The sequence below is a fragment of the Apodemus sylvaticus genome, chromosome 15, assembly GCF_947179515.1.
Source record: "Apodemus sylvaticus chromosome 15, mApoSyl1.1, whole genome shotgun sequence".
In the NCBI taxonomy this organism is placed as follows: Eukaryota; Metazoa; Chordata; class Mammalia; order Rodentia; family Muridae; genus Apodemus; species Apodemus sylvaticus.
In genome coordinates this window covers 5,588,847-5,660,443 of record NC_067486.1, presented here as the reverse complement: position 1 = coordinate 5,660,443, position 71,597 = coordinate 5,588,847, and the positions used below count along the sequence as shown (strand labels likewise).

The 71,597-nt window shown below is 47.7% G+C and overlaps 1 protein-coding gene across 1 annotated transcript; it reads left to right on the top strand.

Moving 5' to 3' along the window:
* Positions 1–12,851: 12,851 nt before the first annotated feature.
* Clic6 (chloride intracellular channel 6) lies at positions 12,852–55,771 on the top strand. The gene is made up of 6 exons (XM_052158527.1): positions 12,852–13,946; positions 44,963–45,072; positions 45,594–45,719; positions 46,620–46,726; positions 47,710–47,891; positions 55,610–55,771. Exons 1-6 carry the CDS (start codon positions 12,852–12,854, stop codon positions 55,769–55,771), a joined length of 1,782 nt encoding a protein of 593 aa, XP_052014487.1.
* The last annotated feature ends 15,826 nt before the right edge of the window (positions 55,772–71,597 follow it).

Here is a 71,597-nt window from a genome sequence, read left to right as displayed (position 1 = left end):
AATGGGGCTGCTCTCTATATTACAGAGTGCCAAGCAGCACCCCGAGTTCCACCACTTGGCACTAATGGTTGTATTTCCCCAAGAGGTGACAACCCCAAATGTCTCCAGGCATCAGCTAGTTGCCCCTGGTTGTGCCCACAGCTGGGTGAGGACTTTTCAGATGCCACCTTCCCCTCGACTTTTGATATCCAAGCCAGCACAGTTGTCATGGCCTAGATCCCCACCTTGGATCCATAAGCAGCCTTTCAGAGCGCGCGCACGCGGTCACGTCATTGTCCTGGACCCTCAGTACCGACATCTCACCCATCCCTTTAAGTCCTATGCATTGCAGACAGTGTGGGTGCCTCGATGCTGCTGGAATAAAGTCCAGACCTTTTGAGTGTGCCCGTGGACCTCAGTTCCTGCCGCCCTTTCTGTGACTTCTTACCCTTTCCCAGGAATCCCTGGGCTCTGCCCTTCTTCATTCCTACTAAACTGAGCTGATACATAGTTTTGCCTGGCAAGGATTTTTCCCAAGTAACTTTCTCTTTCTACCTAGAGTGAATGCTGCCTTCTTTTATTTTGTTGGGAGGGGGTGTCGGTTAAATGCCTCTTCCTCTTTAATGTATACCTTGGATCTTGGATCTGATTAAGCTTGTCTCCAAATTATTCAGTTTCAGGTCACAATTGGGCCATTTTCTCACGTCATATTGTCACTACTCATTTAATACCTGAAGTCTCACAACAATGTGTGCTTATGAAGATCTGTGTGGCCTTGTCACCCCCATATCCCCAGTCCCAGCATAGTGACAAGTACCCCAGCAGGTCTCTGCATATCTCTGGAGTGTGTGCACACAGCTCAGTGCCAGAAATGAACACGTGTTGTCCAAAGGCAAGGCTGGATTAGGTCACAGACCCTGGAGCCAGGCTGTCTAGGAACGTTCTTGGGCTCTGTTGCTTTCTGACAAGGTGCCCTTGGGCTAACCACCTCTCTAGTTCTTTGTCCTTCGTGGACATGTGGTAGTAGCAATATTCGTGTCAAAGTATTATTAAAATCATTTGAGCTGATGTGTACCATGTACTTAAGACAGGGCAAGGGCTATAGTCAACTTGAGAATTTGTCATAGTTTCCAGATACCTCATAGAAATTACTCTCAGTGGAAGGACACGACTTTTGATTTGAGGAGAGATAGCAGGTGATTGTGATAGATCAAGGGATGATATGAGCTAGGCTAGGCATCCTCAATAAGATAAGATAAAATCCAGAGCCCAGAATCCTCACATCAGGTGGCATCAGGTGGGCTGGAGAGATAGCTCAGTGGTCAAGAGAATTGGTCGCTTTTCTAGTGGACCCTGGTTCCCTTCCCAGCCACCCACATGGTGACTCATAGCTGTCCTCAGCTCCAGTTCCAGGGGAAATCTGATGCCATCTTCTGGCCTTTACTGGTACTGTATGCACATTGTATATAGACACATAGGTGAGACACCCATATACATAAAATGGAGTTTGTATGTGCATGTATATGTGCATGTATATGTGTATGTGCATGCGCATGTGTATGTGCATGCACATGTATATGTGTATTGCATGTGCATGTATATGTGTATGTGCATGTGCATGTGTATGTGTATGTGCATGTGCATGTATATGTGTATGTGCATGTGTATGTGAATGTGCATGTGCATGTGTATATGCATGTGCATGTGTATGTGTATAATCAGCAGGCCCTCAAAAAGGGAGACAAACATGGATGGGACTATCTCAGAGAGTCAATCATTTTATAGGAATTTATGCTAGATTATTAACTGTGGATGAATGAAAAGAGAGTAAAGCCCTTTCTTCTCTTTTCTCCTCTTCCAGACTTTCTCTACTCAAGACTCACATGAGGGAATGTTCTGGGCGTCTGGATACTGTTTCATCTAAGTGTGTATTTCAAGATCGGGCCCTCAACTTGATGGATCCATTAGGGAAGGAGATAGAGTTTTATATGAGGCCAGGGCGATTTTGTCTCATCACTGAGCATTCGGGTAAAGTGGACATTTAAATCTGTTGAGAAACATCTCTAACTCCACATTTAGCCACAAGATACGAAACCAATCCCAGCTCCTCAATTTGTATTTTCAGTTTCTATTCAGCCAAAGAGAAATCAGTTGCAGGGGTGTCCATTCTGGGGTTTCCTGCATAGAGGGAGTCTTAGTTACTAGTCTAAGCAACTTAGTTACTTAGTTACTGTGATATGAAGAGACACTATGACCTAGCCAGCTTATAAAAGAAAACATTTAATTGAGGGTTTGCTTACAAATTCAGAGAATCAGTGCATGATTAGCATGGTGGCAGGTATAAAGGCAGGGTGCTGGTGCGGTAGCTGAGAGCTTATATCCTGACCCATAGGCTAGAGGCAGAGGGGGGGAAGGGGGAGAGGGAGAAAGAGAGGGTGAAGGGGAGGGGGAAGGGAGGGGAAGGGGGAAGGGAGGGGAGAGAGACAGGGACAGGGACAGGGACTGGGCGTGGTGTGGGCTTTTGAAACCCCAAATCCCGCTCTGCTCTCCTTGTTTCACCACCTCCAACAAGGCCCTGACTCCTAATCCTTTCCACACATTTCCAGCAACTGGAAATCAAACATTCAAATATACGAGCCTCTGGGGGCCATTCTCACTCAAACCACCACCGAGGGGAGCTGAACTCAAACTTCCAAACACAGCCTTGCTAGAAGAGACACCAAGGGCAAGGGCATTCTTCTGCGTTTTGAGCCTGCATCCATGGACTCACAGGGATCTGTAGTCAACCCGGTCATCAATGGCTTGGACTCCTGCAGGTTCAAGTGTAATGGAACCATTACCCAGCAGGTGTCGGGTTAATTTGGCGATTACCAAAATAACATAGTTAGTAAAAATAGCCTAAATGTCCTAGGTCCTGGGAATGGTTAAGCTAACCCTGCTATGTGTATATTAAAAAAATACTTCTCAATGACAGTACATTAACAGAAAGTAATATTAAATAAAAATAAATAAATAAATAAATAACAAGCTATTGATATATCCAAATTCATTATGGAAAAAATTATAATAAGGTGGATAAACAATATTCTGTGCTTTTTGATTTAGATAATCATTTACTATGTTTGCTATGACCTTAAAAAGAGATCAAACTCCTTTTTGACAGTTTCGGTATGTACCCCAAGGATAGGATGGGCCCTTTTGTCTGCTGAGTGTGTGTCAGCAGTATGTGAGAATGTAATAAGCAGAAATACATTTAAAAATCCCCCATATTCCACCCAGTTCATGTTGCTCTGAAGTATACCCTTTCACTCCTTTTCTCATTCCTTAAGAAAAGAGAACTTTTCCATTCCCTCAGTGCGACACGCCTCTTTGAAGCAGGCACACAATCCTACTTACTTCTGTGGTCTCAGAAGCTGCTCAGCTTACAGCAGTACAACAATGATGCCTTCAACCCTAGTGGAGGAGAGCGTGAACTGAGCACCAAGGTCTCTCTCACAGATGGAATTCTCACCTTTGCTTCTGCCAGGAGACCTGCGGCCCCAGTTTCTCTCTCTCTCTCAGTGTCCACACATCCAAGAAAAACCCCGGAAGAGTGAGAAGCAAGAGACTCAGCTAGGGGTCGAAAATACACGAGGTGATTTGTGAGCTCAGAGTTTCTGTTGAAATGGGAGGCCAATTTGATTCTGGGAAAACTCAGCTTCCTGGTTTGAGGACAGGCTTAGAGAAAAGGCTTTCGAGTTTTACATATATCAAATGCCTCCAGACTCACCCAGCAGGATTTTCTTCACATGTCACAAATAGGAGTGCAGGAGAAATGTTCAGGCCAGGACCGCCTTACGAACTACAGAATGTAATAAGCAGAAATGCATAACAAAACAAAATAAAAAACCTATGATTTCCCCCCAATTAGGGTCATTTTGAAGTATATCAATTCACTTATTTTCTTATTCCTCAAGAAAAGAGAACTTTCCCATTCCCATTAGTAGTTAAATTACTTTTAGAAGTATGGGTGCCTTAGGTACTTCTATATTAGAAAAACACACATGGTGAGATTGTGCCTCAATTACATTCTTTACAACATAGCATAATGCCAGCTGTCTTTTGAAGTACAAAAACAAAACCAAACCAAACCAAACCAAAAACATCAACTGCCTACATGTTGGTTAAAGTTCCTGATGGAAGATTCTCTTCATCAAAGAAAGAGAGATGCAAACACTCTGCGAGCAGTTGCTCGCTGGCTGCGGTTTCTGTAAAGGGGGTGTGGTTGGTTGATTCTAGAGTGGTCTTCCCCAGTCTGGAAGAGCATGAGACACTACTACAGAGCTGTGGAAACAGACACCAGGGCCTGAGGCTGCCGGCTGGGGAGGAGTGCCTGTGGGTTAGGCCAAGGCTTCATCCAATCTGACGTGCTCACCTGGAAGTTCTGACGTTCAGAGGGCTTCAGGCATCCCCGCCTCGGGGCACAGCCGGTCTGGTGAACGATGCCTTTCCTTTGAACGTCCACAGTTCATGAATTTGCTCACACAGACTCTTGTTTGGTCCCAACAAATGTGAGGTCAGCTGTAGGGGCCACTTCCGCATAACACGTACAAACTGGGAAACTGAGGACGGAGGTATTCCAAGGGTCAGGCACGTGCCATGAACGTCATCAGTGGAAGGCACGGGCTGGGATGGGAGATAAGCTCTTATTTAAAAGCTTGTCTTTAAAACACAGTCAGGAGCTGGGGAGATGGTTCTGTGGGCCAAGCTCTTGACACACAAGTGTCAACACCTGAGTTCCAATGCCTAGAACCCATGAGACAGCTAGGTGGGTGTGATGGCCCAGCTGCAATCACAGCGCTTGGGAGGCAGAGGCAGGTCATCTCCAGAGCAAGCTGGCTCTGGATGCTATGAATGAGCAAGTTCCGTGTTCAGTGAGAGGCCCTGCCTCCTGCCTCAGTTTACCAGGTGTACTGAGAAAGACATCTGATATCAACCTCTGGCCTCCATATGCACACACACACACACACACACACACAAGTAATAAAGAATAGTGAGCAAAAGGCTTTCAGAGGGCAAGTATGCTAAATATTAAGCACATATATCTTTAAGCATATATATATATATATATATATATATATATATATATATATATATATATATATATATATATATATATATATTCAGTTTTGGTGAGAGAGGCTGCCTCCCATGAGTCTGTAGAGTAGGGGTGCTGCAGTTTGGGGAATGAAGAAGCTATCCTCCATCCAGAGAGGCAGTGTTGCCTTGTGGCCTATGTGTCCTGAGCTGAGGAACTGGGTGTGTAAAAACCTACAGAAGGATTTCCTTGAGACCAGATTGTGGGGAACATCCTCTGGACAACTTGGAGGCAAGGGCAGTGCCATGTCCCTCACAAGTTTTTGCTGCTGTGACTCTTTGGGATTGGCAGAGCTCTGCAGAAAGGCAACACTCTTATGGCTTGAGCATTGGCTTTGGGTGGGTGGGGCTTGTCCCATTCTCCCCCCCTCCCCACCCCCAGCGTTGAGCTGGGATCATGGATCATCAGTTATCAGCCTGTGAAACTCCTGGCCTTTGTTCTTTAGAGAACAAACAGCTGCTGCTCTCACCTGGAAGCCATGGGCAGCCTCATCTGGAAGCATCTGCTAGACTTGAAGTGCTCTGATCTCAGCAGGTGACCCACTGAGACTGGAGCCAGCAAGTTCTCGGACCTCTCCTGGAAGTCTGGGAGGAGGGCTTTCTTCCTAAGCTATATATTGACTAATATTTATTAAAGTTTTAGTCTTGATCAGCAAGATGTTGACTTGACTCATTTCTCTTTTCGCCGTTTCTCCATCCATCCCTAAGTTTCTCTTCCAGAAACCAGTTTGCAGTAGCTGCAGGCAGCTACAGAATACAACAGGGGCTATCAGTGGCTTCTGCCAGAAGAAACTCCTGGAGTTTCAGGCAAATCATTAAAGAGGAGACCCAAAAGGAAGATATGCAAATATCACATGCAAATACATGCAAATATTTTCATCAAGAAAAAAAAGGCGTGCGTATTGAAATCTCCTGTATACGCAGCTCATAAGGTGCATGACTTGCTTGCTTCACTTGGGCATGAACCAGTCTTTTGGCCAATTAGTGGAGGTTTGATGGTTGAGCAGATGCATGCTGGGTATTTGTATTTCCTTTTCCTTTTTCCTTTTTAATAATGAGAATCAGAAGCTACCATCTATGCAGAGCAGTAGTGTTTTTGCTCTGCTCCTCAAGAAGAAATGTCAGTCATGCAAACAATGAGTGTTTCAGGGGTGAAGGATTCTCCCCTACAACCCATGTCTAGACATTGTCAAGTGTCCCTGAGACCGTTTCTCAGGTGGTCACATATCTGCCTCATCAGGTCAGCATCCACATAGATTCCAGAGTTCCGTCAGGCAGATGAAGGCAGAGCAGAAATGAGGTAAGGAGACTTAGAGGGCACTGAAGTTCTTTAAACAGGTCGGGAGAAAATAGAGGAAACTGATTTTAGAAAAATATAATAAGCAAAATAGTCACAGGCGGAGGCAGAAGGTTTACATCGAGTTTCTGTTAAATTTCAGTATTGTGACATTCCCAGAATAGTCATCATTCTTGACTCCAGTGTCAAAAGTGAAGGTAGAGAGAGATGCTTCAACTTCAGTCCCAGGAACCAGTGCGACATGAGGGTGCTACCATTTCAATTCCCTGCGCCTCCCCGGGATTGCTGGTTATATGGCATTTAAGGCCAGTGATACCTCTCTGTTTCCTCTCCAGATTACAGGTTATCTTTCCAGAAGAATATCAGGAAATGATCTATAATAAAGTTGTAGAGGAGGAGTTCTCTGTCCCCCCCCCCATCTTTCAAATCTCTCAAGAACATTGGTTCAAAATTAGATCTGTTTTGAGAAGAGTCCAAGATCGCAAATATCTCAAGGAACACAGAGAACAAATTATCATCTAGTGAGTTTTCTGGTGTGTTTATGTGTAATTCACACTCTAGCAGAACGTGAGAGTGACTGGGGTGTTCTTGCAGTCATGCTGCTGAGACCACAAGCATCCTTTTCAGAACTGTCACTGGGTAAACCACAAAGGGTCACCCTAGTCCAGGTGACTTTCCTAGCACTTATTACACACCGCTGTCGGGATGCGATAGCAGTGTTGTTTGAGGCAACATTAGGAAGGTCACCGTGCTAACAATAGCTAATGCTAGGCAAAGTACTGATAAGTTATCAGCTGCTCACAATGACAGAGATCCTATCAGGAGCACTGCTGTCCCAGAGGGAGGATGGATTAAGATCACAGAGTTTCTACAATAGAGTAGGAACTCAGTTCAGGCAATTTGACCAGAGAATCTACCCATTTTGCCATGGTTATCATTTAAATTTGTTTTGTTTTTTTTTTTTTTTTTAAAGATGACATTGCAGAATTCATTCAGAACTTCCTGATTAGCCAACTTCACAATCCCTATGTCCTAGTTTAAGGCTGTTCCGTGCTGATACTCACTGCTGCCTGCTGGTGCTGGGGATGAGCAAAGGTGCACACTAGGTAAACCTTCTAGCGCTGAGCCAAACTCCCCCACTGAGCAAAACGAAGCAGAGAGAGAAGTGAGCCATCTGTGGGAGAGGAACACTTGGAAGAAATCACAAGGTGGATTTTAGCTCAGCCATGAGCAAATTCACCTACCGCTGAAGGTTACAGGTGTTGTGAGAGAGAAAGGTGTCGTGTGTGTGTGAGTGTGTGTGTGTGTGAGTGTGTGTGAATATGTGTGTGTATAAGTATGCATGTATGTATGTTTGTATGCTTGTGTGTGTATGTGTATTTGTGTATGTGTGTGTTTCTGTGTGTCAGTGTGTGCATGTGTGAATAAGTATGCATGTGAGTATGTGTGTATGTGTGCTTATGTGTGTGAGTGTATGTGTTTGTGTGACTGTATGTTTGTGTGTGTGAGTGTGTGTGCGAGTATATGTGAGTATGTGTGTTTGTGTCTGCGTGTATATGAGACAGAGAGAGAGAGAGAAAGAGAGAGAGAGAGAGAGTTGTCTCTATGTCTATAACATTTTCTTTAACCTCAGAGTTCTGCAGTCTTGTGATTGCTTATCTTATATGACAGGGGCACTATGATGACTAAGAACTTTGCCCCTTGTCACCAACCCGAAGGCCGCCACCTCTGCTTAATGATTCCCAGTAGTCAAATAGCTAATCCCAGGATGGCGACTTTGTTAACAGTGTTCATATCAGTGGCTTCCGAGTGACTCACACAACCTTAATGACTTTTTTTTTGGAGGGGTCCCTTGATAATAATTAACACATCTGCCAAGGCAGTCGCCAAAGGTAATAGCTAAGGATTCCTTTGGCTGGCAAGTCTCATGCTTTATCTTGTCCTCTGCGTTGTTGTTGGAGAACAGCTGTTTTAAAACTAGTTCAGATTGGTGCATAGGAACACATGAATCTGAAGATATGTGTGTATTTATTTATTCAACACATTTGACAAATTCAACACATTTATTCAACACAAGATCCTAATATGTGCCTAGTTCTGCTCTAGGTAATGATATTGTCACGGAGACAGTATCACTGTGGGGAGAGAGGCTAGATGTAATAATAACTAGAATTTACTGTATGTCAGGAGGGGTGACTGCTAAGGGGGGTGTAAGGTACAGAGGATGCTGAGGTACAGGAGTCGGCTGCACCCCTTAGCTAAACCAGTGGTAACAAAACCAAAGCCCACAGCTTGTGCAAGTGGGGCCAATCACACCAACAAAATTCGCTTCATTAACCTCACCTTTCTACAAGGGCACAACCAAGACGAACTCTAACCCAGCTGCGCCTCGGCCCATGCCAGCTCCACAAACAGTCCAGCAGTTCCTGGAGGTGTCAGCCCTCGGATTAGCAGGACACGTGGGTCTGGGTGCTGGAGTTAAAGTTTATTAAATATCATTACCACGTGGGGATGGACCCTCACTCCGTGGGTTTGTGAACGACCCAGAGAACACTGGCTTGGGATTACGGAGCTTCACACGTACTTAGGCTCACACCTTTCAAAACAGTGCCACATACGTAGCTACAGTTCTTCAGTGGTTCATATCCACAGTACCTATTTACACTTAGAAATCCCCAACAGCTTCAAACTCTGCTAGTTTTTTCGGGGGGCACTTCAGTGTTGACTGAAGCAAACCAGTTTGAGTGAAACTCATATGAGGGTCAACTTAAACTGTGTGTGTGTGTGTGTATGCTTCAGAAGTTTTGTTTAGTTTTTAAATTTATTTGGTTTTGGGTGTGTACATATATGCATGTGTGTTCTATGTGTATGTGTTGCATGCTTGTATTGTAATGTATATGTATGTGTGCTATGTGTATGTGACGTGTGTTGTAATGTTTATGCATGTGCGTGCTATATGTATGTGATATATATGATGTGATATGTGTGATGTGTGTGTATGTATGTGTTTCAGAAGTTATGTTTAGTTTTTACATTTATTTTGGTTTTGGGTGTGTGCATATGCATGTATGTTCTATGTGTGTATGATGCATGTGTGTATTGTATATATATGTGTGTGCAATATATATGCATGTATGTTCTATGTGCATATGATGCGTGTGTGAATTGTAATGTTTATGCATGTATGTGCTATATGTATGTGATGCATGTGATGTGTATGTGTTGTAATGTTTACACATGTGTACTGCTCCATCACACCCGCCGTATTCCCCTGGGACAGGGTCTCACGAGCCTGAAGCTAGACAGGTGGCCAGCAATCAACCCCAGAAACGCTTCTCTCTCCATCTCCACAGTGCCGGGCTTGCAGGTGTGAGTGTGGTCTTCACACCTGCCTTTTTACGTGGTGTTGGGGATTCAAACTCAGGTCCTCCTGCTTGCACAGAATGTCTCTTACCTGCTGAGCTATCTCTCCTGGTTTCTACACTCTTTACATAATGTGCTATTTGTCTGTGACACTGGGAAACTATCTCTATATAAGGGTCACAGGGTGGTGGGTCATGCGTGTCAAGCAATATATGACATGAGATACCGTGCCACCATTGTTCTTAGAATTCTGTTTTCTGTGGCATGTCTGGTCTTGAATATTTATGTAACGGAACATGAACAGGTACTATTTGCTGCTAGGACCTCACCTTTGTTCTCCTCATAGAGACTGATAGATGCTTTCTCTCCCTGGCGAATGCATCGGGGTTCTCTTATCAGGAGCCAATAGGGTCTACCTGATGTGTCTGTCTATCTTACCCATGAGGGTGATGTACTCATCAGGAGCCAATAGGGTCTACCTGATGTGTCTGTCTATCTTACCCATGAGGGTGATGTACTTATCAGGAGCTACATAGGGTCTACCTGATGTGTCTGTCTATCTTACCCATGAGGGTGATGTACTTTGAGTGCTTGTGGTGTCTCAAAGCTATGGCTTTGGTCCTGTTCTTTCTAGGTAGAGTTCAGCCTCAGAGAAATGTACTGTGAATATGGGTGTCCATCTGTCCTGTTGTCTCGGTTTTGTCTTCTCTGGGTGATTAATAAGGCCAGGAAATGTACTGCTCACAGTTTTGGGGCCTGGGAGGTGCAATAGCAAGGTGTTAGCATCTCAGAAGTGTTTTCTTCATGCAGTGACCTGTGGTAGATGGGTGCTTTATACATAGGAAGAAAAGTGCACACACAGAATTAGTTTAGATCTCCCTTCCTCTTGGTAAAGCCACTAATACCACCAGGAAGTCTCTCACCTCACACACATCTATCTAACTATAAATACTCCCCCAAAGTCCACCTATAATTAACATTAAATGTGAAGTTCAAGATTAAGTTGTCAACTCATGGACTTTTCAGGGACACGTTCAAACCACAGCTTTAGTCATCTATCCATCAGTGAGAGGCAACGGGGATACAAAGGAAAAATTCTCGTGAATGGTGTAGCATTTCAAGGTATAGCCCTCTCTTGTCAAGATCACGGCATCCTCTGGGTGCTGACTAAAACCTATAAGAGCCTGTAGCCAAACTCAGCAAGAGAGAAGTCAGACTGAAGTCCCCACAGCTCTTCATTTCTAAGTCACACCGTCCTGGGTATGTGCTCCGCATCCATGGAAGGCTTGGGTTCAGTCTCCAGCGTTTCGTCAAGACTTGTCGAGGGAGGGGATGGAATCTCAGCAAAGGCAGGAGGGTCAAAGTTCAAGGTCATCCTCCACTATATCGTGTGCTCAAGGCCAGCCTAGGCTACATGAGACCCTGCCTCAAAACAACAACAATAACAACAACACCCCAACTTTTATTATGTTGAGATATTATCCCTCTATGAAAAAATTTCAAGGCTTTTATTGTGAAAGGGTGTTGAATGTTATCACGTGCCTTGCCTTGTCTGTACCTACTGAGAACACATTATTTTTCCAAAAAAAAAAAGATTTATTTTTAATCATCTGTATGTATGTTAGTGTGCAGGGTTTTGTGCTGTGAGTGCAGGTGCCATTTTGAAGCCAGAAGAGGGTGTTGGGACCCCTGGAACTGGGGGAAGTTGTCAGCTACCTGATGTGGGTGCTGGGAATCACACTCAGTTCCTTCGGAAGAGCAGCATACGCTCTTAATCTCAGAACCATTTCTCCAGGCCGGTTTTTAAAAACGTACCCATTCTGCTGCTATGATGCATTGCATCTGTAGATTTGCATGTGTTGACTCACCATTGCAACCTACAACTTGATAGTGGTGAATCATCTTTTTGATATGCTGTTGTATTTGTTAATAATATTTGCATCTATATTCATCAAGAATATTGGTCTAGAGTTGGTGTGTCATTTGAAAGGGGGGGGGGAGATGCCGGCCTCACAGAGCAAGTTTGGGTTGGGGTCCCCTCCCTTTCAATTCAATGGAATAGGTTTGAGAAGAATTGATGTTTGACCTTTCATAGCACAGCTTCCTTCTCTGTAAGAAATTTCTGACGGGTGATCGTAGGGGACTCCTGGCCCAGTTAATTCTATGACTCTCCCTTCTTTCCCATCTGGAATTTTCTTTCCCCACCTTCAACCCCTAAACCCCTTACCACAAAATTGAGACCCAAGCACTGGACATGAGTTAGAAAATCTGAGTCCGAGGATGCACAAATTCTTAGCGTCTTCAGGGGCTGGGAAGTGTAAGGCAGCCTCTGGTTCTCCTCCCACTGCCTCTCAAGCTCACCTAGCTACTGTTCCTTCCATCCTCAGGCCACTGGAACCCACAGAAATGGGAGGGCAGCCTTTCCTCCCTTTGGGGTTTATACCTTTTCTGTGGAACCAGAGGCAGGGACCGGTCTATTCCACTCAGTACTGGAGGAGCTTAACCTGTCACCTCCATGGTGAAGTGAGGTAAGGTAGGAATTCGATACTGAAGTATGTGACCATGATTTAAATGGCTTTGAAACTTGAAGCTGTTCCAGAAAACGCTAAAGTGGCCAGTAAAATCAGTCTTTTCATTAAAATCCACAAAAGCCGCAGAAAGGCTATCATTGGCTAGGCTCCCAGGCCACCCACACTAGCTGGGAGGTGGGGAAGACAAACCCCGCCCAAGCCCTAAGACCGGGAGAGTTGCCTCTGAGGCTTTCTGGTCAACCCTTGAGACTGCACCGAACCAGCCATCTCTTCGAAAGAGTTCGAGAAGCAAGGTGAGTTCTTTAGCTCCACACCCTGGCCTGCACAGGACTGGGGTTCGGGCGCGAATTTAGGAGAAACAGGAACGCTTGAGGAAGAGCCCAAAGACCTTAAGCCAGAGAAAAGGGACAGTGTCTTGGGGCTCTTTGGATTTCGCATCAAGTGAAACCTTCGCTTCTTCAGCCGCGAGTGGGGTGTCCTCTTGGAGGGGGCACGACAGCCCCTGCCCCTCACCCCTGAGCAGCGTAGAGAAAGGGTGTTTTACCATGGCAGAGGCAACGGAGCCCAAGGAGGTCGCTCCAGGTTCCGAGGGGCAACCCGAAGAGGGACCAGGAGAGCCAGGAGCTGTGGACCTGGAGGTGCGGGAGGCGAGCGAGGGAGTTACAGAGGCACCCAGGGACCTGGGGGCGGGCGCAGAGGCCACGGCCTCTGGGAAGGAGGAAGGAGGCTGTGGGCAGGACGAGGGAATCGGGGGAGCGCAGGCGCAGGACCCGCACACTGGCCCCGGCACAGAGACACCGAGCGCCAGCAGAGCTCCGGGTGAAGCGGAGGCTGCAGAGCGCGACCCCGAGGGCGCCAGGATCCCGCAGGGAACGGAGGAGGCGCCAAGCGCCCAGCAGGTGCAGGGGACGAGCTCGGGGCTAGACGCTCAGGGTGAGGCCCCCGAGGTCCCTGGGGACCCTCGCCCGGGGCCAGAGGACCCCACGGCTTCAGAGGCAGGGGAAGAGGCAGAATCCGCTCAGGAAGTGCAGGGAGACAGCGCGCCAGGGTTGCAGATCAACCCAGAAGTCCAGAGACCTGCAGGGGACAACATGGACACAGAGGCACCCGCGGGAGGGCCACTCGGGTCAGAGGGTGAGCCCCAGGGTGGAGGGGAAAGCAGCCCTCAGCCCCAGGATGAGGCGATTGAGATTGCAGCCGCAGAGATCGGAGGGCACGAGCCCGGGGAGCTGGCGGGAGCTTCGGCAGCAGACGCCTCGGGGGAAGGGGGGACCCTGGAGAAAGACGGGTCCGAGGAAGCAGCTCCGGAGGAGGCGAGGGTAGACGTTGGCGAGAATGGGGACCAGGGCAGGCTCCAGGAGGAGACCGGAGAGGAAGAAGTGAGGCCAGAACCTGAGCTGAAGGAACCCTGCGAGGAGGTGATCCAAGAGAAGGCCCCCGACGGCAGCCTTGATGGAGAGGAGGCCAAATCCACCGGGCACGAGGGGTCCCAGGAGGAGCTCAGTAACCATCTAGCTGAGGAGCCCAGCGCCCAGGGCGGAGAAGAGCCGGGGCGAGTGAATGACCGCAGGGAAAATGGCCCAGCATCGGAGGTGGAGGGGGATCCCGGACAGGAGCATGACATCACCCTCTTCGTCAAGGTAAATCTCGAGTCCCCCGTCCCCAGGGCCTAGGACTGCCCGGTCATTTAGGTTTAGGTGAGCACAGACTTGAAACTGTGCTCAAGCGCTTCCATCAGCCGGAAGGAACAGTTAGGATTTCAGAAGAGTTAGAGCTGTGGATGCGGGTTTAGTGGTGTGCCTGGCACGTGTGAGGTACCATCCCTAGCATCGCAAAAGAGTCAGGAGCATGCACCAGCAGTGTAAGGTTTGGAAGTCAGGTGTGGGGGTGGGGGTGGGGGTGGGGAGGGGAGTTGTTGCTGGTGACACTCTACTATCCCTTGTCCTGAACATCCTAACTGGCCCTTCTAGTCCCAAGAATTAGGAGGGAAACAAAAAAATGACCCACCTTATTGGTCTTCAAAAGATTTCTACCAAAGAAGGCTTTAATCCTTGAAGTAAAAAAAAATGTGAACAGGTAGGTTCAACGTGAGAATTCCCAGACTCAACTCCCAGAGGCCCAGAGCTGCCCAGCATGTTTCGCTGCTGTATGTTGGCAGGGCAGATACTGTGCATTTATTTAGACACTGGGAAGTCTCCTATATGTTGTCCTGTTTATTACACATTGTAAGATTTACTTTGGCAGATTCCACGGTGCTGGAGACGTGAACATCATTTGTCTGCATAATCTGTTTCTGGTTTTCCTTGAGTGGAGAAGAAAGCCATGATTTCAGTTTTGAAAGAGTCTGTAGACACATGAGGAGGAAGTTTTGAGTGTAAACAGGCATTTTTACAAGGCGTCCAGAGAGAAAATGTGGACAAAGTCCAGCAGTGGCTCACACCAAGAGCTTTGTTAAAAAGAAAAAAAGTTCTTCCTGGGGACCTTCGGTCAGACCCCAGGAAGCTAGAGATAATAAGGTGAAGAATGTGTGACGTGCTGAATGACCCCCTAATCCCTCAGAAATACCTTCAAGTCTATTGGAGGTCTAAACCCCCTTGGCTGAGATTTTAATAAGTAAAAAGAAAAACGTTCCCAGGAGATTAACACCGGGATTTAACCAAGTGTCTGGATGGCTGGGATCTGCCCCTGTTTCTAAACAGTGAGACTGCTCCCCAGGGCCAGCATTAAAAGGATGCCCTAGGAGAGGGTGAGGATGATGGAGTCTGACAGGTTGGCATAGCCCTTCCATGGGGACTGGAGAGCAGGAGCAGGGTGGCTCCAGTCTGTTCTCTGAGGGGGACATTTTGCATTGTTCTGATCACATGGCTGTGTGATCCCTGCCAACCAGCTGAGGCTGCAGTTATGTAGTGAACTGCTCCTTTCTGGCTAGTGCCTCTGCATTATGGCCTGACCCTAAGTACTCTGTGTATCGCAGGGTTGCAAGTAAATCCAACCTCCTGGCCCAGGCACAAGCCCTTCAGGACTCAATTCTTGCCTCCTTTCTTTCTGACCTTCCCTTAGCATTGTGGTGTCCCCATGTCACCAATGGCACTGCAGTGGCAGTTGTAGGAAGGTACTGTGTACCAGGGGAGAACTGCATTCCTGATCCTCCTAGCCTTGAAAATGTGCACCCACGTCACCCTCTGCCGGAGAAGAGTCCCACAGGATTGCCCTGACTGTGCCTCCATTTGTCAGCAGCATGCAGAAGTCCCTGGGGACTTCACCTGTGTTTGCCTCTTCCCTGGGCAGAGTAAGTGTATCTTTAGGGTCCCAGGGTAGACTCCACATGTGGAAACAGTGAGGCTTGGAATGAGACACTGGCCAGTGGAGCAAATCCTGACTTGGTCACTTTCTTGACACTAGTTGGTTCCTTTCACTACAACATGGCTCCAGAGGTTATTATGAAGTCTTGGAATAGGTCATGCTAAGTCCCTGGAGTTGTGCCTGGCTCAGCATTATCAGTGTCAGGGGGTGTTCCCCTGCCTCTGCCCCCTACCCCCCAGCTTCTTTGATGTGCTACAAGGAGTTTCCCCTAGTTCTACTCCTGCCATTTTTAAGTGAACCTCCTTCTAGGTATTGAACTATCTTCATTTTCTAGGGATGAGAATGCTATGAACACTCAAGCAACTATCATTGGGCTATTGTTCCAGGGTGGTTGTTTAGGGCATCGGGGTTGATGGGAGGGGAGCTTGTGCACAGTGGGTACACATGGGACATGGGTTGGCTGAGTCTTGACTCCCTGCTTGTTTCTTCTCTCCTTTAAGAAAACAAGCAGATCTCCCAACAGTGAGGCCAGGTAGCTTCTTAGGGTCATTTAAGACCCTCCTCACTTTGATAAGGCTCTTGGTTTCTGCTGATCTTACTAATCTGCCTCTCTGAAAAATAAAGGAGAAACAATGAAACCCAAAGCAATAAACAAGCAAAAAGAAAACAAAAAACCTTTGTACCACCCTGTCTTTAGAGTTGTAACACTGTATTGGTAAACCCTAAAGTTAGGTCAGAATTACATTTGTTACCAGTTCACTCTTGTCTAGGCTCTTCCAGGGTGTCCTTGCAGGCAGACTTTGTGGTCCACAGTGACACACTGACCAGCTTTGTCCCTGAGTTTAGGTGCATGCTCATGGTGGTCTTCCTGGGACCCAGATGACCTGTTGACTATTTGAGAGTTGTTATTTGACGTCTTTATTCCAAACACTGCATTCTGCCCTTCCACTTTTACTGCTTTTCTTATTTTTAACAAAGAAATAAATTAGTTACAATATTTTATTTAACCATTACTCATTATAATATGCACTAGAAAGATGGCTGCCTAATGATAAGGACTAATAACATCATTATTAAGTCATTACTAAGTCAGCTTATGATTCTGGTCATCTGGTAGACCGGGTCACTCATCGTTATGAGAGTTACATTACTAACCTGTCATTTGTTTTGTTCAGTGAATATACAAGGATGTGGTTTTGTAAAGGAGCTATAGCTAGATGCAGCAGCAGTCCAAGAAAGACCCCCTTGGGTTTTGTGTGTCAAATTAATGGCTAATCATTAATTAATTATCATTAATTTTCTTCCCTTAAAGAAATATTAACTAGATCACCAGTCTATAGCGCGATACCCAAATATATATAGTAAGAGATATGGTTTTCTTCTCCACTCAGGGCTAGAAAAGGTAACTTCACACCACACAGTGGGGGTTGGAGTTGGGAAAAAGATCAACAAACTAAATACCCACAGAGGTTTAGTCACTAGGCAAGTCTGGCTCAGAACATTGTTTCTTCAAATCCAGCCTGTGTTCTCAGAGGCAAGGTTAGGACTGTGGGAGCCTGGGATATGGCTTTTATGACAAAATGTATATGACTTAAAAAATCCTCCACCTGACCAGTGAGTGACCCTTGGCTGGGGCTTAAGGATTTTAAGTTGTAATAGCTCACATTTGACTAGAACACAAGGTACAATTGAGCCTGTGGGCTTGCATGGGCCATCAGATCTGGAGTTGTTTTTTTTTAAGTGAAACAAATCCAGGGGAATAAAATAAAGCCCAAGGAAGACATGGCTTTTGTCTATGTCATCAGAAATGCCAAAAATAAATATGTTCATTAAAAAGTTGTCAAGCATGGCCACACTACACAGCTGGACAGGATCATGCCAGGACCTGTTTCTTAGAGATTACTGGTCGACCAGTAGGCTGTTGCTCCCTGTGACCGTTCTGCCTGGAGGGAACATGTTGAGGCCTGTTCTGTGGAGCTCAGTCTCTAGGGAACGTCCCAGGGAGATGTTATTTTCCCAACAGTGCGAGTACTATGTGTTCTGAAGGGATGTGAACAAGTAGCATCGTACAACTTCAGTCCTCCCCTGAAAACAATGGTTTTCACTGTTTGTTTCAGGATTATCTTATAAGACTGGATTGAAAATGGTATACATGAAATCAGCACGGTGTTATTTAGCAGAGTGATAAGGAGGATGTGCAATTTTGCTCTCCTCCTGCAACTAGACACAGCACAAGTATGTACACTGTGGTGGGGTGGAGGATACGGGTGGCCGCACCCCTCACTGACCTGAGTGAGATGAGGGTCTACTTGTTTACACTCTTAAACCTGGCCCTGCAGTAGGCTCCCTCTCTCCCCCCTCCCCATTCAGTCTCTGCTTTCAGTGATGACAGGTGAGTGCTCAGGTTGATGGCTTATGGTTTTGATGTGACTAATAGTGTGAAGCAAGTTCTACGCACACTCCTAGGTCCCCAAGATTCCAGTGCAGCATCCCTTGGAAGATGAATACAGCTTGAGTCCTCCCTGAGGACATCTCAGCATTAGGGCTATGGATGCTGAGACTTGAGGTTCAGGCGTATGTTTTTCTGCCCCACCCTGTGTGCACCTGCCATTGCTCCTGCCCTTGAGCCTTATGGGATCAGTGGTGTGGCCTGGCCTTCAGCACGAGTCCTGTCTCCTCACTTGAGGTGTCTTAGTGCCCAGGTTTCAGCCAGTGAAGCATGCTCAGCTGCCCATCTCTGGGAGCATCTGAAGACACAGGAGACGACTACACTAGATCCTCGGGTGTTTCTCCCTTCCATTTTAGATAGGCAGATAATACCAAAGAAATGAAGGTCACATAAATCCCAAATTCTGGTCGATGCTTTGGGTTCAGGGGATGTACTAGACTTCAGGATTATCTCCAACTCAGGATGTATAAAGAACTGTATTTGAACACTTATATATATATATATATATATATATATATATATATATATATATATATATATATATATATATATATATCCTGAAGTTACCATAACAAAATACTAGATGCTGTGTTATTATGAAGCATTGAAGTGCATTTGGTTCATGATTCTGGAGGATTGGAGGCCCAAGAGCATAGTGTTTGCTTCCGGGTCCTTGTGTCATAGCCTGTCAGAGGTAACATTGGATGGGACAGAATAGATCTAGTTAAACTCTCTTTCCTCTTTATCAGTTTTGTCACGAGTGCCCCACCCTATGACCTTGTTTAAACCTAACTGTCTCCTAAAGTTCCCATCTCCAAATATTACTCACATGTAAGTTTGGAGACCAAAATTTCAGCAGTTGAATTTTGGGGTCACATCGATACTGTATCCATAAAAGAAGACCAAGAAGGTCCGTGCCCTTTCGGAGCTTACCTAGAATGGAGGATGGGCACCATGCAGATGATGTAGCATGGAGGAGAGGCACTAAACAAGGCTGTGTGCTGTGCAGATGGAACATCTCCACAGGGCTGGAAGCTGGCGTGTGAAAGACCCGGCAGCTGTTGTTTGCTCTCAGTGATCAGCACGTCACAGAGTACATGATATCCCCCAGCGGATGATGGGGTAGGGGAAGGAGCAGTGAACATGGACGGTGAGGTGCAGACCTGTGTAGCAGCAGGGCCTGAAGACACAGCTCTCTCGAGTGAACAGCTTCCTATTTAATTATATTTGGATAGACACAACCATTCCCCTTTCTGCTACACAGGTAACAGGCACCCTGGGACTCTCCAGGACAAACTCTTCGAGTTTTTCTAAAATGCCTGGCCTAGATTTGAGCAGCTGGGTCTACCCCACGATGCTTTTATTCTGAGCAGTGCTAACCCATGGTGACTGATGGGAGGACTATCAGAAGGAGCAGGCTCAGTTGTGGCTACAAGGGCTAAGACAGCTTCCTTTCCTTTATATAGGGTGACATAGGATGCAGCACTTGTCACCAAAGAGTCTGACACTCCATGTCCCTTCTCCCTTTGTCATGGAAAGATGGCCTTTTCTACCTGCATCAGACCTTCACCAGAGAGATCTGGCATCAGCCAGCAGCCTTCTCTTCAGGCCCGCTCCTTATTCCCTTTTACCCGGAAGTGGATTTCCCATTGGCTAGAGCTGGCCAATGCCGCTCCCACCAGCAGCCCTTTCCCAGTACCCATAAAGGTTTTCCCAGCTGGCTATGATTGTCCCCCATGGTGTTGGTTACAATTGCTTTTATTCAGTGACATCAGAATTGAGTTGTTGTGACAGAAACTGTAGACCTCAAAGCCTAAAAATCTACTTTGGGTTCTTTAAGGTTTCCTGACCTCTAGGGACAGCAGCTCTGGGTCAGTGCCTGAGGTGAAGAGGCTGCCATCTGCACAAAGCTGGGGTTTGGTTTAGGAGGAGACAAGGGAACAGACCGCAGAATAAACGAGCCTGGGCTCTACCAGAGTGAGCAGGAAATGCTCGACACTAATCATCTTCTGTAGCATTAGACATTCACTTTCTCTACAAAGTCCATCATTTTGGTTTCAATAAGGTCAAAATAAAATATAGATTAGACATGTCTATATAGAATTTAGAACGGTAGGTATATGAGGCTCTTCTGTGAAATATGTTCTGCCTTTGCTTTGAAAGGATAAAAATCAGCGTAAGGAAAAGGGAACTTAAGATGTATAATACAATGAAAAGCAAGTCTTTCTCCTCTGAGAATGAGCTTTCCAGGTTTTTCTCCCTAGAGATAAATATTAAAGATCACGCCAGAGACATCTGTGCATATCGAACTAGCATGCAAATCCCCTCCTTGTATTTGTTAATAATTGCTTTGAAGAATTATGCCAACACTTAGGATCTTTATGCTCCAAGCATTTATTGTCCAGAGTTCCTTGGGCACGGGGATTGTTAGAGCAGCTGCCATGGACTGTAGTCAGGATGTTGGCTGGGGATGAAGGATTGATGAAGGCAGAGAACCTCCTTCCAAGATGGCTGATTCACTTGCTCCTTGGTGGGAGGTGCAGCTCCTCACCGTGTGGGACTCGGTTATGCCACGTTAGTAACCCGCCTGGCATGTGGGAGTGTCGAGAATAGGAATCCGAGGAAAAGCCATAATGCCTTTATGGTTTCCTCTCAGAAGTTGCAGGCGTTGTGACGAGTCTGAAGCTCACTTGTCAGCTTGTTTGCCAGGCAGGCCTAAAGCTCCGGTTCAATCCCCAGTGTCACGTAAATTGGGTGTGGTGACTCATGCTTGTAGTCCCAGCGCTTGGGAGGCAGACACAGAGAACAGAAGTTCAAGAGCATCCTCTATTACATACCAAATTCCAGAGCAGCTGGTGATACTCAGGAGCTGACTCAAAACACAAAGGTGTGACGTCCACGGTACCTCAGGTGTCAGACTAGAGTTTCCAAGCTTCTCCTTCAAAGAGAGTGGTGTTGCCATCCCTTTCTGAAGGGGAAGCCAAGATACTTGCAAATACACATTACAAAAGTCAACTCCAGCACACAGGAAACGCATTGCTCCTGTTAGCATTTTCTTAGAAATCATCTTTCGTGCTTGTTGAAGATGTCGAGCTGTGCCACCAATCCCCCAGGCATGGATATGTAGGTGCTTCCCTTTTCTGATACGCCAATCAGAGCAGAGTACTCAACACCCCTCTAGGCATGCAACAGTCCCGGAGGAGCGGCATTACCAGGAGAAAAGGGATGCGTACATAGAATATGATAAGCTTTATGAATTATCCTCCTCACAGATGTGCTATGTAGAGTTCTCTTGATGTCCTGTAGGCCCTCCACTACTCCACGTTCCCCATGGCCTTCCCCAACTCAGGTCCAGACTTATCAAACACTTTGAAAGGTGGAAAATAGTGGTATTGTCATTTAATTTGCCTTTCTGTTTATGGTGCCGATGAGGGGGCTTTTCAGGCTAAAATCTCTTGCCTCCAGTTTCAGTGGTTGGTTATGTAGGTCCTTTGTCTGATTTTCGTCTTATTTTTCCTGATTTTTTCTTCTAAAGGAATCAGACCTTTTTCTGTATTCACGCCTGTTCTAGACTGTCTTCGGGAGATGTGTTGGCCCTGGCGCTGGGGTGACCTATTCTCTTGGTAATTTCTTGTCCTTGGTGCTTGGGAACCAGTGTAGGCTGGGGTTGTACTCTGGTCTCCCACTTTATTTGCTGCAGACTTGAAGTGCTCTCTGGTCTGTCGTATTTGTAACTTCTTAAATGTTTAGGGAGTGTCCTCATGCTCTCCCCCCACCCACACACACACACTTGACAATGGAGGGGGCGGGATTGTGGGGGAGAGGCCTGGAGCTGGCTTGCCCAGTACTCAGTGTTCATGCTTTGCTCTCCCGTTTCTGGTCACAGGATACATCAACCAGCAGGAGAAGCCCACTGTGCTTCTTCACACTGTCCTCAGCCTTGTCCCCAACAGGACCCTATTGTATCTCAAGCCACAGTAGCAAGGAGGGATGGGATGAGGCGTGAGAGCCGGCCACTGTTGTTCCTGTGCTGGGCTGAGGCACATGCAGTGCTCTGGTGTGGCCTTGGAGCGATGGCCAGGGGACTGGATGCACCGCAGGCATCATGTGTGTTGGAGCTTCCCAGAACAAAGGCGATATTGGTCTGCAGATGCAGAGAATTAACACTTTTTTTTTCTGGTGCCTTTGATGTCAGGACCTTGGAGTCGAGTTCAAAGAAACCTGGGAAGATGTAATCTTTCCTCAGACTTCGTTCTTTTTGTTTGAACTCCAGGCTGAAGCCAATCAGTCAGGACGAAGTCTTAGGTTGCGCTCAATGGCTTCTTTAGCTCTCCAAACAGAATTCAATCCTTAAGAAAGCTCAAGGGTGGCGGCCACCAGAGAGGACAGGCTGGTCTTTGTTCACTGACACCTGAACTGATACACCATGACTCTGAGTTGTCAGTGCCAGTCACATGGAAGGTTTGCTGTGGATGCTGGGGTTGCTAAGGTGAGTGGTACCTGTAGCTCTTCCTGCCACTGACCATAAGGAACATGTCCCGATGCTGGTAGACGCTGCCTACAGCTTCTGGTTTGCTTGCGTTCGTCAAGGACTGAGTGTGGTGGGTTAAATGCGAGTCTGCCTTCTGCGACCTGCTGGCCACTGAGAAGTAGGATTTGGTTGTCCTCAATCTGAATAGGATTTGACCTTCATGACCCACAGGATGACTGGTAGGATGTAACGCCTACAATGTTGCTGCTGGTGGTTCAGGTCAGGCTGCCAGGCTGCCTGATTGTTTTTTTCCAGATTTTTTAGGGAGAGGTACTTCTTATTTCAAGGAATTGAAGCAGATGCTCAGATTGCAAAAGTAGCAAGAAGGATTTATTACAGCAGACCACATGAGTGAAGCTATTTGAGGGTCACAGTTACTGTTGGCCTTTCTTTGTACAACTTGAGAGGAGCAGGAGTTTGGCTGCCCAGGGGTGTATTGTGGGTAGTTCTGTGATTTGATTGATGGTCTTGGACTATGTAAACTTTTGCTCTCAAGACATGTCTCTTCCCCTGGTGCATCTGGTTTTAATCACATCTGCATCTACTTATGCATAAGAGAGATAAACATAAGGCAAATAGGAGATTCTCCTAACATAATGTCCTGTGGGCTCTCCACTACTCTACATTCCCACTGCCTTCCCCAACTCAGGTCCAGACTTATCAAACACTTTGAAAGGTGGAAAAAGGTGGTATTGTTATTTAATTCGCCTTTCTGTTTATGGTACAGCTTATATCTCTCAGATAACACAGATTGCCTTATACACATACCTTCAAACCAGTCTAGGCCAAACTGGCCCATCATCTGTCCTTTTCATGTCTGTTCTAGGATGCTTTTGAATAGAAATGGGGGTGTCTCAGTCATGGTTTCTATTCCCGCACAAACATCAAGAAGCAAGTTGGGGAGGAAAGGGTTTATTCAGCGTACACTTCCTTGTTGCTGTTTATCACCAAAGAAGTCAGGACTGGAACTCAAGCAGGACAGGAAGCAGGAACTGATGCAGAGGCCATGGCGGGATATTTCTTACTAACTTGATTCCTCTGGTTTGCTCAACTTGCTTTCCTACAGAACCCAGGACTGCCAGCCCAGGGGTGGCACCACCTGCAAGTCTCCCCACTTGATCACTAATTAAGAAAACGCCCCACAGCTGGATCTCATGGAGGCACTTCCCCAAAAGAAGCTCCTTTCTCTGTGATAACTCTAGCCTGCTGTCAAGTTGACATACAAAACTGGCCAGTACATATGGGTAAAGTGGGGGAGGGAGCACCCCACCTCCACCCCATAACTCTCTGAGGTGCTGCTCTCCTGGTTTGTTTTGGGGAATTGATTCTAAAAGCCCAAGTCTGGTGTGTAGGACAGGAATAAACAACAGTGTCCCAGGTTCAGGCACATTGTTCACAGACAGGCATGTGCATTAGGTACAGGTAAAGGTCTAAGGCGGCCAAGTGCATTGTTAAGAGATGAATGTGTGTCCAGCCCAAGCGAATTACAGCCCAAGGCTGCTGCCCCTCATTTGTCTGTCTCAGTGCTAGGTGCTTTTTACCACTAACCCTAACCCTAACCCCAACCCCAACCCTAACCCTAACCCTAACCCTAAGCCTAACCCTAACCCTAACCCCAACCCCAACCCTAACCCTAACCCTAACCCTAACCCCAACCCCAACCCTAACCCCTAACCCCTAACCCCTAACCCCAACCCTAACCCCTAACCCTAACCCTAACCCTAACCCCAACCCTAACCCCTAACCCTAACCCCAACCCCAAACCTAACCCCTAACCCCTAATCCCTAACCCCTAATCCTAACCCTAACCCCAACCCAACCCCAGCTCCAACCCTAACCCCTAACCCTAACCCCAACCTCAACCCTAACCCTTAACCCCTAATCCCTAACCCCTAACCCTAACCCCAACCTCAACCCTAACCCTAACCCCAACTTCAACCCTAACCCTAACCCCTAATCCCTAACCCTTAACCCCTAACCCCAACCCTTACCCTAACCCTAACCCTGCCCATTCACTGATAATCCTGATAATTCTGGGGCCCCCATGCTGGAGAGGCCCCCTCCAACCTTTCTGAAGTCTGATGGTCCCGGCCGAATGCAGCCTTACAGCTATGTCCACAAGACATCGACATCGGACACCCATGTGAAGCTGTACCATCTTTCCCACAACTATCCCTACATCAGCTGATTACCCAGTGTCTTTGTCATTGCTGTGTGAGGTGCAAGCATTGCTTGGAAAGCTGTGTCTAAATGACCTGAGAGGGAGGGCTGGCTGGATGGTTGTGCAGAGCTGGCCACCGAGGTGGATGGCCGGATCCCACAAGGTGGCAGGAGAGAACAGACTGGGGCGGAAGCATCTTTTGACTTCCACTCGTGAGCTGTGGCATGTGTTCAGCGGGACACGCACATGTGGATGCTACTTCTAAAATATCGTGAGGGACGGCAGAGCAGCCACTTTAGATTCCTAATTCCAGGAGGGTCTGTGGCATGGCAGTCAGTGATAGGTACGTGTAAGCTTGTGCTGTTTCTAGTTTGGTCAACACAGGCGGATCAGAAGGCGGGGCGCTGGCTGAGGTTGGGGGACTGGGGTGGGCAAGGGTAGTGTCAGGGAGGTGTGCAGAGGAGGTGGCTCTGTCACAGTTAGCCTTCCTATTTGATTTCTGCATATTTTCCCCTCAGAGTCAGTCTAGGGATTGAAATACCCTGTCAGTCAAGCACCTACAGTGCAGGGTGTGCAACAGTGGGCTGTGTTGTTAAGCGGGCTTTGGAACAAGGTGTTCCTTTGTTGTAATAATTCCTTGTGAGAATTTTACAAGGAAATAAGCCTTTCATCTCCATGTAAAAGCTCCGGCTGGTATTGGGCCGTATTATTAACTAAGGATTAAAAATAACCCTGTGTTTTCTGACCTTAATTCACGTGGGGAGTGGGGGATGTCGAAGGACATTCTCTTTGTTCACGTGCTTTTCATGACTTCATTGTGCTTGCCGAAACAAGGAACACCAGCATCACCAAGCACTGGAAAGCTGAAAGCTATGTGGTTGGACAATTAAGTTATGTGGGTCAACCCCTTGATCTCGCTAATAATAAATTAATTATTACAACATTTGACAAGAATAAATACTGTGCGCAGTTTAGATATGTTTGGGATTAGGGGGCTGTTTGCAAAGGTAAGGTCTGAGTTTCATAGTCATGAAAACTAAAGTGTATTTAGGAACCAGTTCTGCGTTACAGAGAGAGGAGGTGGGAGAAGGAGAGGTGGGGAATTTTGTCCTCATAGCGCATAATTCCCAGGTAACCTGCAGAGACATTTGACCAACAATGAACAGACAGTGTCCATGGCTGCTTGCCAGACAGGGTTCAACAGCCTCTCGACAGCTCCCGTGCAGACTTTTGAGAGAGAGAAGAAATAGCACTCCACCTTTCATTTTTCCAAAACAAACTTATCTTAGGATAGTTTTTATTTTTCTCCCTTTATGGCCTTGAGAGAAGGGTTACCCACAGTATTTGTGTGTGGTGGGCTTGTCTAACAGGACAATGCACAATCCCAAGGGTGTGGACTTGAGGTCACCACAGCCTTTCCTCCCCCCAGCCCCCACAGGAGGGCATGCGCCCACCCATTTAGTTATTAGCTCTTCACTCTGCGGGGAGGCTCCTTTCCACCCTGGGTTTGGTTGCTGGTTACTTGGTTGTCCCACTAGGGGGCAGACAAAGGTCAGTGGGACACAGAGCCAACTGGTTTCTGTTGCTGTCAGTGAGGGTCCCCCCCCCCCCACATCCCCTCTTTCTAAAGAAACTAGAGACTTTCCTGGTGGGTTGCAGACATCTTTCTGGGTTACACCTGTCCTGCCCCCTTTCAACTTCAGGGCGGTCTCTTTGACTCACTCCAATGGATCCATCCTGACTTGAGAGGAGAGGCTGAGAAAGGTGCAGACTGTGAAGGAGGACGGGAGATGGGTGCTGCTGAGCAGAATGAAAAAGCTAGAGCAGGGGGGACCAGGAGGGAGAGGAGGGGCCTTGCTGGTGAGTCTTCTACCAGGAACGCCAGGGAACCGCTTGGCATCAGCCTGGACGGACTCAGACAGGGATTGTAGAATTTGAGCTGCAGAGTTAGATTCTGAGGTCTGTGAGGCCAGCATCTCCCCAGAGCCCTGTATTTATTTCATGGCCCCTGCAAAGATGTTCTTGTGCCCCCGCCGCAGCTGCAGTGTTTAGTTGGTGACTGTGGACAGTATGTGTGATGCTCTATTCTTCTCATGTTTTTACGTCACCTTGTCTGTTATCCCCCTTCTGCGGTTAACGCACATGTAGGAACACCCAGGCTCCGTAAGACCTCTTTCACCCATTTTGGGTTTGTCTGGCCTTGATACAAAAGTCATTTCTTTGGACCTAGTCAAAGAAGAGAATTCTCTATAGCGCGTCTCCATGAACAGGTCAATACGGGAGCTCCGCTCCGCACATCCCTTCTGTTGGATTATAGGCCCTCGCTAATGCTTGCCCCCGCCTAAGGGGGACTCATGGACTTTTCAGTCTGGGCGTGTTGAAGGCTGACGTCCAGATCTTCAGGACTATAAACCTCTGGTGCACCTTACTCTGGGTGACCAGCTTCTGGATTTGTTAAATATCAATAAAGCTCTTGCTGCCCGCACCCATGGTGTCTGTACTGGCCAGTTTCATGTGTCAACTTGACACAGGCTAGAGTTATCACAGAGAAAGGAGCTCCAGTTGGGGAAGTGCCTCCATGAGATCCAGATGTGGGGCATTTTCTCAATTAGTGATCAAGTGATGAGGGCCCCTTGTGGGTGGTTCCACCTTTAGGCTGGTGCTCTTGGGTTCTATAAGAGAGCAGGTTGAGCAAGCCAGGGGAAGCAAGCCAGTAAGAAACATCCCTCCATGGTCTCTGCATCAGCTCCTGCTTCCTGACCTGCTTGAGTTCCAGTCCTGACTTCCTTTAGTGATGAACTGCAACATGGAAGTGTAAGCTGGATAAACCCTTTCCTCCCCAACTTGCTTCTTGGTCATGATGTTTGTGCAGGAATAGAAACCCTGACTAAGACAAATTGATACCAGGAGTGGGGTATTCCTGTGACAACCTGACCATGTTTTGGGGAGGATTGTGGAAGGACTTTGGAACTTTGAGCTAGAAAAGCTGTGGAAAGTTCTGTAGGAGCTTGGAAGACAATGTTACGAACAGTGCAGAAGATGGAGGCCTGGCTTGTGAAATTTCAGAGGGAAGATTATAGACTCTTGAAGTGGCCATGTTTTGATTGTGAAGATTCTGTGGTTTTGGTTAGCTGGGGCTGAAGAATCAGCTGTAAGTAACAAGATACCAGAACCACTAAAGCAAACCTTTGTGTTACTGGGACTATTGATGCTGGTTAGCTGGAGCTAAGAAATTAGCAGTGATTAAGAAGAGACCAGCATCACTGAGATGAAATATTCTTGGAAGTGTTTTCTGAGAGCACAGAGAGTGTGTTCCAGAGATAGCCACAGTTGTATTTTGTGCCGTGGCTGGACTTGGTACTGTGTAAGAGTCACTCAGATGGTACTGGTTTTGAAGGCATGAAGGGGTCATGAAGAGCAGCTGAGGCTCTTGGCACAGTGAGAGGCCACGGAAGGCCATTGGTGAAGGTGCAGCCTCAGTTGCAATTGATGGCCCAGGACTTGAAGGGGTCATGCATAGGAGCAGAGGTTTGTCACCCTGATGAGAGCCTATGAGAGGCTATTGGTGAAGCCTAATTACAGTGGAAGATAGCAGCGTTTTGGAGATGCCAGTACCATGCCATGACCACCAAGAACAGCAGCAGCAGTGGAGTACAGGCAGCTGGAGCGTAGAAGACAAGCTGTGTGCTACAAAGGGCAGAGCTGAAGAAGTGACCCAAGCCCTTGGAGGAGCCCAGAAGATTGTGAGTTGGATCCTAGACATTGAACTATTGAAGTTTGAGTTTTGCTTTTGGTTGTGACTGTGCCCTGATATGTTTCCCTCTTGAAGGAAGAAAGTATTTTAGTGGAGCCCACAGTTGAGAGACTTTGAATTTTTAAAAGACTTTGAATTTTAAAGATATTGGATATTTTAAGGTGATTGAACTTTTAATATGTAAAGACTGTGGGACTTTTAAAGTAATTTAGATCTTGGGGATGAATAAGAAAGTAAGGGTTGAGGCTTAATAATGATGTGTTTGTGTGTCAAGTTGACAAGGGGTCAATTGTACTGGCTAGTTTCATGTGTCAACTTGACACAGGCTGGAGTTATCACAGAGAAAGGAGTTTCAGTTGGGGAAGTGCCTCCATGAGATCCAGCTGTGGGGCATTTTCTCAATTAGTGATCCAGTGGGGAGGGCCCCTTGTGGGTGGTTCCACCTTTGGGCTGGTGTTCTTGGGTTCTATAAGAGAGAAGGCTGAGCAAGCCAGGGGAAGCAAGCCAGTAAGAAACATCCCTCCATGGCCTCTGCATCAGCTCCTGCTTCCTGACCTGCTTGAGTTCCAGTCCTGACTTCCTTTAGTGATGAACTGCAACAAGGAAGTGTAAGCTGGATAAACCCTTTCCTCCCCAACTTGCTTCTTGGTCATGATGTTTGTGCAGGAATAGAAACCCTGACTAAGACAGTGTCGCCATAAGCAAAGAAGAGCTCCAAACCTTTCAGAACCTATCCAGTTCATTCACAAGGACAAGTCTGTAGACTCCGGAGCTGTGTAGTAGATGGGGGTACAAGGCGGTCTTCAGGGGACCAGGGTCCCTGTCAGGAAAGGGGGAAAGGCATAGGAAAGTCTAGGAGCTGATGCTCATCAAGGGGACGTGTCCTCTGTCTGTGCTGCTGTCACGGTCCCCTTGACCCTGAAGATTGGCTGCTGGGTCAGAGGTGCCAAGTGTCTCAGTCCAGAGCCTTTGGAGGCCCGAAAAAGGCATTAAATCCACAGAGGTGCAGTTACAGACACTTGTGAGCCACCATGTGGGGGCTGGGAGCTGAGCTCTGCTTCTCTGGAGGAGCAGCAAGTGCTCCTAACCACTGAGCCACCCTTCCTTCATCCCCTAAAGATGCTGCTGCTTCTATTTCATCCTCTTCCTCCTCCCGTCCTCCTCATCCTCCCCCCTGCTCCTCCTTCCCCCTCTTTCCCCTCCTCCCCCCTCCTCCTCCTCCCTCCTCTTCCTCCTCCTCTTCCCTCCTCCTCCTCCTCCTCCTCCTCCTCCTCCTCCTCCTCCTCCTCTTCTTCTCCTCCTCCTCCTCCTCCTCCTCCTCCTCCTCCTCCTCCTCCTCCTCCTCCTCCTCCTCCTCCTCCTCCTCCTTCTTCTTCTTCTTCTTCTTCTTCTTCTTCTTCTTCTTCTTCTTCTTCTTCTTCTTCTTCTTCTCCTTCTCCTTCTCCTTCTCCTTCTCCTTCTCCTTCTTCTTCTTCTCTTTCCTCTTCTTCTTCCCTTCCTCCCTCTTCTCTTCTTCTTTAAATAATGTGTGCTATGATCATCAGGCGGCTCCAGAAAGACCACACCAGGCCAGACAGTTCCACGTGAGGTTTATGAGAGAGAAAAGGGCAAGGGCAGAAAGAGAAGGGGGCTGGGGGAAGAGAGAGAGATTCCAGAGAGGCCTTCCTCTTATATGGATGGTGACATAGCCACAAGTAAAGGTAGGAGGTGAGCCAAGTGGATTCTGGGAATATGGTGGCTATTGTCTTGGCAACAGGTGTGCTGGTCACACTGTCGCCTATGTGATGTCACGGGTTTTGGAGGTCCTGATACCTATAATGTGTATTTTTATTTTTTAATAATGTGTATTTTTAAAACAATGTGTATTTTAAAGATAAGTTTTAAATAATGAAGGCCCAGGGAAAGCTTCGCCCTCAGTCTTGTTCCCAAACTCCTCGTTTCTTCCGCCTGTACCTGTGTGTTGGTGTGTTTAGGTACACGTATGCAGGCACCCTTAGAGGCCAAGGCTGTGGAATCTCTCTGTCTGGGATTATAGGTGGTTGTGAGGGACCCCATGTGGATGCTGGAAAATAAATGCAAGTCCTTACTGTGTGGGCTTCTAACACACTAAGGTGTCTCTCCAGTCGCTACCCTTGTGAGACAGAATCTCTCACTGTGATCTGTGGCCTCTGAAGTAGGCTAGGCTGGATGGTCAGTGAACCCCAGGATTTGACTCTCTCCACCTCTCCAGCACTGGGGTAACAAGCGTGTACCACCAAGTCTGACTCTCATGTGGCTTCACTAGGGATTGAACCAGGGTCTTCCTGCCTGAGACTTCAGCGCTCACCTGACCTCACTGTCTTCCCAGTCCCATGTTTTTTGAGTAAATTTTCTCTCATGGAGTCAAAGCCTCATCCTCCTCAGCTTTTTCTTCTTCTAACACCTGTTGAGGAAAAAGAGTTCTCTGGGCAGGATGAGGGTGTTACTGTGGGTTTGGGCAGAGATGGCATCCGGGTATGCAGTGTGCACAGATGGTTTAGATACAGAAGAATGGGCAGGAAAGGCTAAGGTGAGTGGTCCATTGTAAAGTCCCCGGTCCCTAAGACTGACACCACACGTGAAAATCCCCTCCCCCCAATTTTCAATCTTCGTCGATACCTTTATTTTAGCGACATGTCAACAGGAACTCTTCCAGAGGCAGAAAAACAAAACTTCACTTTTATGCCAGTAGGAGCTTTCTTTCCAATAACTCAGTACCTTCTGCGTGGGGTAGGGGTCGGTGAGTGTAAAGGGAACAGTTCTCTTGAGCTTTGGAGGGAGAGTCTGGGCTTCTCTTTCGTCTTCTTCCTCTCCCCAGGGAAAGCCCTGGCCTCACCCTTGTCCCTGAAGTGCCCTGCTTCTTCTAGCTGGACCTGGTTTTCCAGTGAGGAGGAGAGGGAGCAGGGAGGAGGGGCTGGGGGTTATCAGCTCTCCATGTCCTTTCTCTTTTCTTAATCTCCACTTGTCAGAGCCAGACCCACTCTTACAAAGATGCTTCCAGTCCTGACCCCAGCTCCACGTGTGTTTCGAGGGGGCACTACCCCTGTTCACCAGCACAGACTAGGGTATGAACATCATCATCTGCAGTTTGCCGTTCTCTGGGGACTATGGCTGGTGGGGATTTTTTTTTCTCTGTCTCTGCATCTGCTTCCTTAGGTTTGGCGGAGGCTTTCAGATAATCGAGTCTGTTTCTCTGTCGTCTCCTTGGAGGCCTTGCCCATTCCGATTCCCTCCTTGCTCTGGATGAAAGCACTCTTCGCTCCATCCTGCCACACAGCTTCTCAGTGAGCTGCTCCCTGACCCCCACAGGGGGCATCATCGAGGTGTGACAAATCCAACGTCCCAGCCTCACTAAAAGACACTCACATCTCGTTCCAAGCCTCTGTCCTGTGGTAAGAACCCGAGAGCTTGCTGAAGGTCCCAGTGGGAACATTCTCAGGGGCGTCCACCTTCCAATGTAACACAATGCTGACATTCACGAACCGTGGGGCTGCAGTGCAGAGCTATTCCCAGGACTTCTGGGGTCTGCAAGCCAGAAAATGCATATTTTTCCTAACAAAAACAAAACAAAACAAAGCAAAACAAAACAAAACACCAGGAGGTTTAGGTTGGGTGAGCAGGGTCCTTCCTCAGTCCGGTTTCTAGTCTCTGTGGGTGAAAACGCAGCTCTTTCTGATACCTGCCAGGGCAGCAGCCCTCTGCGGAAGTGTATCATCCAATCACAGCTAGGTTACCTCCACATCCCAGTTCCCTCTTAGAACGGACTCCGTGTCTTTCCGTGTGTAATTATCTGCTGGTACCACATTTCAAAAATATTTGCAGGCTGTTCTGTGCATGGGGTGAAACTTTCCCGCTTTCTCTAAATTCTAGTTTTCCAAGACATTTTTATAAACAGGAGAGGAAACCATGGTGATTCTGGGTATGTGGACTCGCCTGGGTTGGGATCAGGGTACGAAATGGATAGGTTTAGAAAATGCCGGTCCTCTTGTCCCATGGTGTCTGTGTGTCTGTCTGACTGTGGAAATAAGCTGACTCAGTGCCGTGATGCTAGGTTGTGCAGTAAATGAGGGGCCTGGATCTCTGGACACCTAGCGTGCCACCCTGCTTCGAAAACAGGAGCCATTGCATGCTTTGCTCTGTGTCTGGGTTTTGGACAATGATGTCAAGTTGAACACAGGCTGGGTAAGGGTTGGGGGACCCTGAAACAGGTCAACCTCTCCTCCCCTTTTCCCAAGGATGAGGGTGGGAGGGAGGGAGGGAGGAACAGCATCTGCCGAAGAAAGCACGTGACATTGAGGAAACTTCCTTCTAGCTCAGCCAGTGTGTTGGCCTTGGCCAGCCGGTTGTGTTTCTCCTTGTCTAGCGAGCAGCTGATCCCATCAGGCCTTGGGCCAGGGCCCTTCTCCTTTTTGGTTAGGCCGGGCCAAAGCTGGAAATGAGGAGGACAAAGCTTCCAGATAATTCTGTGTCGTCTGAAGTCTTGAAACGCTTGAGTTGAACTGTCAGCACCTAAAGGATGGTGCAGTCTTGGCTGCGGAGGAGCTTTGAAGTTTTATATATTAATTGTCCTGACCCAGAATCCTAGAATGTATAAGGATTTAAAGACGGCAAGATGTCAGGTGACGTTTGACTGTGAAAATTAGAAGAACATGCCTTTGGGATGGAGTTCTAACAACACTCTGTGATTTCGTTTCTCCGACTCTTTAAATACCACACTATTTTTGTAATAATCATGACTGCAGTTTTCTGCTTTGAAAGCTTACCATCGCCTTCTGGTATATTCTATGTGACTTGACTTCACACACACCTGTGTAGCCTCGGTCCACTCTCATCAGCAGAACCGCAGCCTGGTTTGCCCCTAGAGCTTGTGAAACCTGGTAGTTTGGTTTAGTCAAAGGACTTATTGTAAAATCTGAGTGAGGAGGTTGATAGAGACTGGTTCTGAAACATGAAGCTACAGGCAGGCTCGCCTCACTTACACTGAATAGAACCCACCTCACTCCGCCACTGACCGAGCTTGAGGTCTCGCCGCGTCTCATTCTGCCACCTCTCTTCTGTAGCATCGCTGTGTTGGCACCTGGAGCTGCTATTTTCTTAAAATTATTCTTCTTGCCACAGTTCTTCCACTAAGGAAGACAACTTCAGGATAAACTAATCACCCAATTGACTTGACATGGCTCTTGGCCCAGTCATTAAAATGAAGCACAGCTTGTCAAGGGCCACAGCTCTCACGAGCCCCAGTAAGAACTTCAGTCAGAGGAGCAGATACTTCACCTTCTGGGTTGCTGCACTGGAATGCCTAAATTACTTTGTGGCTGTCCTTCGGAGGTGCCGTGAAGAGCAGCTTCTGTCATTATTAGTACATGATCTCAGAATGCCACCACCTGGTTAGGATAGAGAGCTGGCAGGCGTGTCTCCAGCAAGTGGAATTTATAAAGAAGAGACAAGAGTGCTCACTGGGCTGTCCTGCTCCCGGCCTCTGTGAGGGGGTGTTACTCATACAAAGGTGCAGAAGGATTCCTCAAATGGACCACTTGCTGTCTGGGTGAAGAAACTCACGGAGGGAACATTAGCAGTCAGTTTTCTGTAAGTTGGACGTATGGACAGCCACCACTCTGAAGGGCCACATTTTTGGTTATTTGTCTCTAGATAGGTCTCTGAGATTCAGTCTTTCAAGCCAAGTTCTGGGAACATGTTTTAGGTAGGTTCTTCTGAATGTCACAAATCTTGTGGGTGGTCATTGCTTCCTATGTAAACAGCCACAGAGCACTGGTTTCTGCTATCTTTTCCTGTTAATATGAAAACCTCCCCAGACCCACACAGGCCCCACCCCCTACCTCATGTTACTTCTCTTAAGAGCCCTTAAGAGATTGCTGATTTACTAAGGAACAAAAGTTGCTATAGAATTGCCAGCTCCCAGCAGCAAAGAACTTCATACACTGGCCACAAAAATTAACCTGAGCATCTTGAGGCCCCTTTGTTAATAAGTAGCTGCAGGGCTTTTGTCTCCATAGCGCTTACAAACGTCACAGAGGGAAATGAGTCTGAAGGACTTGTGAATGAGGGAGGAATTCTGACAAGCTGAGGAAGCTGGATTTGAAGGCGCTCAGGGGCCTCCGCTTCCCGTTGCTCCACCCACCTCCCTCCTTCTCTCCCTGTCTCTGCCCTCAACTTCAGTGAGAAATAATGAACAAACCAGGAATTGATATCTTCCTAACCAGCTGTCTAGAGTCTACGTGCTGGTGTCAAGTTATGGTGTATTTCATGGCACAACGTGAGGACGGATGCAGGTGTGTTTGGGATGGTGTTAGCTTGGAAGACAGAAAGAATATTCCTTTGGTAGCTTTTGGTAGACTATAGAAGATTGTTGCTGAGGGAGAGCATTTTTTTTTTCTCGTATTCCTAGACTTTCTGGATTTATTTATTGCTTTCCTGTTCCCCATGTACCTGTGCAGTAGTGTCATGAGCATGTGTGTGGTGTGTGCCCCTGTGTCCCTGTGATATAGTCACATGTACATGTATGTGGCATGTGCCCTTGACCATGATGGCGTTTGTGGAGGCTGCAGGCAGTCACCAGCTATCTTCCTGTCCCTCCACCTGATGCTTTGAGAAGCACATGTGCTCCCTAAACCTAGAACTCCCCGATTCAGCCGCCCAGGGATCCTCCCATCTCTGGCCTGCAGAGAGCGCCGGAACTCAGGAATCCATGCTTGCCCAGCAAGAACTCTACTGACCCATCCATCTTCCTGGCCATAGACTTTACTGTTTAACACTGAAATCCTGCACATGAGGCCACCCACTGCCAGGTTCTGGCGCCATCTGGGTGCTTGAATGACCTAAAGGGCTTAAAACCTGAGGGGGTTTTCAGTCAGACCCTAATGCCTGAGAACCAAGTGCTACACGTGAAATATATCTTCTAACCACAAGGGGGCACCAACGCCCTCCTCAAGCTGTCTCTGTGACCAGGTAGGTCTCTGAGGGCAAGCTGTGAATCCAGCTAGAAAACTTCACTGCTTCCAGGGGTGATGTGAAGGATGGGAGGGGCCTCCTGCATTGACATCAAAACAGTTTTGGGAGTTCTAGAGTTCACACAGAAGAGGACAAAGGATGCTTTGCCTACCTCCTCTGGAGCCTGTGGCCATTACACAACCCCCCTCCCCCAAGTGGCCCCATGAAGGATGTTTCTAGAAATAGGCTAAGCAGCCTCTATGTCACAGGTTGTCCCTCTTTCTGACTTACTCGTAGCTCACCTGCCAAACTGTCTCAGGCAGAGGTCGAGGATTTCCGATGGGAAGTTCACCTGCAGGTTCTTTCTGGATCTACTGTAACAGATCACTGGAGACTAGAAAGCCTAACAACTCCATTTCTTATCTTATTGTCTTGCTGGTCCAAGCATGGTGGCCTCTCACTGGGATTGAACCTGCAGGGGACAGGCCACAGTCTTTCTTCTCCAGATGCTCGAAGCTGTCTCTTCTCCCGGACTCATGACCTCCTTCAGCGTTAGAGATAATTTCATCCCTGACCATCTTTCCCTGGTCAAAACTTTCCAGACAGCAGTTAGGGAAAGGACTCCTTGTGGGAACCCACATGATCAGATTGGACCATCTTAATTATCCAGGATAACGCCTCCATCTTAAAATTCACACTGCCCTCTCTGCCTTATAAGGTGATGTGTGCATTAGGACATTGGCATCTTTAAAGGGCCATTTCCCCACTCCCCCCACCCACCCCCTGTCTGTTGTATTAGTAAATAGTCTTCAAGTTTTATTACCTGTGCCCTGGACAGCTCTCCACCTGACCCTACCTGCTCTTGGGGGTTGGGGGTGAGTTGGCGCAAGTCAGTGATGACATAGACTCTGCAGACTCCGCAGACTCTGGGAGCAGGTGAGAAACACTGACGCAAGCTCACCTGGGCACTGCTGCCAGCTCCTTTAATACCCTCCGCCCACTCTCCATTGGTCCCAAGAAAGTATCTTTTCTAAACAGCAGTTTCTGATTGGCTGGCATTGTTTGTTCCTGTAATTCTTGCTCTCTCAGGCAGTCCTCAATCAGGCCCTCCTGCAGGAGCTGCTTCTGCAGCTGCATGGCCCCCAGAGTTTACATAGAGGCAGCCCTGCCGTCCCTGCTACAGAGTTTCCTTTCCTACATTCTTGCCAAGGATGCCGACCAAAGCGTTCTCAGATATAAACTGGGAAGGACCCCCTGAAAGGCCTGTGCTAAGAAATGACTCAGTTTGGTACCCAGCACTCCTCATGCTTCTATGGAAAACTCTTTATAGCCAAAGGGAACACTGGCTTTACCTGCCATAGAAAACACCAGACCCAGACTCCTTGGCTGGGCACCCGGGGCTGCGGTGGCCTGGCATGGAGCAGACTCCACTCTGCCCAGCTGGAAACAGAGGGGACAAAGGTCACGCCCACAGCTTTGCAGGCCTCCCTTCTTTTTGTGTGTGATGGGAGATGCCAGCCCCCAGGGTCAGCTCCCTCAGGAGAGTGTGGGCTCTGTTCATCAGCCGACTCTTTGCACCCCAGCTGGGATGGGTGTGGTCGCACTGCCTTCCTCCTGGCTCGTGAAAGTTTCCCATAATAGTATATGAGAGCTGAAGACAGCAAAGGTGCCCTGGGGGCTCTGGGGTTTCTCCCTCCCACCGCCTCAGCTGAGAGACTCCATCTTCCTTTCCAACCACAGTGTCCTTCGTACTTCTTACCTGCTTCTGATATTTATTCTCTTATTGTCGCTGTAGTTCTTGCAGGTCACCTCCAACCCTTGCACAACAGGGGTGAGGAAGGCAATCTGGAAAGTTCCACTTTCCTCTGGAAGGGCCCTGACGAAATGCAGAGTGTGGGGGGCTTTCCTGTTTGTCTAGCATGATGTGAACCGGATACACTGGCTAAGTCCTTTGGTTCAAACCCTGCTGCGTGGCCCTCCCTGGGCAGGCTCCTCTACCTGTCTGTGTCTCAACTTTCTCCCCTATAAATAGCGATTAATAAAAGTACATCTGTCTACCAAGGTCCTTGTTAGGATCAATGACAATGATTTAAATAACACGTATCAAGCAGTGAATGGGTCAGAATAAATGCTGTGCGTATCTAAGGTGTGCTTGTGGTCCTGGTCACTGCCACCACCGTCACCAGTGACATTCACAGTGTGACTGTTTTTTGGTTCATAATCCGACTTGTAAAAGACAGGGGTGCCAAGCGGGCTTCTTAGGGCCTCAGGCCTATTGTTTTGACAGGATGCATCTAGCTATGCATCCCCTGGGAGGTGGGGGCTGTGTCCTAAGGCAACCTGTGTGGCTGGAACAGATCCTTTTGAGCCCCAAGTTCCTCAGAGTGATACCCTACAGGGCCTCCTGTTTCCACCTACTGGCAACAGCAGAGGGGACCCTGGATGTTTCTTCTACTCAACCTAGACAGAGATTCATGTCTGGTTTTAATTCAGGGAAGCTTGTAGAGGATCAAAGAGGGACAGAGGAGGCCTTTGTTGAGAGAGACTCTGGGCTTTGAGAGTGGAGAGGGTCTCGTTCGCAGCCTGCTTGTTCTGCGTCTTTTGATTAGGTGTATCTGTTGCCTTCTGAGATGGACTGTGCTGGAGTGTCGGCCACCTGATACCTTGCTTCATCTCTGCTTGGTCCAGCTTGCAGAAGACCCGCCCAGAGCTGGGTAGGGTGTGTGGAGAGCTGACTCTGGGTTCACTTCTGTGCAGACTTGGGCTGTGTTCCAGGCTATGGCCTGCCTCCTTTCTACACCCCACACAGGTCTCACGAATCTGTCTGCTCACCCTCCCTGGGTAAGCTGTGGGTATGGGGCCTTGCCGTGGGTATGGGTCACCCCCTCACATTTATTGTCAGCCGTGGATCCTGATGAGTCCTTCCATGTGGGTGTTCTGTGGGGAATGTGGAGGCCTGCTTCTGGGTGACCCAGCAGGACTTTGGTAACACCTTCTCCTCCTCTAAAAATGGGACTCTGCCCAGGTGGTAGGGTGACCAGCTGTCCCAGGTCGCCTGGAACATGGAGGGTGAGAGACTAGCTCTAACCTCAGGCTTGTCCTGGGCGAACCAGAGGAGCAGACCCCGCTGGGGATGACGAGTCTTTTAAGAGCATAGTCCCATGTCTTCCCTCGGGCTCATCAGCCCTGCTGTGGTTCCGGTGTGCACGTGTCCCCACGGGGCCCTTTATCCAGTGACTGGTCAGCTCAGGTGGCTCTGACTTGATGCCAGCCCAGAGTTCCACTGCTTTGCTAACTGCCTAGAGGTCTGTTTGTTTTGCTGTTAAGGACATTTGAATTTTCCCTGAGAGTAGGTCTAAGATGGGTAAATTGTTGAGAGAGAGAGAGAGAGAGAGAGAGAGAGAGAGAGAGAGAGAGAGAGAGAGAGAATCCATTTCCCTGAGGAGGACGTGGGCTGGCATGAAAATCACACTAATTGAGGCTTGTTAAAATGTACCCTAAATTCCATAATTGTCTGCTCCGATGGGCTCAGGTTTGCGAGAGTGAACGATGCAGCTGCTGATAAAGACAGTAATAGCTCCTTTATTGGGCGCCCAGGGTGTTTAAGTATATCAGTATTTTAATCCCTGCTCTCTAGCCCTCCCCATCGTGTGTGTGTGTGTGTGTGTGTGTGTGTACACGTATGTAAGTGAGCTCATGAGAACATGTGTACACGGCTGCTGTACTTCTGGTGCCGCCCACATTTTTTCCCAGGCAGGATTTGTCCTTGTCTGGAACTTTCCAGCTAGGCTGTCTGGCCTGCCAGGGAGTCCCAGGGCCCTCCTTGTCTCCACTCCACAGCACTGGGATGCAAGCCTTGCCGCTGTGCCCGCCCGGCTTTTAAGATATGTAGATCACCGAGGATGAGGACTGACCTGGTTCCTGCACTCTCAAAGCATGCACTTTACACAGTGACCCGGAGCCCAGACCAGATCTTTGTCTTTAAAAATGAGAAAACGGCGCCCATGATGCAGACGACTGTGGGATCAGTCAACAGCAGAGCTGCGGGCTTTCACCTTCCTCCCAACCCCCGTTTCCACTGCTCAGAAATGGAGGCGTCAGGCTATGGAGGCAGATGGCTGAGTGGGTAAAGTGCCTGCCAGGCCAGCATGAGGACCTGAGTTCAGATCCCCAACAGCCACGTAAAAAGCTAGGCACGGTAGCGCGTACCTGGAACATCAGCACGGTAGGATGGAGACAGGCAGATCTCGGGGCTCAATCCCTGAGAGACCCTGTCTCAAGAAACTAAGGTGAGGAAACCATCGAGGAAGACATGCAGTGACAACTTCTGACACCACACATGCTTATGACTGCATGGGCAAGCATGTATGTGCAAGTATGTGTGTGTGTGTGCACATACATAATACACACACACACACACACACACACAGAGAGAGAGAGAGAGCAAATTAGGCTCATGAAGAGGATTGCGATTTTTCCCCATCCCCTGAATCACTGAAAATCAAGATGCCTCAGATTACAACATAGGCCATCTCCATTACACTAGGAGACTGTGGCTGTGGTGACTTGCGCTTGTGGAAGATGCTTTTGGCCATCGCTTGAGTCTTTTGTCTTCCTCTTCTACCTCCTATTTGCTTTGCTCGTGGTAGGTGTGAGTCAGAGCGTCACGTTGCTTTGCAGTGGATATGTGTGGGTTTTACACAGGCCCAGAAGTTTATACCTATCATTGACACAGCAGAAGGAGCAGGAAGGGCCCGTGCGTGCTCCCAGGGAGCACTGAAGGTAGCCTCCCAGTCTGCCTGAGGAGTCCTCTTTGCTAGCAACTGCTAGTGTCTGTGAGAATAACCCTGCACAAGGGATAGGTGTGTCCCCTGGTTCCACTGAGGTACTCACTGAGGCCAAGCCTATAGAGCTTTCTGCCCTCCCATAAAGACCCAGCAGGACAGTCCCCCACCTATCCCGAAAGGCCCCATGCAGGGGTGGGGTCATCTGCTTGTTCTTACTGTCCGACAGAGCAGACACACAGTAGGGCTGAGGGTGGATTCATATGTCCTGCCCCTCTGGCCTCCTGAGTGATGTGACCCACCGGTTCTGAGGTAGTAAACGGCCTCGCCAGAGGCCGGCATGGAACACTGGACTTCTCAGCTCCGAGGCTACGAGAAATGAATGTCTTCACGTTACTCCTTACCCAGCTTCTGGGATTCCATGACAGCATCAGAAAACCAACCAGGACAGCTGGGTCCAGCTGAGTTTTTTCTCTCTCACTTCCCTCTTTGATGACTCTTGTCTCCTGTATCAATCTCTCTTTTAAGCTCCCACTGTCTCTATTTAGCCCACAATCTGCCTTGCACTCTGGGATCAATGGCCCATCGTTTCTTACATCTCTCTCCACAACCCTGCAATGGAGGTGCACTTACTCTCTGATCCACCCCCACCTCATCCGAAGTCCCTTTATTAACCCCTGTGAGGTCCAGGACTGATCCCTAAAGACCTCCCAGCTTCCACGATGCCTGCGCCTCCTTCTCTCCTCAGCGGGTGTCTGGGCATCAGGGAAAGAACAACGGGCACATCAGCTCATGGCTTCCTCGACTCCCCGCAGCGTCCCAGAGTCTTTTTCACTGTATTTGCTAAGAGCAGAAATAGGAGCTGACGTTAGAGAACATGCCTGCTCTTTAGACTCACACAGAAATTTCTAGAAAGAAGGTAGAACCAAGAAGTCAAGAAAGCAAGCTGATAGGTGTATGGTCTTTTATGTGAGAGGGTGAGGGGGGCAGGTGCTGAGGAGTCACCAAGATGGCTGACGGTCATCACCGTGAGACAGGCCAGCACTGAGATGGCTACCAGATCCTCTGAAGGTAGACAGTGCCATCGGAGAGGTTATTTGATTAGAAGAAGAAAGCTTGCAGGTAGAAAAGTTCTATGAATTATGAGTAATGAGTGTGTGGTAGGTTAGTGGGAGAGGCCCTGGAGCACAGAGGGGCTCTTTCCTGCTGTGTCGTTGGCCAGACCCTTTCCTCTCACACCCTGGGGTCCCCTCAGTAAGTGCAGGGCAGGGGCCATCAGTGCTGCTTCCTCCCCAAGGCCAAGGCAGATGCCACTTGCAAAGGGAGCGTCTGAGAGCAGGTCAGAGGTGTGCCTGCTCGGCTCCTGAGACATCCCACATGGATGCCCCGGTGCATCCTGGAAGAAGGACAAGAAGCCATTCTGGCTTTCCGGTGTCCAGGGCTCTATTGAAAATGAAAATAACAACAACAACAACACAACAGCAACAACAAGAAAAAAAAACAAAAAAAAAAGCACTCCTATTTCCAAAGCTACTTAACTTGATTTAATCAGAAATGTGGACCTACAAAAACTTCCCCTGCAGCCTGAGCGTCTTGCTGAGACACTTCAGCCCAGAGTGCAATTAGCCAGAGAGAATTACCAACATTGGGAAACAGAGTCCGTAAGACAGAGCCTCCCAATTATGCGGACAGTGTCAGTTATCCACTGCGAACATGGTGCATTTATCTCCTCATCTTGTCGGGTTAACGACACGAGCAAGGCGATCCACTCCCATTATTGCTCAATAATGGGCCGTGGCGATGGCGGATCTTCGCTTTATTTTTGCTGGCACATCCCAGCACTGAAGCGCATTAAAGTAATAAAATTAAGCAAGGCGTCCCTGTCCCTCCCACCATGTTCCCGTAACCCCCTTATTTACAGCACACTAAGATAGAAAGAAAGTTTTAGAGCAATTTAAGATGAGGCAATGTAAATCGCGTTTTATTGGCAGTTGGGGCAGCTAGCTAAGATACCTAGCAGCTTACAGCTCTGCTAGCTTGGAATAATTCAGTGTCGAGGCCACATGGGGGAACACGGTAGTTAAGTATCTCTTCATTGTCTTTACAACATGGGCTCTGTGGCCATGCGGACCATTCTTGCACGTTCAGGCGGGGTGTCGCATCCACTGCACATCTGTTCCGAAGCCTGATAAGCTTGACAGGTTTTCAAGAGGGTTTTGATGCCTGCGTGCGTGTACTCACATACTCATGCACATGTATGCAAACACACCTGCACACGTATGCACATGCATAAGTACCCACGGAAGCCAAAGGTTGATGGTGGTATCTGTTTCTGTCGCTTCCACCTTATCGTCCTAAGTAGGGTCTCCTGCTGTCCTAGGAGTTTACCATAAGCCCTGGGGATCTCTCCATCTGTCTCCATCTCCTCAGAAGTGGAATTATAAGCATTGACCACTATGCCCTGGCTTGCTTTTGAATGTGTTCTGGGGATCAAAATTGGGTCCTCATGCAAACATTTTACCAGCTGAACCATTTCTACCATAGTTCAGCGCACGTTTTTATCAAGGTGAATGACAAACGCGGTTCTTGTGTTCTGAGAGGTGTAAGAATTCTCACACACACTGCTCCCCCATCCTTGTTTTCCACCAAAGGAAGCAGCTGCCAGAATTGAGAAAGTGGTGAGGACAGTTTTGAGGAAAATGTGGAAGTAAGTTTGGGAGCATCAGAGAAACAGCAGGGCAGACCCAACCGTGTACTCCAGTTCTGCTCCAGACACTATGGCTGGAGGCGGTGAGGGCCAGAGAGGCTTTACCAACAGAGTGCATGGCCATGGTAAACTCTGTCACCAGACAGGCAGCTATAGAACCTCCGGGAGGCCCAGGACTCAGCAGACCTTTGCCCTATTCACAGCGAGCTGTGATCAGACCCCAAAGATCCAAGAAGCCAGGAGGAGAAGAGAGACCCATCACCCACTCCATGGCACTTCTAGACGTCATTGTGCTTAGTGGAGCTATTATAAAAATAAGAGGCTTAAATGCGAGCAAGCAAGTCGGGGCTGGCCAGTCGGCGCATCCCTGCCTTCTCCTTGCCTTCGTCCTTGGCTGTGTCTGACTATGCCCAAACCTGCTCCAGGTAGGATGGTGTAGGCCAGGCTTCCCAGGCAGGCAGCAGGGACTGGGCCTTCTATACAGCTCATCTCTGCGCTACGGAATAGACAGTAGACCAGGGCAACAGGGGGTAGGGTCCCTGCTGGCGTGTCCTTGGTGGGTTTCAGGGCAAAGTATATTGCCATGGCTGTGTCACAGCTGTTCCCTGTGGGCCACTGGGCCATCAAAAATTGTCACAGACTGTCCCTGGGGGAGGTTCCGGATCCTTGCTGTCTAACAGGCATGGCAGCAAATGAGAGCTGCAAGAAGAGGGGCTTGGGCACCGGAGGGGAGGGGTATGGAACCCAGACTCTGGGCCCAGGGGGCTCTGGCCAGGGATTGAGCTCAGCTTGCTTGGTTAGTACTTTTAGAAGCTGAACTAGCGTTTCTCCTCTCAACTTGTAGGAATGTCCATTCGTGGTGTTTCACTCAGTTATTTTTCCATTGACATAACCCCCCCCAGGGGACTCACCCCCAGATTACTCCTTACTTTGGTCATTTTGCACTGTCTTTTAATGTTCCCCTTACAAGCAAGCCGCTGACTTCCTGCCTCATGCCCTCCACATACACGACAATGTTTTCTAAAATTTCTTGTGACTATAGTTGTCAGAAATAGACCTCCTTGGCGGAGTGTGGCTATGTTTGTGCTACTAAAGAATAATCATATGGCCACGAATGCTGGGGGGTGCGTTAGGTTATTTTCTGTTGCTATAACAAAACACCAGAGGCTGGAGAATGTCTACAGGCAAGGGCATGATTTAACTCACAGTGTCAGAGGTTCACACGCGTGCAGCATCCCAGGGCAGGGGCTTGTGTAGGGGCCTGGGCCTGCATTGCCAGCCCCAGGGAGATGGATGGGATCAAGAGTTCAAGGCCATCTTCAGCTACGGATGAGGTTGAGACCAGCCTGGGCTTCATAAGCTTCTGTCTCAAAACAGCAAATAAAAACCAAGGAGACAGAAGCAGCCGGCCGGGCTGACATTGCTGTTTTGTCTTTAAATACCACCGTGCTCTTGTGAGACTCGCCTCCAGAGATTGTCCCGAATGCATCCCCAGAGCAAAGCCCTGGGTGGCTTTGTGATCATCTACTGGGTCTCAGATTTTTCTGTGTAAACTTGAGGAAAGATTTATTTGTTTTTATTTTACGCCTGTGGGTGTTTGTCTGCGTGTATGCGGACCATGTGCACACCCGTGAGGGTCAGAAGAGGGAAGCCTGATCGCCTGGAACTGGGGTTAACAGATGGCCGTGAGCAGCCCTGTGGGTGCTAAGAACTGAACTGAGTCCTCTGCAAGAGCGGCCAGTGTTCTTAACCACTGAGCTGTCTCCCTAACTGCTGCTTTTCCATTTGGTGTGTGTGTGTGTGTGTGTGTGTGTGTGTGTGTGTGTGTGTGTATGACCCCTGTATCACACCCATCTCTAACCTGTCACTGACCCTGAGTTAAATGGCCTGTGTGTGTGTGTGTGTGTGTGTGTGTGTGTGTGTGTGTATCACAATTTCTGACATCTAGCATTGTGAGACCAGCTCAGATAAATCTCTCTCTCTTTTTTTCCCTACTTCCAGGCTGGTTATGATGGAGAGAGCATTGGAAACTGCCCATTTTCACAGCGTCTCTTTATGATCCTCTGGCTAAAGGGTGTCATATTCAATGTGACAACGGTGGACCTGAAACGGTGAGATGGGGCTCGTGTCATTATAGGAATTGGGCCCAATTCCCCATATACAGCAACATGCCCAATTCCCCATGTACAGCAACATGTACACATGAAAACATACTCCATACACTGCTAGGGACCATGGGCTTATAACGATATGTCCATCCTTAGTCAGGAGCCTGGAATGAGGCCCCAGGGCTAGCCAAGCAGCATGGTTCACAGAGAACTCAGGGACTGTAGTCAGAAACGGGTAGGGGTCAGGGAGAGCCTGATCCCCCCCAACCCTGCCTGAGGACTGGTCAAGCTGATAACCCTGGGGAGTTAACATCCCCATTCCTGTAGCCAACCACCTATCATTTGTTAGTGAATTCCTTGGCTTTAGTCTCCAACAAGCCACCTTATTAATTCACAAAGCACTTTGAAAATTTCAAGGGTAAGAGATACATCTCTTAAACAATGAGGTCACATCTAAGCCTTAGCTATGACTCCAAATGCTTGAAACCGTCCATCCATGTAGACTGCTCTTCCCTCCTATCCAGGAAGCCTGCAGACCTTCAGAACCTGGCTCCTGGGACAAACCCTCCTTTCATGACTTTTGATGGAGAAGTCAAGACGGATGTGAACAAGATTGAGGAGTTCTTAGAAGAGAAGTTAGTTCCCCCAAGGTAAGCCTCCTAGAAGTGATGCTCTCAAGGTCATCGCTGCCTTCCTCCTTGGTCATGCACACTATGCCACAGAAGCAAACAGAACAGATACCTTGAATTAAGATGGACTCCACTTCTGCTCTGGTTTCATTTCTGTGGCTGTGATAAAAGCATCCTGACAAAAAAAGCAACTTAGGGGAAGGAAGGTCTATTTGTCTCACAATTCCAAGTTGTAGTCCATGATTGCAGGGAAGTCAGTGGGGTAGGAATGTAAGCCAGCCAGTCACGTCGCATTCACAACCAAGAGCAGAGAGAAATGCAGGCTGATATTTGATATTATTATCCCTGTCCTGAGTAGTTCAGATCCCCCTTCCTAGGGAATGGTACTACCCACAGTGGACTGAATCTTCCCGTATCAATTAATAATCAAGCCATACCCACAGGCCAATCTAATCTAGACAGTTCCTCAGTTGAGTCTTTTCTCTAGGTTGTGGAAAATTGACACTGAAAATGCCCTTTCATGGTTGAAAACCAACCATAACAACTTCCCTTCCCATAGCTTGGAGATTAGGATGGTATGGCGGAAGGAAGGAAGGAAACATCACTGCTGCGTGGGATAACTTTCTCTCATGTCTGCTACTGGAAGAAACTTCAGGAATCTTCTAGTCAAGTATCTTCATTAGACTGGAGAGAGGATCATCTGGTTGGTCCCTGTGTTTCAGGACTGATCTCACCAGGACAAGATTCAATGCAGTTCTCCCAAATCATGTTTTTACTCAGCCTTGAGATGCAGTGATCACTAAACTGGTCTATAGGAGCTTGCCATCTTACTATCTGCCCGGAGACAGGCCTTTTCCTCTGCTTCATCATCCTGATTGGCTGTTGCTTTTTTTGTGACCTTTCAATTTTGAACTCTTCAAGGTACCCTAAGCTGGGAACTCAACACCCTGAATCCAACTCAGCAGGAAATGATGTTTTTGCCAAATTTTCAGCATTTATTAAAAACACTAAGAAGGATGCAAATGAGAGTAAGTACTCCTGTCCTGGGTTCTGTCCCCAAGGCCTGGGTTCTGTCCCCAAGGCCTGGGTTCTGTCCCCACGGCCTGGGTTCTGTCCCCACGCCCTGGGTTCTGTCCCCACGCTCTGGGTTCTGTCCCCACGCTCTGAGTTCTGTCCCCACGGCCTGGGTTCTGTCCCCACGGCCTGGGTTCTGTCCCCACGGCCTGGGTTCTGTCCCCACGGCCTGGGTTCTGTCCTCACAGCCTGGGTTCTGTCCCCACAGCCTGGGTTCTGTCCCCACGGGGTTGTCCACATAGCTGCTGGGGAGATGCTGGGTGTCTGGGCTCATCTCACAGAGCGGGTACAGACAGGAGTCTGTTAATAAGGAAAACTTTCTGTCTTTGACTCTGCATGTGACTTTAGAGAGACTCTTTCTAGAGTTTGGGAATCCAAAGTACACTATTAAGGGGAGACATTTTAACATACAGCTGTTGCCACCTGCAACGTGGCGATTGTTTAAAATGGTGACTCTGACAGTCCCTAGCTCACCAGAGGCTTCTCATAAATGTTTATAAGAGTGGATGCATTTGGGCTGGGTAGATGGCTCGGCAGTTAAGAGCACACACTGTTCTTGTGGAGGACTGGAGTTCAGTTCCCAGCCTCTCTATCAAGTGGCTCATAACTACCTATAACTTCAGATCTAGGGCTCCTGAGGCCCTTTTCTGGTCTCCAAGGGCACCTGCACACATTCGGTATGCATACACATAGACACAAATGAAAATAAAAATAAAATCAAAAATATCTTTAAAAACCAATGGGTCGCAGAAATAGCATAGCCGTGTGGATGGCACAGAGAGGCTGCATCCTGTCTGCCTCTGTGTCCTTCTGCTCTCCTTGCTGCTCACCATCTGTGTCTCAGAAAGGAAGCACACCCACCCTCTCCTTCCAAGGCAGGAAAAAATGCAGACATTTGCATGGTCCATCTCCAGTGTCTCTTGTTTTTGTGTTTTAGTTTATGAGAAGAACCTACTACGGGCCCTGAAGAAGCTGGACACTTACTTAAACAGCCCACTGCCAGCCGAAATAGATGCCTACAGCACGGAGGATATGCCAGTTTCACAAAGGAAGTTTCTGGATGGGGATGAACTCACACTGGCCGACTGTAACCTCTTACCCAAGCTCCATATCATTAAGGTTTGTTTCTGCTCTTGCCAGCTGGCTGGATGCACGAAAGAGTCTTTGTTGGTGGTTTTGTTTGGTTATTGTTCTGACTTATGCTAGGGCTAGACATTGAAACAGGCCCAGATAGGGATAACAGTAGATCTCTTCCGCTGTGGGTGTTACTATTCCCTAGGAAGAGGGTCCTGAACCACTCAACACACGGATAATAGTAGATACAGTCCATTATGATAGTACCATTCCCTAGGAAGGGAGCCCTGAACTACTCAGGACAGGGATAATAGTAGCAAATATCAGTTTGAATGGAAAACTAGTAGTCTATAGTCAGGCCTGCTACGCTAAACACATGGAAGCAAGAGCTCCAGGAGTCTTCAAGAAGCACCTGTGAATGTGCTTCCTGCCCCAAGTCCTCACCAATGTTCTCAACCTGAAGAAAAGCTCAAGTGCACTCAGGGTCTCCGTGGCCTTTACCAGCTGTAGCTTGAAGATGATGCATTGTTGATAATTCTAGGATAAGCAAAGATGTTCAAGAGATAATAGAGGGGTATCCTATTAACTCTTAATATCAGCCCCCCATCACAGCTAAATGCAGCTGATATATGTCCTTGGCTTGGCCTCTTCTATAGCTGGCATCCTGTCTTCCTAGGCAGTTGGATGTAGTAGAAGAGTCAATGGTCACATACAACTAGAGCTGTTTGAGGGAATCTTTTAAAACATTTGAAATGTTTTTTTTTTTTAATTTCAGTTCTCTGATTGGTCACCTGACCTAGTCAATCAGAACTTGTTGTGGCATCCGTGAGGATTCCCAGGCAGCTGGCCCCACAGCTGGGTGCTGAGTTGTTTCTCTCCACCTGTCTGTTACTTATGGATGTCAGTTGTTACTGTGATGGTCATCAGTGCTATGCACGTGACCTTCAGATGTCTGAAAGAGAGGCCTGTGCACTGGGCATCTTCATTATTATTAAATTCTCGCTAAGCTTGGAGCTAGTGTAGGAACATAAGGTGAAAATAAAGAGGGAACACAGGGAGACACAGGTCTGTGCTGTGCTCTAAACCCATACACGTTTGGCTGGTGAAGTCACCCATCTGCTTTCAACAGTCCATGGTGGGCTACCTGTCCCTCTTGGTCACTCAATGGGAGAACTTCATCTTTCTCTTCCTGAACACCGTTCTTGTTCCTGCTCTCCCCCCATCTCTAACTCACTCCTCCTCTCTTGCCTGTGTACTTCAGCAAGACCTCCTTACAATGGACATCGCCAGTTCCTTGAGTGAATGCCTTTTCAGTAGCTTCACTAAGGTCCCAGCATCCAAAGTAGCAAAAGCTGCTCAACTCCTGACAATCTGCTGACTCTAGATGTTAGTTTCCAGTGGTATTTATGCTGCTATGTTGTGATTTAGTCTCCTGCAGGGATGGAATTTTATTCTTTGCTGTGAATGTTATAGCACTCGACAGGTGTGTGCAGGCTGAAGGAGAGGCAGTGGTTACTATGACAAAATGCTTGAGAAAGTCTTTAAGAGTGGATAAGTTTACTTTGGCCCGTGGCTTCAACGACCATGGTGAGCTGGCTCTATTGATATTAGGCTTGTGGCAAACACTGTTGCACAGGAAAGCAGTTCATCTGTGGAGGCCAGAAGGTAGAGAGAGCAAGAAGGAGTGTCAAGAGACAAGTTGTACCCTTCAAAGGCGTCCAGTAGCCTAGGCACCACGCCCTATTGCCCAATCTGCTATGGTTAACCAGTCGATGAGGCTAGCTCCCTCATGGTCCAATCACCACCAGTTGGGGACCAAACATTCAATTTACAAAAGTGTTTAATATCCACAGTACATTGGAGAACATGAGAAATATCACAGTCACACAGCAGCAATCAAAATGTGCTTTATTCATAAGGAAAAACAATTGGGCTGGAGAGATGGCTCAGTGGTTAAGAGCACTGGCTGCTTTTCAGAGGATCAGAGTTTAGTTCCCGGCATCCATGTTAGATAGCCCACAACCACCTACAACTCTAGCTCCAGGGGATCCAACACCTTCACCTGATCTCTATGAGTACTTGCATTTACACGGACACACAGACATACACATATATGCAAGCAGTAGACAGGGTAAGCTTTTTGGGGTAGGTCTAAAGCAGTCCATAGTGAGAATATAAGACCTAGAAACAGAATCTTCGAAGCCATTTAGCACTTAAGATACTAAACTGTTTAATGATCTTCCAGCACAGAGTACTTCTGAAGGAAATGAGAATTAGTCCAAGGGAATTATGGTAAAATATTAGAGTGAGGAGATTTATAATTTATTTCCTTTCCTGAAACCCACTGAAAATGACATTAAAAATAGAGTATTGGCTTCATCTTTCCCGAGCTTATGAAAGAATTACAGATCATCCACAAACAAAGGAATCCAAGAGAGGACTGACTTTCTTTAGGGTAAGAAAAGCTCAGAGTTTTAAAGAAGTAAATAATGCAGTCCTGAGACACCTGAGATCTTATGTAGAGGGTGGGGCACAAGCTGGCAGTGAGGCAAAGATTAAAGAGAATTCTTGTGGGTTGAGATCTCTAAAGAAACAGAGATGGAGGAAGATCATACAGAGATGATGTCTATACAGCCTGTGCCCAGCCCCTCTTCTTCTGCTGTGTCCTGGAGGGAGATGGGGTAGGAGAAGAGGAGGGAGCTGGTATTATGTTTTATGGCTGCTGAACAGAGTGAAAAGAGAAAGAAAAAGTAAAAAGAAAGGAAAGGAAAGGGAAGGGAAGGAAGGAAAGAAGGAAGGAAGGAAGGAAGGGAGGGAAGAAAGGAAGGAAGGAAGGGAGGAAGGAAAGGAAGGAAGGAAAGGAAGGAAAGGAAGGAAAGAAGGAAGGAAGGAAGGAAGGAAGGAAGGAAGGAAGGAAGGAAGGAAGGAAGGAAGGAAGGAAGGAAAGGTTCCCTGACTCTCACTCTAAGGCCAGCCCTCTCTTTAACCCTAACTCTAGCTCTAGTATGTCTCTGAGGCAGAGCAGAGGTCAGGGTTTCCTGAATGAATGTACCTTTAGAACACTGAGTTTGCTCTACCAACTGACCTGTCCCCACTCTCCTATTGCTCTACATGATTTCTAAGCAAATGGTAGCTCCAGTAGGTCTGCCTCACTACCTCATGACTAGCCACAAGAAGGAAGCCACAAAGGGCCACGATATAACTATACACAATAAAGTGGAAGAAAATGATGGAGGACCCAAAATTAAAGGAAGGAAAAGGGGACAGGAAATGCATATTTGACAAAGACTTGTCCCAGGAAGTCAAAGAACATTCTAGATTCTCCTATAACCTTGAAAAGGGAAAATAATATGGACTTCTTCAGAGAAAGCTCTAAGACAAGACACAGAATGTCAAAAAACACAGTGCACCTAGGCCAGAGGCATTTGAACAAGAAAAGTAAAGATAGATAAAGTCCTGAAGAAATTAAAAAAAAAAAAACCTATGTAGAAGTAGCAAGGAACAGATAAAAGGACGCCACAGAAAGCAGCTAGACTGGGTCTGAAAACAAGCCACACAAAATCAGATGCTTGTATTCAGAGCGAGAGAAGAGGGAAGGGAAACAGGAGGTCGGAGGTCCAAGCAGAACATTGTATTGATTAAAGGGGAGCTGGGGCCTCTGCTTTATCTAAGGAGTAGCCTGGGTGGACTGTGCTAGGATGAACCCCAGACTTGCACATGCGAGGCAACTACTCTATCGCCAAGTTCATCGCCAGCCCTTGGCATTTTGAGACAGGGTCTCACTAAGTAGCTCAGTCCCGCTATTCCCCAAGCCTCTAATGAGTCCTAGAGCTATAAGTGTGTATATAAGACTGCTATATACATACATACATACATATGTATATATAAATATACATATATGTATACTATAATCATTATTTGCTGAGGATCAAACCTAGGGCCTTGAACATGTAAGCAAGCACTGGTACATCCTTAGCCCCCAAACCATATTTCCAGAACAATCAACACAGTGAGACATGTTTGATACTTCACTAAGCTTCTGTAATAGAAAGGAAGCATTAGGAACTGTATCTGTCCCCTTCCCATTGCTATAACTAAGTGGGCAGGGCTATGCAGAAAAGCTTCTTAAGCTCAGTTATAGACATTCAAGAGCATGATAAGGACCTTATGGCATCCCAGTGTGAGTGTGTGTGTGTGTGTGGGAAGTAACCATAGGTGAGACAGGAAGTAATCATGGGTGAGACTGGAAGCACCCAGACTTGCTCTTGTATATCAGACTTCCCCACAGAATTAACCAGATTCCCATGAGAACTACCTCAGTCTCTCCAGATGGCATGTTCCAGTGACGCCTGACTCCAGGCCCTGTTTCTTGAAGGTACCATCACACATTGATCCACTGAGACCCAAACTTCCAACTTGTAACCCTTCAAGGAGTATGTATACTCAAACTACAGCAGACAGCCAGACAGTAGTGCTCACCACCAGCAACGATGACATAAACAAACAGCAGAACTGCCTACAGGGGGCAGACATCCACAGTGGCCTCAAGAATCTTCATGGCATCAAAACTCAGAGAGGAAAAGGAAGGCTGTCTGGTGTATTATGAAAGAGTTGTATATCCCCAGTTATTATCTCCCCAGACACCCAGCCTCAGTAAAATAAGCACTCCTGAGTAGTGAAATTACTATATGTTGAAATACTCAAATGATCATGAAAATAGGAGCCGGAGACAGATAAGATGTGCTTTAGAAAAGTCTGTTAAGAAACAGGGAACCTATCTGTCTCTAACCTAGAACACAGATTTGCTCAAAGGACACCGGCTTGCTTACAGACTACCAGAAGAGTGAGTCACTTGGGCTTAGGGGCGACCTAACTGTCCAGTCCCAACACACACATCTATGCCATTTACCTGTTTGGTTTCTCTGTTCTTATGTGTTTGGTGAACATGTGTCTCAAGGGTTTAGAGAGAGGGATCAATGTAATTATATTTTAATCAAAATGAAATAAATGTATACAAATAGATTGCAGCTGCAAATTCAGTAAAAGGGGACAAGTCCTTTTCAGGAGCTTCTTAGCTGGGAGTCACACCCTTTCTGTGGGGACCCACACTGACACTAGCAGAGAGAGCAAGCAGCAGCTCTAGGCGCAGAGTAAAGTCAGAACATGGTAAAGGAAAGAGCCAGAAAGATGTGGAGACACAGTATGTTCCCTCCTTTGTCATTAACAGGAATCAACTTGATAGAAAATATTAGGGGACTCTCAGAAAGAACCAAACCACAGCCTCTGGGCTACTGAAAGTGTGTGTGTGTGTGTGTGTGTGTGTGTATGTGTGCGTGTATGTGTGTATATGTATATATGATATGTGTGTGTATGTATGTATGTGTGTGTATGTGTATGTATATGTGTGTACATATGTATGTATGTGTATGTGCGTGTGCACATACACATAGGAAACAAAGCAGTACACTCAGAAATCATGATGCGAGTGGGGAGATGTCTCAGCTGCTAAGGAACTTATCACACAGCCAGAGGAGCTAAGTTTGGTCCCCCGGGATGCTTGCCAATCATGGTAGATGTGAGGCGTCCCATTTCAGAAAGAATCACCAGGTTGCTGGCCAGACAGTTTAATCACATTTCAAGTTCCAGGCCCAACAAGAGATCTTTTCTCAAAAATGGGGTAGAGAAAGGGGGATTGGGTGATGGCTCAGCAGTTGAGACTTGTGCTTGGCAGAGACCTTGAGAGTAGTTACCTGCAACTCCAGCAGCAGGGACGGGAATGCCTCTTCTGGCCTCGAGGGACTTGTGCACACATGTGCACACACTTAAGAAATACATCTTTAAAACAATAAAGTTAGGGCAGTGTTTAAAAGCACTGGCTGTTCTTCCAGAAGACCTGAATTCAGCACCCATGTCAGGCAGCTCATAGCTGCCTGTAACTCTAGGTTCATGGGATCCACCCTAGACTCACATGCACAGTCCATCCCCCCATCCCCTCACTTCCATACAACATAACTTAAAAAGTAAATCTAGAATGGAATTTCAAATATAGTTATCAATCCTGAAAGTCAGCCAGTGTTGATCTGACTCCCACACAGTGTCCACACACTTACACACCATCCTATGTAGATTGACACACATGCACATGAAAATATATACACAGAGAGAGAAATTATAAAAGCAAGAGTCCACGTATGAGAGGAAGACATGTACCAAATTTCCTCATTGATACTAAAATATCCAGGGCTGATGGCACTGGCCCGTAATACCTGCCACCCACGAGGCTGATGGAGGTGGACTGCAAGCCCAACCCTGCATGGGTTACAGAACGAGTTCAAGGCCCACCTGGGCAAGGTAATAAGACCCCATGCCCAAATAAAAAGTAAAGAGAGAGCTGAACTGTGTAGCCCTGGATCCCTGTGGCTGATGGAATCATGCTTCCCAAGCTTGTATATCAAGGTCCTAATCACTGCTACTCCAGAGTGGGACTTGCTTGGCATGTGGGTCTTCAAAGATATAACTACCTAAGTTGAAGGTGCAGAAGGTTGGCCCCTCCTCCAATATGGCTTGCTACTAAAAGGGGATTTAAGGTAGGGACACCCAAACCTAGCAAGAAGACATGCTGGCCTTCCATAGTCAAGAGCTTAAGACCTGGGAAGAAGGCTGGAGACAGATTCTAGCCCAGAAACTTTGGTGGGAGCAGGGCCCTGCTGACATCTTGATTTCTGGGATTATGATAGAAAACCTTTTTTGTTTGTAGTTGTTAAAGTGTGCAGCACGAACAGAGGCACACATCCCTGTCACTGGGCACTGTCCTTAGTGACTGATCCCCCGCCTGGCCCTCTCCGGACCAGAGAGACCATGCCACACGGCTGAGTTCCTTAGCACACGCACCTCACTTGCCCTTTTCTTACTCTCACTGCCTCCATGGCGATGAGGAGTAAGCTGTTTTGTTGGTGCACAGACTTTTGCACACGGTAAGCTCATGGTTGAGCAGTCTGCTTAGAAGACAGTGGTGGACTTCTGAACACCAGACGTTAGGGATTGCTGGAGATGGGGCTGAACAACTAGGAGAGACAGCTGATTAAAAGGTCCTCATGAAATCTAAAGTGAAGACTTCCTGTGTGTGCTTGCGTCTTCATGCACCACGTAACGCAATAGCTGACACCTGCCAAGGCATTGCCACAGGCACAGGGAGAAAGTCACTGGCATGTTGTACATATGCATGGCTGGATCCCAAGCATCACCTCTGGGAACTTGATGGGCAAGTTACAAGGGCAAGGTTGACTTTGGCTCAAAGTTTGATGGGATAAAACCCATGGTGGCAGAGAGGGCACGGAGGCCGGAAGGTGAGGGACCTGGTCACAGGCATCCGCAGTGAGGACACAGAGGGCTGGTGTTCAGTTTCTTATGCCCTCTCTGTTCAGTCCAGGATCCCAGTCCATGGAATCCTGTCTCTACCCTTAGAGTAGGTCTTTCAATCTCAATGAACTTAGAAGCTCCCTTCTTGTAGTGCCCACAGGGTTTTCTCCCAAGTGATCCTAGATCCTCTCACAGAACATTGCCTTTGAGCCCTGTACTTCAGGCATCCCTCCCCTCCTCACTCCCAAGGTGCCCTAGCAAAGATAAAGTGCCACTCTGGGCAGCCCACGTGACCACGGGATGACATCAGAAGCCAGGCTCTGAGCCTCCCAAGGATGGGTTGCCCGGCCTGACCACCCACGTGACTGCCCTGTCTCCTCTCATTGTTTCCTCTTGATTTGCAGATTGTGGCCAAGAAATACAGAGATTTTGAGTTTCCTTCTGAAATGACTGGCATTTGGAGGTACTTGAACAATGCTTATGCCCGGGATGAGTTCACTAACACGTGTCCAGCTGACCAGGAGATTGAACATGCGTATTCCGACGCAGCGAAAAGGATGAAGTGATACTGGCTTGATGTGATTCCTCAGATGAGTGAGCAGGGCTGCCAGGAGAGCCTTCTGGCTTTTCCCTGAAACAGCTTTCGCAAAATAGCGCTGACTCTCTAAGTGTCACCACAGGATGCAAGGCCTGCTCATCCCTCCGCCTCAGCTATGCTAATTTATATCTTTGAGATTCAGTACTCTTGTAATCCATGTTTAGGGTGATAGTGTTTTGTAGCTTGTTTCAGAGCAAATTGGCTTTGACTTAAGTTCCTATCATTTTAAAGAGGTCAGTCTTTCTTTGATAGTTTGGATAATCACATGACTTGCTTTTCTCTTCTCAAATGTCAGTTTAAAATGGAAATGCTGTTTTATACTTATAGGATACTTTAGAATAGTATTAGAGGGTATGAACAAGAAGTTAAAAATCACGTAAAATTTATTCTATATATTTTCTGATAACAATTTGGTGAATATTTCTGGAACCGCCAATCTTTCACGTATGTTTGTGCACATACTCGTGTGTGCACACACACCACATATAATTTCATCCATTCATGGCATGGCATTTGTGTAAGAGACAATGAAGGGATCTCTCGGAGCCCTAAAGGCCATCAGAGAAGACTTAAAACAAAGGATTTGGCCCTGCTGAGCCACACAGGGATTGTAGAGCTCCTTACGCATCCGTGGGATGGCAAGACCTAGGGTAATGGACCATGGTGTCTTGCTTCTGCCCCGAGGATGCTGTTGTCTCTGAGCGCAGGCGTGGAGGAGAGGCTCACTGTGCCCTCTGAGCGCAGGCGTGGAGGAGAGGCCCACTGTGCCCTCTGAGCGCAGGCGTGGAGGAGAGGCCCACTGTGCCCTCTGAGCGCAGGCGTGGAGGAGAGGCCCACTGTGCCCTCTGAGCGCAGGCGTGGAGGAGAGGCCCACTGTGCCCTCTGAGCGCAGGCGTGGAGGAGGGGCCCACTGTGCCCTCTGAGCGCAGGCGTGGAGGAGGGGCTCACTGTGCTCTCTGAGCGCAGGCGTGGAGGAGAGGCTCACTGTGCCTTTGGGTCTAGTCCATTTCTGGAGCCTGCTCTTCCCCCGCCCCCGCAGAAGGTCTATGCTTTCATGGGGACTCTTCCTGTCAGCTCCGGCTTGGAGACCCCTCCCTGCCTTAAGTCACAGTGTAAGCCTATGAGTCCTGCTCACAACCGTGCTTCAGAGAAGATGATGCATCTGAGGCTTTCCCATTCACGCCTTCTTTCTATCTCATTGCTGTTCTTTCCATCTCAACCCGAGGCCAAGCAGGAAAACTAAATTTCAGATGAAAATCCAGAAAGTCCCGCTCTTAAGCCGTTCTGGAAAATGGTCCTTTCCTGAGAAGTTGAGGAGTTTCTGGTCTGCTTGTGACATTCCCTCCATTATCCTCGGCGCCACCCTGTGTCATAGTGAGGCCTGTGGGCAGGCTGCTAGGCTCCAGCCTGATCATGAACGAGGAAATGTGAGCTTGCCTAGACACTCTGCAAGGCTTGTCCCTTCATCGCCGCACACCCTACGGGAAACATCTCTTGTATACTCTTGGCTGGAGTGCTGGGCTCTGGAACCTTGTGCTCCATAGGCAGTTGGGCGAGGGTACCAGTAAGATCCCGAGATCAGATCTCGTAAGGAAACAAAGTCCAATATGGTGGCCACTACATTTTCTTGGTAGCTGTGGCTTCAGTCTGGTAGTCTGTTTCTTTGTCACCCAAAGAAGGTTTTCAGGGTCATGTCTAGCCCGTCCCACCTGGCCCACATCATTTGCATCCCTGTTAGTCCTGTTAGTTTTGTTCTTTTAGATATTAAAATGATCATAAGCTGTGTGCCTTACAAATTAAACATTTTCAATCAACTTCAGTGTTTTTCTTTAGTGTGTGTGTGTGTGTGTGTGTGTGTGTGTAACATGCCTGCCTGCATGTGTGTGTTTGTGTTTGGACTGTGTGAGTGTGCATGCCCTTGTGGTAAAGGCATGGGCTACCCAAGGATGAGGCCAAGAATCTTCCTGACGGCTCTCCCGCCTTACCCTTTAAAGGCAGGGTTCTTATTCAAGCCCAAAGTTCTGTGGCTCCTCTCACAGCCAGCTCGCTCCAGGGATTCTGTCTCCCCTCTGAGGCTGGAATTGCACTGCAGGCTCCACCATGCCCACCTGACATTTCCCTGTGTTCTAGGGAACTGAACCCCAGTGCAGCAAGCACTGAACTGCTGAACCATTTCCCAGCCCCAGTAGAAACTTTTAAGTAAAACCAGCCTCCCCTCCCCCAGTTTCCTTTCCCACACTTTGCCTTTTCCATTTGAATGTGAAGGAATAAAACAAAGACTGCAAATCTGAACCAGAGATTGCTCGTGTTCGAGTGAGAGATAATCTGTGTGTGAGTTATGAACCACAGACATTTTAATGGCACCTCAAAGTGGTCCCAAGACATGTGTGGCCTCTTTGTCCAGGTGACTGAAATAGATGCTGGGTGGGCCATTTCGTGTAGACTGGTAGCTATAGGACAGTGGCTCCTGGGAGCAGTCGTCCTCAGTCCTGGCCCCTGTTACCAGCCCTAGGCCCACCCTGCTTGGCCACGCCCCCAGCTCCACCCTCACCGGGAAATCCCTCCACAGCTGTTGAGTGTGTGTGATGATCCAATGCCATCCTCACAGTTGTTGAAGAGAATTAGAAAATAACCACATTGTTTTTAATAGAAAGCCAGCTCTCGTTTGAATACAGAGAGCACTGCATGGTTATCCCATAGATGTCAAAGAATTAAGGTCTCTGCAGATCCGGAAATTAAAAGCCTTTGCTGGCCATGTGCAGACCCACCCTGCACGTGCACACTCATGCGCACATGCACACTCATGCGCACATGCACACTCACATGTGCTCTCACATGCACATGCATATTATACATGTTTACTATACTGTCACAAATACACATACATGTATACTTAATGCCCCCACACATTCCAAAAGTGTTTGCACGTATATGCACATACACATGCATGGCCTCGCCCAACTCCCAGAGCGAGCGGAGCTCAGGGCTCCCCTTCAACATCCTCCACCAATGCCTGGTGGCTCAGTCCTGGTGGAGTCCCGCCGACCTTTAGGCCCTATTTTCAGTGGTTCAAAGTTATTCTTGGAAATAGTTGCTTTAAAGAATTAGAATACCCACAACCTTTCTTTGCTTTTACAGTTAAGAGAACAAAAATATGCTTCATTCGATGAATATGTAATCCATAGTCCTACAAAATGGACAAATTAAGTGATAGACGTTACAAAATGATAGTGGCTTAGCTTTTCCCCTTAAGTCAATTACCTTTCAAAGCGGCCGTTATTTGGCTTAAACTAGTACAGGTACTTGGTCAGGTTGTGGTCCAAGGGAAATTATGTTCAGAAGTGTGAAGCAGCACACCCGGATGGCTCAAGAAGCTATCTGTCCCAAGAGGAAAGGCTCAGGTCAGACTCCTAATGGGGTCTTCTACACACTATTTCAGCTTCTGTCCTAGTTCACTCTGGGTGCCTCCAGGGCTCCCAGCTCTTCAGTGCATTTAACAACTCTCTCGGAGAGAAGCTATTCTCCCCACTGAAGATACTGCCTGTTCTCACCTCTTCCCATAATATCCTTGGTGATGGGACAAGGAGAATGGCCCCAAGGTCTTGCCTAGGATGTCCCAGACTCCATCAGCTCAGCCGGCTCTGTCACTCTGGAAGGCTGTTCTTCCAAGTGGCTTCTGTTCGTGAATTTGAGTTAGATGCCTTTCCGAAGCTTTGAGTCTCTGTGTACCAACACCTACCAGAGCCTTGCAAGGCTCTTCCACACTTCCGATGCCCGTAAGCTCCAGAACGATCATATGATAGCCCCGATTCCCGGAAGCAGTGGGCTAGTCCTTTCTGAGAATGTTCCTTGCTTTGAGAACAGGAAATGTTTTCAAACGACGTCATGGTTTTCACTTGCGTTATTTGATTTTCTCATTTGAGGATTAAGTGCTAAGGAACTGAGCATGTTTTCAGCCTCTTCTCCAGAAGGATTTTTGAGGCAGTCCAGAGAAAACAAACAACAAACAGCAGACATAATAGCATGATGTTACTGTGACAGTCTCTCTAAAGAGCTGGTCTGCAGATTCAGGCTCAAAAAGAAGATAAAGTTCTCTGTAGTCTACAACGTAGCTGGCTATTTATTATTATTATTATTATTATTATTACCATTACTATTACTATTCCTGTATTTGTTCTTCTGATTGGCTTTTGTCCTAAAATAGAAGTTGTCAGAATGGCCTGCACATGAATCTTATCCTTTGTCACATGGGTGGGAAACACTTATATTCTGAATTCTTGGTTCCCTATAACACAGGGATGGTAGGATGGTGGTCACCAGACTCAGCTATCCCTTCCATAGGTCTCTGGGCTGACTGGGTGGGGAGAGCTGGCCTAGGGCTTTGTCAGACGCACTGAGCTGGGATGTTCCATGGTAGACTGTTGGCTTGGCTGGGAAGCCATCTCATTTGGCTTGAACACACTATTTTCAATTGTCTGATGCCTACAGGAGACTCAACTCCCTAAAGCCAGAGTCCTAGACCCATGCAAGCCAGTCTCTCCTCACCACTAGATGGCGCTTCTTCCCACCCCTGGGGCCTCCTCCACCCTCTGTGGGACCGAGCCAGAAGTACTAGTTGGGTTGACCATTCTGGCCTGATGCAGACAGATTAAAGCCTTTATCCAAGCACTGCGCAGGCCTCTAGGTATTTCCCAGGGGACTAACCTGCCAAAGGCCTGTCAGGGCCAGAGAACAGAGTGTGAATTCACCTTGTTGGTTCCTGGAAACCCACTCCAAATACTGTTTTGTTTTGCTTTTTTTTCCCCTTCTGGTGAGCTAAATAACCGTGGGAAGGGGTATTTTGCTCAGTCCTGTAATTATTTTCCTTGTCATGGAAGTACCAGGAACAAGAAGCCCCTGGTTATGCCTGACACCAACAGAAGTTGTGCAGTTGTGATAAAATCAGATGTATTGACTTCTTGATTGGCGACAGATTTAAGGACTCAGAGACCCAGCTCCAGACCCCATGGCATCCAATACAAGACCTCAGTGTTCCCACTGACAGAAGGGGCCTCATCTCCTCACAATGTGCAATCTCTCATGGTACAAGGGATGTCCCAAGAGTGTTTGCATACTTACCTCACCTCAGCCCTTCCCCCTACAATGTTTCACGTGGCCTGGAGCTGGGATTACCATTGAACTAAGGGCCCTCTAATGCCTAGTTCAATTCAGACTTCTGCATCCTGAGTTTTAGCAGCTTATGGGGTAGTGATGAAGAACATTGCTGGGGGTGGGGCTGCACAGATGAAAAAGGTGGTTGTGGTTCGTTCTGAATACATGCACATGAATGTGCAGGCATGCTTCCATGCACGTGGGCATGCAAGCATATGCACATAGACACATTCTCACACACAAGTGTGCATATGTGTAAGCATATATTTATATATGCATATATATCCTAATGTAAAATGTTCTATCAAAATTCATAGTGGCTTAGAACTGCAGAACATGACCTTGTTTCAAAAGAGGATCCTTGTTTCAAAAGAGGATCTTTGTAGATGAAATTAGTTAAATTCTGATGAGGTCCCATTGGGTGAAGCTGGTCCCTAATTCCGGTGTCACGGGTGTCATCATAAGAAGAGACAATACACAGACACACAGAAGGAGGGACCATGGGCAGGCAGGATGAGAGGCAGGGGGGATACAGCAGAAAGCCTGGGAACTCCAAGATCACACCTCAGCCACCGCCCGAAGCTAGAAGAGGCTCTGCTGATCCTTCAACTGAGAGTTCCAGCCTCTGGGACAGTGAGGACATAGCACACTGATGGCTTCAGCTCTGCCCACTGTCTCCACCGTACTTCTTTACTGAATCCCCAGGAAACTAAGACCCAGTGAGAGGGAGGGGCGGGAGTCACTCTGGGGCGGCTGTGGGAGAGACCTGTGTTTCACTTCTTATTGCTGTGACAGAACCCCTGACAGAGGGACAAGAGGAAGAGGAAGGGCTCAGTCGGGGTCCTGCTCTAGGCAATACTACAGCCCTTCACTGTAGTAGGAAGGCCTGCTGCAGGGGAGCCACTTCTGACCTTAGGCAGCAGTAACTGGTTCCATTGCTGAGGCAATCAGGAAAGAGCTCAGACCAGAAGTGGAGCCAACCTCTAACCTCAGATCATGCTCAGAGGGCCCTATACCTGCCACTCAATCCCCAGGCACAGAAGGTTCCAAACAGTGCCAGCAGCTGGGAACCAACTGTACGATCACGTGAGCCTGTGGGGGACACTTCGCATCTGACATAACAACAGCTGACCCTCCCGAGCCCCACTTTCCTAGTCAAATGCAGGGATTGCATGGCGTTGCCGTCTATGCCTTTCCAACCTATTCAGGGTGCAACCGACTTGGACCGATGGGCTCAGGCGCAGGGATAACATCGGGAACAGTCCCCAGGCACAGAAGCGAGTGCCATCTTTATTACTCACTGCCTCATTGCTGTGACAATATATTTGACAAAAGTGACTTAGGGGCATGGGTTTATTTTGGCTCATGGTCTGAGTGCACAGGGAAGTCGTGGTGGCAGACGGGGTAGCTGTCCTATTGCATCTGCAGTCAGGTCGCAAAGCAAGGTGATTGCTAATGTTCAGCTCTATATTCAGCCCGGAGCCCAGCCCGTCGGGTAGAGCCACTCACAGTCAGAGTGGGCTTCCCCACTCAGGGAAATCTGGAAATGTCCTCACAGGCATACCGGGAGGTTTGCTTGCACAGCAGGTCCAAGCCCTGTCAGGTTGGCAGCCGCCGGCTCTGCTCTACACCAGGGCTGCTTCTGAGCTTGGACGTTGCTCACCACCTGCTTTAGGAATTGTTTGGTAGACATCTTGCTTTCTGAAGGGACCACTCTCCACATTTAGGGCATGTATGACATCTGTAGCTATAGGAAAGGTGTCTACTCACCGGCTTGCTTCTTAGGGCAGCAGCGTGCTCACCCGCAGTGTGTCTAATGGGCTCCCTTTCCACAGAACACCTCCCACGGCATTGTCTCAGCTTTCTATGATGCAAGCAAGGAAGAGCAAAGGTTGCAGGAGCCTCAGCATCCCGCCAACTTCCCTCCATCCAACCTCAGCTTGTTTCACTAAGGAGTAATGCACACACACACACACACACACACACACACATACACACCTTGACATGTGAGTCCAGAGAACATAGATGTGGAAGAATGCAGGCATGTTTCCCTTCTAGAGTTATAACCATGATGATCATAGGGATGATAATGGTGTGTGTGTGTGTTACATGTATGTAGGCAGGCAGGTGTGTACTGAGGCCAGAGATGGGCATCAGGACCCCCCTCTTCTTTCTCTCTAGATTATGTGTTTAAGAGGAGATCTCTCATTGAACTGAAAGCTTGCTGTTTTGTGACACCAAGAGATGGCTGACTCTACCCCCTGCCACCCCTGTACAATACCGAGTTTACAGCTATACACAGCCGTGCTTGGCTTTTTATGGGTAAGTGCTGGAGGTTCAAACTCAGGTGTTCATGCTTGCACAGCAAGTGCTCTTATCCAGGGAGCCTTCTCCCTAGCTGTGACGTAGTTGTCTTTTATGCCCTGCAACAAAGGCCACAAAGTTATCAGCTTAGCATACATGGCATGTACTTGTTACGCCACAGGCTGCAGAGGTCAGGAGTATTTTGGTTCGGCTCTGAAATGTCCCCTGAAGACCTTGTGGTGCTGTGTGTTGGTTGCTAGCTTATGGTGCTGATGGGATGTTCTGGAAAGTTTAGTGAGGTAGGCTTAAGCGACGCAGAAGTGAGCAACTTGGGGTGTGTCCTTTGAGGGTCCTTCCTCCATCTCCTTGCTATCTCAACACTATGAGGTGAGCGACTTGCTTCCCCACGTGTTCCCAGCCACAGAGATCTGATTAATCCACAAGAAGTCCGTGTGTTCCATGACTGCTTATCTTGTTTGGGGTCACAAAGGCAGAAAGGAAGGTACGTGGTACAGGTGCCACGTCCATACGGACACACACTATTCTCTCTACAGTATTTATTCACAAGGACTACCAACCTCAAGAGTAGGGGCATGTAGACCAGGGCCAGGGGATCTCAGGAGACAGCTTACTTTTGGCTTGTCATAGTCAAGCTAGAGAGTTTGTGATGAGAACTCCAGAGTAAGGCTCCACCAGCAATACACAACCCCTGGTTGAGGTCAACAGAGGTTGTATTGCCAAACCGGTGTTGCCAAGCCGTGTGGTGGCATCAGGTGTCTGCTGCATATCTTCCTGGCGTGCATCCTCCAGACTCTCTGCTAATCCTCAGGCTCAAACTCTGTGGGGCGGGCAGGTCTGACATTCCCTGAAATCCACTTGACCTGATTCCCAGGTTCCTGTGACAAAGCAAGAGTTTGTTGACCTCCACGTCTTGGCACTGAGTGTACTATTTACCCAGTGTTTTTGCCAAAGGGTGGGGAAGGAAGGTGGGGCTGAAGGAAGGATTTCTTGCAGTTGGTCAATGAAGGGCTTTGTCATGACTCCTCTCCATGTTGAACAGGTGGCTGAGCATCCCGGTACAAGGTAGATACGGTTCTCCTTTAGTCCTCCATGAATCCAGCTCAAAGGCAGTTATATAAATTAACAACAATAACACCACCACCACGGACAACAGCCATGCCAAGGCTGCTCCTTTAGTAGAAACCATTTTACTAAAGAGTCTGGGAGGCACTGCAGACAAACGCTAAGGTCCAAATTCTTCCCTGTTCTCAGGTTTCATCCTTGAGATGGTTGGCTTTGCCAGCGTGTCACAGTCTAGAAGCACCTGGGAGGAAAGTCTCCATGAGGGGTTGTGAGACCAGGTTGATCTGTGGACATGTCTTCAGGACATGTCTGGATTGTATCAAGGCCTAGTCTAAAAGTGGGTGGCACCATTCCCTGGCTTTGGGTCCCGAATCACCAAAGAACTGAGGAGCAGGTGTGCACAGATCCATCCCTGTCTGCTCTGTGCCATGTGACTAATTGCTTCAAGTCCCTTTCTTGACTTCCCCACATGATGGACTGGAACTATGAGCTGATTAACCCTCTCTGAAAGTTCCTTCATAGCAAGGGAAAACAGTAAAAAATAAACCTATGCACATTTTGTAGCTATAGTATGTGTGGTTTTAATTGTTGGATTATCATTCAAATGAGTCACAGTCTTTCAAGTGGTAAGAGTTGTAAAGGCTGCAAGCTGGCTTCTTATTTGCATTCTAGAATATGGGGAAGTCAGAGGCCTTCAGCACTTATACCAAAGGGAAGGAAAACCTCTGTCAAAATCAAAATGCTAAGGTGGTGGCCAGGCTCCTGTGGATATGAGACAAGCAAGGCCTGCTTGTGCCATGGGAGGTCACCAGGACAGCTGTGACACAAACAGAAATCCAGTCCTCAGGATCCAAGGCTTTTGGTGCAGAGAGAGAAAGAGATAGACTCAGTGTGTGTCATCTCTGAGATTTGTTTGAGCAGCACCCTGTCTGGTTCTGTGTGACACACACTTGTCTGTGCAGCCTGAGTAGCTACATCACTGCTTCCCAGCTTTTGAAAAAAATCCCCATTCAAGGACATGATGAACATTTCTCACTGGGAAAGGCTGGAAGGTGACCACCTTAGAGTCTGCTTAGTCTGCTTTCCCTGGGAATCACATTCTGGTGAGAGATGCCATTGTTTGTGTAATAAAACTAATATTTTAAGTGGTATTGCCTACTCTGCTGATTCTTGGGATTTTATGTCCTGGGAGCACAATCAAATTTTGGTTTTATAATACAATTCATCCTAGTAGGTTTCGTTCTCAGGCATGACTTCCTGTGATCATGTTGGATGTCACAGTAGTCTCTTTGGTGAGAAATGAATGCATGGTCTTAACCACAGTGTCTTAGAAGATGACACAATGGTGACCCTTGTCAGGGAGCACATTTTCTGGGAACCCTGAGGTACCCTGTTAGTGTGTTTGCTACAGAGACACATGTTCCCAACTTGTCCTGAAGGCCAGACCAAGGAAATGTTCTCTGTGACTTTAGGAGTTAATTTGGTTTCATAAGAACTTTCTAGAAAACGAGAGTGGCTTGATCTGAAATGGCTGAGATGGAGGAGGTGTTAAATTTACCCCCAGGACATCTTGATAAAGAAAGTGTCTCATCTTTCAGAGACATCTCAGGGTTGCCCTGTCTGGTTGGGCTGATTAGATCACCTGTTGGCTTGGTAGTAGTGATCATTTTTCTGAGAAAGAGATTCTTTCTGGCACTTCAGAGATGTCTGAAGATCCATTTCAGTTTTCTTAGTGTGAATAACAGGGACACTCATAGGTAAAATTTCAACTGTGTTCGTACAAGGACCACCTTCTGGATGCCATCACCGAACCTCTAACACCACGTTGCTATGGGACCCCTGTGCTTTCTGGCTGATAGGGGCTCCATGTCACAGTAGTGACTCTCCACTGTAGCCAGTGTTGTCCTCACTGTCTGGGATGTGAACCGTTTTCCCAGGGTGCTGGATGGCAGCTGGCCAGTCTTGGCTGTCTTCTAAACTAACAACTGCTAAGCCATTTAATTCTTACCTAAAACTCAGAGCAACATTAATAGTTAACGCCTGAAGCTAATTTTTGTGGAACCATGCATTACAGACAAGATCAGGAGAATGACGGTTCCCAGCAACCCAGCCCTCCCTTCCCATCTCCCCATCCCGTCCTGAGTCTTTCTGGGATCCTCTTGTACAGGCACATGTGTGCATGGCAATATCAGTAACATCAAACAGATGTGGGCTCAGATCCACTCCTCATGAGATGGATGCAGACGGAAGTTGAAGTAGATGAGAATCAGGGAACGGGGGAGGGGTTAGCACAGCCAGGAACAGTGCGATTACTCAACACTTGGAGTTTTTAATCAAGGCATCTTAGTAATGAACAATATATCCTTTGTTGAGCATGAAAAAGAAAAATGCAAACCAGAAGCCAGTAGAGATTTAGTAAACAGAGCAATCTATAGGGCCCTGAAGGGCGTGTGTGCAGTGTGTGCACAATGGCTGTTTTAAACTCTCTTCAGAGACAGGCTTTGGTTCAATGGTCAATGCCAGTCTCTTTTTGGCAGAGACGCAGAACATTTTGGATTACCTTAGACGGTCCATGCTCACAAACAGTTGGCCTGCAATATTTAGTGTGCTCTCTGAACTTAAGAAAACAAAAGGCTTACTTGGGATAAGCCCTTTGGCCTTTTAAACACTCCCAGAGTTGTGAGCAGTTGGAGGTTCCCAAGTGTGGTCATTCCGGGTACGGATGCTCCCAGACAGCTGTTCACCTTCCTTTAAGGGCAGCCACCTCGAGACGGCTCATTTCCCATCATTGAGTGGTTTGGTTGGTCTGCAATTTCTTTCTGGGATCCAGACAGTTAATTGTGACTCAAGATGACTGGGGAAGGAGCTGTGTAGCCTCGGGCGAGTTATTTAATTTTGTCGAACCTCAGTTTGCTCATCTGTGAAAGATTTTTTTCCACTCAGCTCTTGGAACTCTGATAAGGATGTTCATGAAAATGCATGAAAACAGGCAACCCTGGCAAAAGCATCTATCATGCGTTCTCCTGAGCACTGTGCTCCACTTGTGTATGTAGCATTTTTGCATCAGACACAATGAACACAAAATCTGTGTCGTTGTGGTAGTGGTGGTGTTAAGAATTTGGGCAACCCCTGAAATGTAAGGAAATAGGCCACAGGAGGCTGACCAGGGCCTGGTAGGCAGGGAGTTAGGTCAGCGCTGGTTGGATATGGAAGCAGCCTCCTTTCCTCTCCAAGTCCCACACCTGTTATTTTGACTTTGAAAGAAGAAATGGAAACAAAATAATTTTGACTCTGAACAAAGTGGTATTGCGGAGGGTTATACAACTCCCAAATAGTTTTAATAGTAGCTGTCCCAGATATTCATCATCCCCCCCCAAAAAGAAGTCCCTCGCCCTGAGAGCCTGGGAAGAGGTCTTGTCTGAGTCCAGATCACTTCAGAAGCCATAACGAAGTGCAGGGCGCTCACATCCTGTCTGAGTCACTTCCTCCAGCCGAGAAGACACGTGACAAGCCAAGCAAGGCACAAGTCATATTTCTGCCTTCTGAGTTTCAGATGTTCTCTCTCTTATCTTCCAGATAGTGAGCCACCATTAAAGGTGACCACAGATCTGAAGAGAAACTCAGCTCCTCAAAGCAGCCAGAATTCTGGGAGACTCAGAAGAGGAAGGGCAGAAGAAATGTCTATTATGTTGATAGTTGTCTCCTTATTACTAGCTTTCTGAATAACTTCAACTGAAAAACTACCTAGAAAGGAGAAATGCCCAGCAGAGAACAGCCCTACCTGAGCTCTGAAGCTCTGGCCTCTCATGGTCAAGGGCTGTGCTCTGCCTCTGGGATGCTTCTTACAGAAACCTGTATTTGTTCTTGGTTGTCACAGTCCCCAGAGGTTCCAAGGCTTGGTCTCGGTGGCTGGCAGAGCTGGGAAGCAGGCCAGGGGGTTATAACCTGAAAATTCTGACTCAACAGTGACAAATGGGTCCTCTATGAAACACATCGAGTGTTCCCAAAATGTTGAAGTCCCACCTTCTAAATTTTCTTTTTGATACATAATTGTACCTACCTTTATGGGCACAGCATGAAGTTTTGATACAGTCATATGTTGTGTAATAATCAAATTAGGGCATTTCTCTTCTGTCATAATGGTTGCTATTTCTTTTTGATGAGAATAATCCAAACCATTTCTTCTGGGCATTCGGTATGTCTGCTATGACGCTGTTAACCAGTCTCCTTGCGGTGTATCAAAGTGCCAGGACGTATTCAGATTCTTCCCTCCCAGTTCTGACATGTAGAACTAACTGGTTATCATCCTCTCCCTCCAGTCCCCTCTGCCTCTGCTATCATTTTAGTCTTTTCCTCCATGATGTCAGGGTCGTTAGATTCCATATATGAGACCACGAGGTGTTTGTCTTCCCCTGCTGGGTGGGCTTGCTTTTGTATTACCATCCCCTAAAGATCATTGCATGGAACAGTTTCCCATCACCATCTCCGAAGGTAGACATTTCATTATTGGGTTCTGCTTTTGAGTCTAGAAAACTAGACCTAGTAAATTGTCCCACTTGAAGATGCCTGGGAACTGATATGTCCTTGAGTACTTGTCACAGGTGGGGATCCTTTTAGGAAGGGGCCCCTCCTGCTTGGTGATGTTAATGAGCCTGGTAGATACTTCCTTTCTGGGAAAGTATCTGAGGGCATCTGGAGGCAAGGAAGGACCACATAGCATTGAGATGGATCAAACACTGGGATGTATGGAGGGTGACACGTCCCTCCCCCAGCGGCTGGATCTCGCGATGTCCTCCCAGCTCTGTCCAAGCTCCGGGTCCCCGAATTAACCGGCCTGGCTTTCTTGAAGTCAGCTTTCCCCATGGGTGTGCTGTCTAGTCTCTGTTTCTTTCCCTTGTGCTTAGCTCTTCCTTGGGACCCAGCAACAACTAGAATTGAGCTCCATGATTTAAAATGTGAACAGTGGTTGTCATTCTGGGTCACCTAAGATTTTATCACTAAGGATGACTCAAGGGTCTTTTGAGGCCTTGGATTACATGTCCTTAGTCCCTCATCTGTTCATAGCTGATGAGCATGGGCCACGACAAATATTCTCAAAATGTGCTCCTTGGAGAGGCTAGCAGTGGCCTCTTTTGGAAATGTTAACCACCAAGGAAATGTGCACACTGGCATCTGTAGGAAATGTCAACTACCAAGGAGCACTGCAAGTTGGCCAAGTTAGAAACTGCCTCCTTTAGTCCCCTGGAGATTCATGTGCTTGCTCCGTTCTCATCCACACCCTCATCCCAAGCCTGGCTTCTCTTGTTGGGCACATTTTGGAAAGGGCAGATCCACTAGGTTTAGACTTTCCTTGAGGAGATACCAGGGCATCATGACACAGGCAGGGGAAGCTCTTGCTCTGAGATGGAAGTCAGTATATGATTGGTTCTTTGAATGATAAGGACAGGAAGGAAGGCCCTTTGTGTGGACGCTGTAGGAGGCAGAGATAGGGCTGAGAATCTCAGCAGGAGAGCACAATTAGTCAGCGGTAGAAAGTTCTAGAAAGAGTCAGGAGGCAGGAGGGGCTAGAGCAGTGGGTGCTTCTTCTGAGAAGTTAAGAGATTCAGTCACCCCCAAAAGTAGTGACCTTAGATACAGAAAGGAATGGATGGTTATCTCTAGATCTACCATGTAGTTATTAACTCTGAAGCTTTTATCTGGGGGAGGGGACATATTTTCCAGTTGCACTGCAGAACATCGAAAGCTTTTATCTCATTGGGGTGGGAGGACATATTTTCAGGCTGCACTACAATACAATGAAAGCTTTTATCTGGTTGGGGAAGGGGACGTATTTTTAGGCTGTACTACAGTACACCGAAAGCTTTTATCTGATGGGGGGGATGTATTTTCAGGTTGCACTACAGTACACTGAAAGCTTTTACCTGATGGGGGGATGTATTTTCAGGTTGCACTACAGTGCACTGAAAGCTTTTATCTGATGGGGGGATGTATTTTCAGGTTGCACTACAGTACACTGAAAGCTTTTATCTGATGGGGGGGATGTATTTTCAGGTTGCACTACAGTACACTGAAAGCTTTTATCTGATGGGGGGATGTATTTTCAGGTTGCACTACAGTGCACTGAAAGCTTTTATCTGATGGGGGGATGTATTTTCAGGTTGCACTACAGTACACTGAAAGCTTTTATCTGATGGGGGGGATGTATTTTCAGGTTGCACTACAGTACACTGAAAGCTTTTATCTGATGGGGGGATGTATTTTCAGGTTGCACTACAGTACAAGCCTCAAGCAATTTGGCAAGACTCGGGCTGTTGGGAAACAACTGTGCTCCTGGGACAGCCTGACATGTCACTCCAGCGGCCTGCTAGGGCCAAGCTGTTCTTTTAAAGGAAGCTTTGAGCCGATTCTAAACTTGGAAGAGAGTCCCGCAAACAGCAAGGGGCAACAGAAGGTTGAGTCACAAGTGCGTACCTGGTCAAGGTCAGTCCCTGCTCCCGAGCATGGGGGGCGTGGATGGGCGTTGCCACACTGCGGCATACAGTCCTCCTTGACCCATCCAGACCACCACCCTGGGTTCTGTGCCCGCCTAACTGCCCAGGTGCCTGGAAGCCAAGGCACAGGTCCCCAAAATACTTCTAGATTGCTCAGGAAACAATATTCATTTCTCTGAGTATTCAGCCTTGGGGTATTTTACTGTGTTTCAATGTTTGCAGGGGAATAGCGTGCAGTCTATGAGAGGAGAGGCGCCTCACTGGGGATTGTTACCGACCAGACACACCATTTCCAGCCGTGCCGAACAACAGAAAACTATAATACAGCAGCTGGTACATTTGAAAGCAGCACAGGCTAGCATGGACTGGGGACAGCCTCAGGCACTGTGCTGTGGCTTTAAACTCTTCCTCTGTATCACTCTCATAGACTCCTACAAGGGGAGCTTAGGACTGCTTCCATCGAATCAGCTGACTGAACCTGACACCTTCCAAGTCACATAAGAAAAGGCACAAATGAAACCATGGGGGGGGGGGAGGCAAGGACGGACACACTCAAACACAAGAAGCACAGACAGAGGGTCACAGATACACAAAGACATACGGAATTGCATGTGTGCGCATGTGTATGTACACACACACACACACACACCTTGGGGGAATGGCATCTTAAGCCAGCATCTAGTGATGGCGTTCTGCAGATTGAGAAACTTCCAGAAACTGTTTCCTCAGAAAGGAATGCCTTCTTCACAGGATGACGTGAGGAAT

Bases quoted from the DNA above. Each gene is read 5' to 3' on its own strand.
- Clic6 (XM_052158527.1), top strand. From the start codon at position 12,852: ATGGCAGAGGCAACGGAGCCCAAGGAGGTCGCTCCAGGTTCCGAGGGG. The intron at 13,947-44,962 runs GTAAATCTCGAG...CCCTACTTCCAG, and splicing joins ACATCACCCTCTTCGTCAAG to GCTGGTTATGATGGAGAGAG. The intron at 47,892-55,609 runs GTTTGTTTCTGC...CTTGATTTGCAG, and splicing joins CCAAGCTCCATATCATTAAG to ATTGTGGCCAAGAAATACAG.